Source organism: Arachis ipaensis, chromosome B10 (assembly GCF_059453495.1).
Source record: "Arachis ipaensis isolate K30076 ecotype BB chromosome B10, ASM5945349v1, whole genome shotgun sequence".
Lineage (NCBI taxonomy): Eukaryota > Viridiplantae > Streptophyta > Magnoliopsida > Fabales > Fabaceae > Arachis > Arachis ipaensis.
Window position 1 is genome coordinate 13,057,197 of NC_142435.1, and position 72,089 is coordinate 13,129,285.

At 37.6% G+C, this 72,089-nt stretch overlaps 3 protein-coding genes and 2 pseudogenes across 4 annotated transcripts; 2 read left to right on the plus strand and 3 right to left on the minus strand.

Annotated features, from left to right (window-relative positions):
• The first annotated feature begins 20,124 nt into the window (after positions 1-20,124).
• LOC107624165 (uncharacterized) lies at positions 20,125-22,612 on the plus strand. Its single transcript, XM_088506174.1, has 4 exons — positions 20,125-20,442; positions 20,982-21,070; positions 21,168-22,290; positions 22,382-22,612. The coding sequence occupies exons 1-4, from the start codon at positions 20,374-20,376 to the stop codon at positions 22,583-22,585; spliced, it is 1,485 nt and encodes a 494-aa protein (XP_088362300.1). The 5' UTR covers positions 20,125-20,373; the 3' UTR covers positions 22,586-22,612.
• Positions 22,613-23,576: 964 nt separating this feature from the next.
• LOC148579189 (cellulose synthase A catalytic subunit 7 [UDP-forming] pseudogene) lies at positions 23,577-24,632 on the minus strand (annotated as a pseudogene). Its single transcript, XR_015905406.1, has 2 exons — positions 24,422-24,632; positions 23,577-24,158 (listed from the first exon to the last, which is right to left on the minus strand). The product of XR_015905406.1 is annotated as a cellulose synthase A catalytic subunit 7 [UDP-forming] pseudogene (transcript).
• Positions 24,389-25,313, minus strand: LOC107620147 (cellulose synthase A catalytic subunit 4 [UDP-forming] pseudogene; annotated as a pseudogene).
• Positions 25,231-28,558, minus strand: LOC148579190 (cellulose synthase A catalytic subunit 4 [UDP-forming]-like). The gene is made up of 8 exons (XM_088489150.1): positions 28,484-28,558; positions 27,786-27,852; positions 27,563-27,677; positions 26,672-27,284; positions 26,443-26,580; positions 25,988-26,113; positions 25,585-25,797; positions 25,231-25,319 (listed from the first exon to the last, which is right to left on the minus strand). The coding sequence occupies exons 1-7, from the start codon at positions 28,556-28,558 to the stop codon at positions 25,615-25,617; spliced, it is 1,317 nt and encodes a 438-aa protein (XP_088345276.1). The 3' UTR covers positions 25,231-25,319; positions 25,585-25,614.
• Positions 28,559-32,588: 4,030 nt separating this feature from the next.
• LOC107620148 (uncharacterized) lies at positions 32,589-35,012 on the plus strand. The gene is made up of 2 exons (XM_016322359.1): positions 32,589-33,952; positions 34,175-35,012. The coding sequence occupies exons 1-2, from the start codon at positions 32,589-32,591 to the stop codon at positions 35,010-35,012; spliced, it is 2,202 nt and encodes a 733-aa protein (XP_016177845.1).
• The last annotated feature ends 37,077 nt before the right edge of the window (positions 35,013-72,089 follow it).

A 72,089-nucleotide genomic window follows, 5' to 3' on the forward strand; every position in this document is an offset into this window, starting at 1 on the left:
TCTTTTTTATTTCTCTTTATAAAGCTTGGCATTTTCGAAAGCAGTGAATCTGAATTCCTCTAGCTCATTCAGCTGGAGCAATCTCTTTTCTCCAGCTAGTTTGGCATCAAAGTTTAGGAATCTGGTTGCCCAGTAGGCCTTATGTTCCAATTCCACGGGCAGGTGACAAGTCTTACCATACACAAGTTGGTACGGAGAGGTCCCTATAGGAGTCTTGAATGCTGTTCTGTAAGCCCACAGAGCATCATCCAATCTTCGTGCCCAATCCTTTCTACGGGTACTTACAGTCAGTTCCAGGATTCTTTTCAGTTCTCTGTTAGAAACTTCAGCTTGCCCATTTGTCTGTGGATGATATGGAGTCGCCACCTTGTGGCGAATCCCATACCGGACTATGGCGGAGTAAAGCTGTTTGTTGCAGAAGTGAGTGCCCCCATCACTGATTAGTACCCTAGGGACACCAAATCTGCTGAATATATGTTTCTGGAGGAACTTCAGTATTGTTTTAGTATCATTGGTGGGTGTGGCAATGGCCTCTACCCATTTTGATACATAGTCAACTGCCACCAGAATATAAGTGTTTGAGTATGATGGTGGGAAAGGCCCCATGAAATCAATTCCCCATACATCAAACAACTCAATCTCCAAGATTCCTTGTTGAGGCATGGCGTAACTGTGAGGCAAATTACAAGCTTTCTGGCAACTGTCATAGTTACGTACAAACTCTCAGGAATCTCTGTAGAGTGTAGGCCAGTAGAAACCACATTGGAGGACCTTGGTGGCTGTTCGCTCACCTCCGAAATGGCCTCCATATTGTGATCCATGGCAATTACATAGGATCCTCTGTGCTTCTTCTCTAGGCACACACCTACGGATTATTCCGTCTGTACATCTCTTAAAGAGATAGGGTTCATCCCACAAGTAGTACTTTGTATCAGAAATTAATTTTTTCTTTTGTTGCCTGCTGTATGCCTTGGGTATGAACCTTGTAGCTTTATAGTTTGCAATGTCTGCAAACCATGGTGTTTCTTGAATGGCGAACAAATGCTCATCCGGAAAGGTTTTAGAGATTTCAATAGAGGGAGAGGGCGCCCCTTCTACTGGCTCTATTCGGGACAGATGATCAGCCACTTGGTTTTCTGTCCCTTTTCTGTCTTTTATTTCTATATCAAACTCTTGCAGAAGCAATGCCCATCTTATAAGCCTGGGTTTTGAATCCTGCTTTGTAAGTAGATATTTAAGAGCAGCATGGTCAGTGTACACAATCACTTTTGATCCTACTAAGTATGATCTAAACTTGTCAATGGCATAGACCACTGCAAGCAATTCCTTTTCTGTGGTTGTGTAATTTTTCTGGGCATCATTTAAAACATGGCTAGCATAATAAATGACATGAAGAAGTTTGTCATGCCTCTGCCCCAGTACTGCACCAATGGCGTGATCACTGGCATCACACATTAATTCAAATGGCAATGTCCAGTCTGGTGCAGAGATAACTGGTGCTGTGACCAGCTTAGCTTTCAGAGTTTCAAACGCCTGCAGGCACTCTGTGTCAAACACAAATGGCGTGTCAGCAGCTAGCAGATTGCTTAGAGGTTTTGCAATTTTTGAAAAATCCTTTATAAACCTCCTGTAGAATCATGCATGCCCCAGAAAGCTTCTGATTGCCTTAACATTGGCAGGTGGTGGTAATTTTTCAATTACCTCTATTTTAGCTTGATCCACCTTTATTCCCTTGTTTGAAATTTTATGCCCAAGGACAATCCCTTCAGTCACCATAAAGTGATATTTTTCCCAGTTTAAAACCAGGTTGGTCTCTTGGCATCTTTTCAAAACCAGTGTCAGGTGATCAAGACAGGAGCTGAATGAGTCTCCATATACTAAGAAGTCATCCATGAAGACTTCCAGAAATTTCTCTACCATATCAGAGAAAATAGAGAGCATGCATCTCTGAAAGGTTGCAGGTGCATTACACAGCCCAAATGGCATCCTTCTATAAGCAGATACTCCAGATGGACATGTGAATGCTGTTTTTTCTTGATCCTGGGGATTTACTGTAATTTGGTTGTAGCCTGAATAGCTGTCCAAAAAGCAGTAATAATCATGACCTGCTAGTCTCTCTAGCATCTGGTCTATGAATGGTAAAGGAAAATGATCCTTCCTGGTGGCTGTATTGAGCCTTCTGTAGTCAATACACATGCGCCACCCTGTAACTGTTCTTGTAGGAACCAGTTCATTTTTTCATTATGAACCACTGTCATGCCTCCCTTTTTGGGGACAACTTGGACAGGGCTCACCCAGGGGCTATCAGAAATAGGATAAATAATCCCAGCCTCCAGTAATTTGGTGACCTCTTTCTGCACCACTTCCTTCATGGCTGGATTTAGCCGCCTCTGTGGTTGAACCACTGGCTTAGCATTATCCTCCAATAAGATCTTGTGCATGCATCTAGCTGGGCTTATGCCCTTAAGGTCACTTATGGACCACCCAAGAGCTGTCTTGTGTGTCCTTAGCACTTGAATTAGTGCTTCCTCTTCCTGTGGATTTAAAGCAGAGCTTATGATCACTGGAAAAGTATCACCTTCTCCCAGAAATGCATATTTCAGGGATGGTGGTAATGGTTTGAGCTCGGGTTTAGGAGGTTTTTCCTCTTCCTGAAGAAATTTCAGAGACTCTTTCAATTCCTCTGAATCCTCTAGATCAGGCGGAACATCTTTAAAGATATCTTCCAACTCTGATTCGAGACTCTCAGCCATGTTGATCTCCTCTACCAAAGAGTCAATAATATAAACTTTCATGCAGTCTTTTGGCATGTCTGGATGCTGCATGGCATTGACAGCATTCAACTTAAACTCATCCTCATTGACTCTCAGGGTGACTTCCCCTTTTTGGACATCAATGAGAGTTCGTCCAGTTGGTAGGAAAGGTCTTCCTAGAATGAGAGTAGCACTCATGTGCTCCTCCATTTCCAGCACTACAAAGTCAGTGGGAAAGGCGAATGGCCCAACCCTGACAATCATGTCCTCAATCATGCCTGATGGGTATTTAATGGAGCCATCAGCAAGTTGGAGACATATCCGGGTTGGTTTAACTTCTTCAGTTAAACCAAGCTTTCTGATAGTGGATGCGGGTATTAGGTTGATGCTTGCTCCAAGATCACATAAGGCTGTCCTGGTGCAATTACCCTCTAATGTGCATGGTATCAGAAAGCTTTCGGGATCTTTAAGCTTTTCTGGAAAGCTTTTCAGAATGACTGCACTGCATTCTTCAGTGAGGAGAACTCTTTCAGTTTCTCTCCAATCCTTCTTATGACTCAAGATCTCTTTCATGAACTTGGCATAAGAAGGTATTTGCTCAAGTGCCTCTGCAAACGGAATCTTTATTTCAAGAGTCCTGAGATAATCTGCAAAGCGAGCAAATTGCTTATCCTGCTCCTCTTGGCGAAGTTTTTGAGGATAAGGTATCTTGGCTTTATACTCCTCAACCTTGGTTGCTGCAGGTTTATTTCCTACAGAAGTGGTTGAAGAATCCTTTTTAGAGGAGTTGTCATCATCACTTGTGTGTGTCTGATCCCTCACTGGCATTTGAGTGCCAGGGTTGGAAGCTGGAGTGACGTTAGACGCCAACTCCTCATCTGCTCCTGGCGTCTGAACGCCAGAACTGTGCTTCCTTTGAGCGTTCAACGCCAGTTCCTTGCTTGTTTCTGGCGTTGAACGCCAGTCCTGAGCATGGTTTGGGCGTTCAGCGCCAGTCTTCCAGCCAATCTCTGGCGTTTTAGCGCCAGAATTATTTCTCTCCGGGCTCTTACTGTCCTCAGATGGATTTTGGGTATTTTGCTCATTTCTTGGCTTCCTGCTACCTTGAGGTGGGGTATTTAATGTCTTCCCACTTCTTAATTGAACTGCTTGGCATTCTTCTGTTATTTGCTTTGACAGCTGCTGCTTTGTTTGCTTTAATTGTACTTCCATATTTATATTAGCCATCCTTGTCTCTTGTAGTTTATCCTTGAATTCGGCTAACTGCTTTGTTAGAAAATCCAATTGCTGATTGAATTCAGCAACTTGTTCTACAGGACTGAGTTCAGCAGTTACTGTTTTAGCCTCTTCTTTAATGGAAGGGTCACTGCTTAGGTACAGATGCTGATTTCTAGCAACTGTATCAATGAGCTCTTGAGCTTCTTCAATTGTCTTTCTCATGTGGATAGATCCACCAGCTGAGTAATCTAGAGAGATCTGAGCTTTTTCTGTAAGCCCATAATAGAAGATGTCTAACTGAACCCACTCTGAAAATATTTCAGAGGGGCATTTTCTTAGCATCTCTCTGTATCTCTACCAGGCATCATAAAGAGATTCATTATCTCCTTGTTTAAAGCCTTGGATGTCCAGCCTTAGCTGTGTCATCCGTTTTGGAGGAAAGTATTGATTCAGGAATTTTTCTGTCAGCTGTTTCCATGTCTTTATGCTAGCCTTAGGTTGGTTATTTAACCACCTCTTAGCTTGGTCTTTTACAGCAAATGGGAACAGTAATAATCTGTAGACATCCTGATCTACTTCCTTATCATGTACTGTGTCAGCAATTTGTAAAAACTGTGCCAGAAACTCTGTAGGTTCTTCTTGTGAAAGACCATAATACTGGCAACTTTGCTGCACCATGATAATGAGCTGAGGATTCAACTCAAAGCTACTGACTCCAATGGAGGGTATACTGATACTACTCCCATATGAAGCAGTAGTGGGGTTAGCATATGACCCCAGAGTCCTTCTGGACTGTTCAATTCCACTTAGATCCATGATGGAGAAAGGGAGATGATGTAAAAAGAAAATTATTTTTATTTATTTATTTATTTATTTCGAAAATAAAATAAATTAAATTAAAATAAATAAAAATGGGTGAAGATTTTCGAAAAATGAAAATAGTGGTTTAGGAAGTTTTGAAAAAGATATGATTTTTGAAAAAGGTTTTAAATTTTGAAATAAAAATCTGAATTTTAAGAGCAATTTTCGAAATTTTGTTTTAAAATGGAGAGAAAAGATATTTTTTTGAATTTGATAAGGAGAGAGAAAAACAATAAAATAGCACAAGATTAAAATTTTTAGATCTAATGCTCCTTGTTTTCGAAAATTTTGGAGGGAAAACACCAAGGAACACCAAACTTTAAAAATTTTAAGATCAAGACACAAGGAAAAGTCAAGAACACCTTGAAGACTCACAAGAGCAACAAGAACATGAAGATAGAACACCAAACTTAAAATTTTTAGAAAACCAAACTAAAATTTTCGAAAACCAAAAAAAAATCAACAAGAAAACACCAAACTTAAAGTTTGGCACAAGATTTAATAGAAGAATTATTTTTGAAAAAAGAAGATTTTGAAAAGAATATACCCAATTACCAAGAACATAGACTAACGCTCTAGCCAATTGGGCAGTAAATGTAACACTTGTTTTGAAGAAGTATTTTTAATAACTAAGAGAAAAAAAATTTTTTTTGAAAACTAATGTTTTGAAAAGGCACACGAAAAACAAGAAAAGAAACAGAACAAGAAAAACTAAAAACTAATAAAGAAAAATAATATTTTTGAAAAATTTTTGAAAAGAATATAAAAGACTCTGACCCAAAAGACAAAATTTTCCTAATCTAAGCAACATGATTCACCGTCAGTTGTTCAAACTCAAACAATCCCTGGCAACGGCGCCAAAAACTTGGTGCACGAAATTGGAAATCACAATTCTTCACAAATTCGCACAACTAACCAGCAAGTGCACTGGGTCGTCCAAGTAATACCTTACGTGAGTAAGGGTCGATCCCACGGAGATTGTTGGCTTCAAGCAAGCTATGGTTATCTTGTAACTCTTAGTCAGGATATAATATCAATAATAATTTTTACTTTGAATTGTAAAAAGTAAAAGGGCAGAATACAAATAATACTTGTTATGCAGTAATGGAGAATATGTTGGAGTTTTGGAGATGCTTTGTCCTTTGAATCTCTGCTTTCTCCCTATCCTCTTCTTCACGCACGCACGTCCCTCCTATGGCAAGCTGTGTGTTGGTGGATCACCGTTGTCAATGGCTACCATCCTTCCTCTCAGTGAAAATGGTCCAGATACGCTGTCACCGCATGGCTAATCATCTGTAGGTTCTCGATCATACTGGAATAGGATTTGCTATCCTTTTGCGTCTGTCACTACGCCCAGCACTCGCGAGTTTGAAGCTCGTCACAGTCATCCAATCCCAGAATCCTACTCGGAATACCACAGACAAGGTTTAGACTTTCCAGATTCTCAAGGATGCTGCCAATGAATTCTAGGTTATACCACGGAGATTCTGATTAGGGAATCTAAGAGATACTCATTCAATCTAATGTAGAACGGAAGTGGTTGTCAAGCACACATTCATAAGTTGAGAATGGTGATGAGTGTCACGGATCATCACATTCATCATAATAAGGCGCGAATGAACATCTTAGATAGGAACAAGCGTGATTGAATAGAAAACAGAAATACTTGCATTAATTCATCAAGACACAGCAGAGCTCCTCACCCCCAACAATGGAGTTTAGAGACTCATGCCGTCAAAGAGTACAAAGTTCAGATCTAGAATGTCATGAGATAAAAAATAAATCTCTAAAAGTTGTTTAAATACTAAACTAGTAACCTAGGTTTACAGAAAATGATTAAACTATGATAGATAGTGCAGAAATCCACTTCTGGAGCCCACTTGGTGTGTGCTGGGGCTGAGACTAAAGCTTCTCACGTGCCTGGGCTGTTTTGGGCGTTCAACGCCAGGCTGTAACCTGTTTCTGGCGTTGAACTCCAACTTGTAACGTGTTTCTGACGCTGGACGCCAGACTGAAACATGGAACTGGCGTTGAACGTCAGTTTATGTCATCTATCCTTGAGCAAAGTATGGACTATTATATATTGCTAGAAAGCCCTGAATGTCTACTTTCCAACGCAATTGGACGCGCGTCAATTGGACTCCTGTAGCTCCAGAAATTCCATTACGAGTACAGAGAGGTCAGGATCCAACAGCATCAGCAGTCCTTTTTCAGCCTAAATCAAATTTTTGCTCAGCTCCCTCAATTTCAGCCAGAAAATACCTGAAATTACAGAAAAACACACAAACTCATAGTAAAGTCCAGAAATATGAATTTTGCCTAGAAACTAATGAAAATAAACTAAAAACTAACTAAAACATACAAAAACTATATGAAATTAACCCCAAAAAGCGTATAAAATATCCGCTCATCATGGACCGTGTGATTGAAGACCCAATCTGACGGCTCTAGATGAATTTGGAGAGGAGCTGAACTTGGTAGCGGCAGCGTCTTCAGGCGGCGCGTGGAGGCGCGTCTGGCGGCGGATGGCGGCAATTTTGGTTGCGTTGGAATCACGGTGGTAACGGAGGTGATAAACTGATGAGCAGATAATTTATACGCTTTTTGACATTGTTTTTAGTATTTTTAGTATGTTTTAGTTAGTTTTTATTATATCTTTATTAGTTTTTATTCAAAAATCATATTTCTGGACTTTACTATGAGTTTGTGTATTTTTTCTATGATTTCAGGTATTTTCTGGCTGAAATTGAGGGACCTGAGCAAAAATCTGATTCAGAGGCTGAAAAAGGACTGCAGATGCTGTTGGATTCTGACCTTCCTTCACTTGAAGTGGATTTTCTAGAGCTACAGAAGCCCAATTGGTGCGCTCTCAATTACGTTGGAAAGTAGACATCCTGGGCTTTCCAGCAATATATAATAGTCCATACTTTGCTCGAGATTTGATGGCTCAAACCGGCATTCCAAGTCAGCATAAAAATTCTGGTGTCAAAACGCCAGAATTGGCATAAAAGCTGGAGTTAAACGCTCAAACTGGCACAAAAGCTGGCGTTTAATTCCAAGAAAAGTCTCTACACATGAAAGCTTCAATGCTCAGCCCAAACACACACCAAGTGGGCCTGGAAGCGGATTTCTGCATCATTTACTCATTTCTGTAAAACCTAGGCTACTAATTCTCTATAAATAGGACCTTTTGCTATTGTATTTGTATCTCATGACACTTTACACGTTTCATATTGTATCTTCTATGGCATGAGTCTCTAAACCCCATGGTTGGGAGTGAGGAGCTCTGCTGTGTTTTGATGAATTAATGCAATTACTACTATTTTCAATTCAATCACGCTTGTTTCTCTTCTAAGATATTCACTTGCACTTCAACTTGATGAATGTGATGATCCGTGACACTCATCACCATTCTCAACCTATGAACGCATGCCTGATAACCACCTCCGTTCTACCTTAGACTGAGTGCATATTGGTGCACAAAATCGTGATCATTCTTTCCTTGGTAACGGCGCTAAAAACTCAATACGCACGTTCATAATATTAGCTCTTTGTCACAACTTCGCACAACTAACCAGCAAGTGCACTGGGTCGTCCAAGTAATAAACCTGACGTGAGTAAGGGTCGATCCCACAGAAATTGTCGGCTTGAAGTAAGCTATGGTCACCTTGTAAATCTCAGTCAGGCGGATTCAAATGGTTATGGAGATTTAATAATTAAAAGATAAACAAAACGTAGAATAAAGATAGAGGTACTTATGTAATTCATTGGTGAGAATTTCAGATAAGCGTATAGAGATGCTTTCGTTCCTCCTGAACCTCTGCTTTCCTGCTGTCTTCATCCAATCAGTCCTACTCCTTTCTATGGCAAGCTATATGTTAGGCATCACCGTTGTCAATGGCTACATCCTGTCCTCTCAGTGAAAATGGTCCAATACGCTGTCACTGCATGGCTAATCATCTGTCAGTTCTCGATCATACTGGAATAGGATTTACTATCCTTTTGCGTCTGTCACTACGCCCAGCACTCGCGAGTTTGAAGCTCGTCACAGCCATCCCTTCCCAGATCCTACTCGGAATACCACAGACAAGGTTTAAACTTTCTGGATCTCAGAAATGGCCGTCCATGGGTTCTAACTTATACCACAAAGACTCTGATTAAGGAATCCCAGAGATACTCATTCAATCTAAGGTAGAACGGAAGTGGTTGTCAGGCACGCGTTCATAGGTTGGGAATGATGATGAGTGTCACGATCATCACATTCATATTGAGGTGCGAATGAATATCTTAGAATCGGAATAAGCTTGAATTGAATAGAAAAATAATAGTACTTTGTATTAATTCATGAGGAACAGCAGAGCTCCACACCTTAATCTATGGTGTGTAAAAACTCTACCGTTGAAAATACATAAGAACAAGGTCTAGGCATGGCCGAGAGGCCAGCCTCCATAAAGGTCTAAGATAGCATAAGACTAATCAAAGATGGTCCAAAAGACGTAAATACAATAGTAAAAAGTCCTATTTATACTTAAACTAGTTACTAGGGTTTACAAAGATAAGTAAATGATGTAGAAATCTACTTTCGGAGCCCACTTGGTGTGTGCTTGGGCTGAGCATGAAGCTTTCACGTGGAGAGGTCATTCTTGGAGTTAAACGCCAGTTTGTAACCTGTTTCTGGCGTTTAACTCCACTTTGCAACCTGTTTCTAGCGTTTGACTCCAGAATAGAGCAAGGAGCTGGCGTTGAACGCTAGTTTGCGTCATTTAAACTCGGGCAAAGTTTGGACTATTATATATTTTTGGAAAGCCCTAGATGTCTACTTTCCAACGCAATTGAGAGTGCGCCATTTGGAGTTCTGTAGCTCCAAAAAATTCACTTTGAGTGCAGGGAGGTCAGAATCCAACAGCATCTGCAGTCCTTCTTCAACCTCTGAATCTGATTTTTGCTCAAGTCCCTCAATTTCAGCCAGAAAATACCTGAAATCACAGAAAAATATACAAACTCATAGTAAATTCTAGAAATGTGATTTTTATTTAAAAACTGATAAAAATATACTAAAAACCAACTAAATCATACTAAAAACTATGTAAAAACAATGCCAAAAAGCGTATAAATTATCCGCTCATCACAACACCAAACTTAAATTGTTGCTTGTCCCCAAGTAACTAAAAATCAAATAGGATAAAAAGAAGAGAATATACTATAAATTCCAAAATATCAATGAAACTTAGCTCCAATCAGATGAGCGGGACTAGTAACTTTTTGCCTCTTGAATAGTTTTGGCATCTCACTTTATCCATTGAAGTTCAGAATGATTGGCATCTATAGGTACTCAGAGTTCAGATAGTGTTATTGATTCTCCTAGTTCAGTATGTTGATTCTTGAACACAGTTACTTTATGAGTCTTGGCCGTGGCCCTAAGCACTTTGTTTTCCAGTATTACCACCGGATACATAAATGCCACAGACACATAACTGGGTGAACCTTTTCAGATTATGACTCAGCTTTGCTAAAGTCTCCAATTAGAGGTGTCCAGGGTTCTTAAGCACACTCTTATTTTTACTTTGGACCTTGACTTTAACCGCTCAGTCTCAAGTTTTCACTTGACACCTTCACGCCACAAGCACATGGTTAGGGACAGCTTGGTTTAGCCGCTTAGGCCAGGATTTTATTCCTTAGGCCCTCCTATCCACTGATGCTCAAAGCCTTGGATCCTTTTTATTACCCTTGCCTTTTGGTTTTAAGGGCTATTGGCTTTTTCTTCTTGCTTTTTCTTTTTCTTTCTCTTTTTTTCGCGTTTTTTTTTTCTGCAAGCTTTTGTATTCACTGCTTTTTCTTGATTCAAGAATCATTTTTATGATTTTTCATATCATCAAATAACATGTCTCCTTTTCATCATTCTTTCAAGAGCCAACATATTTAACATTCATAAACAACAAATTCAAAAGGCATATGCACTGTTCAAGCATTCATTCAGAAAATAAAAAGTATTGTCACCACATCAAAATAATTAAACTAGTTTCAAGGATGAATTCGAAACCATGTACTTCTTGTTCTTTTGTTTTTAGAACATTTTTCATTTAAGAGAGGTGATGGATTCATAGGACATTCATAGCTTTAAGACATAGACACTTAGACACTAATGATCATATAGTAAAGACACAAGCATAAATAAAACATAAAGCATAGTAAACGAAAAACAGGAAAATAAGAACAAGGAGATTAAGGAACGGGTCCACCTTAGTGAGGGTGGCGTCTTCCTCTTCTTGAAGAACCAATGGTGCTTTTGAGCTCCTCTATGTCTCTTCCTTGTCTTTGTTGCTCCTCCCTCATTGCTCTTTGATCTTCTCTAATTTCATGGAGGATGATGGAATGCTCTTGGTGCTCCATCCTTAGTTGTCCCATGTTGGAACTTAATTCTCCTAAGGAGGTGTTGATTTGCTCCCAAAAATTATGTGGAGGAAAGTGCATCCCCTGAGGCATCTCAAGGATTTCATGATGAGGAATTTCCTCATGCTTTTGTTGAGGTCCATGATCTCTTGTTTGCTCCATCCTTTTCTTAGTGATGGGCTTATCCTCATCAATGAGAATGTCTCCCTCTATGTCAATCCCAGCCGAATTGCATAGATGGCAAATGAGGTGAGGAAAGGCTAACCTTGCCAAAGTGGAGGACTTGTCAGCCACCTTGTAGAGTTCTTGAGGTATAATCTCATGAACTTCCACTTTCTCCCCAATCATGATACTATGGATCATGATGGCCCAGTCTACAGTAACTTCAGACTGGTTGCTAGTGGGAATAATTGAGTGCTGAATGAACTCCAACCATCCTCTAGCTACAGGCTTAAGGTCCAGTCTTCTCAGTTGAACCGGTTTGCCTTTTGAGTCAATCTTCCATTGAGCTCCTTCCACACATATGTCCATGAGGACTTGGTCCAACCTTTGATCAAAGTTGACCCTTCTTGTGTAGGAGCGTGCGTTTTCTTCCATCATTGGCAAGTTGAACGCCAGCCTTACATTTTCTGGACTGAAATCTAAGTATTTTCCCCGGACCATGGTAAGCCAATGCTTTGGATTCGGGTTCACACTTTGATCATGGTTCCTAGTGATCCATGCGTTTGCATAGAACTCTTGAACCATTAGGATCCCGACTTGTTGAATGGGGTTGGTGAGGACTTCCCAACCTCTTCTTTGGATTTCAAGTCAGATCTCCGGATACTCATTCTTCTTGAGTTTGAAAGGAACCTCGGGGATCACTTTCTTCTTGGCCACAACTTCATAGAAGTGGTCTTGATGGACTTTTGAGATGAATCTCTCCATCTCCCATGACTCAGAGGTGGAAGCAATTGACTTCCTTTTCCTCTTTCTTGAGGATTCTCTGGCCTTAGGTGCCATTGATGGTTATGAAAAAAAAAACAAAAAGCTATGCTTTTTACCACACCAAACTTAGAATGTTGCTCGTCCTCGAGCAAAAGAAGAGAGAAATAAGGAGAAGAAGAAGAAGAAGAAGAAGAGATGGAGGAGAGGGAGAGATGTGTGTGTTTCGGCCAAGGGGAGAAGAGAGGGTAGTGTTGTGTGAAAATGAAGAAGGAATGAGGGGTTTATATAGTGGAGGGAGAGGGGTTAGGGTTCGGTTATTTAGGGTGGGTTTGGGTGGGAAAGAGATTTTGAATTTGAAGGTAGGTGAGGTGTATGGGGAAGAGTGAATGGATGTGAGTGTGAAGAGGTGATGGGGAAGAGAGATTGAGGTGATTGGTGAAGGGTGTTTGGGGAAGAGGGTTATTGGATTGTGTGAGGAAGAAGAGAGAAGGTGAGTTGAGGTAAGTGGGGATCTTGTGGGGTCCACAAATCCTGAGGTGATCCTGTGGGGCCACAGATTTTGAGGTGATCCTGTGGGGTCCACAGATCTTGAGGTGTCAAGGATTTCACATCCCTGCACCTTTTGGGCGTGTAAAACGCCCTATGTATGCAATCCTGGCGTTTAACGTCACTTCCATGCTTGGTTCTGGCGTTAAACGCCCAAATGTAGCTTGCTTCTGGCGTTAAACGCCAGCTCTATGCTTGTTTCTGGCGTTTAACGCCAGCTTTCCTCAGAGTGCAATCATGGCGTTTAAACGCCAGAGTGCTACTTGTTTCTGGCGTTAAACGCCCAGAATGGTGCCAGACTAGGCGTTTAATGCCCATTCTGCTACCCTTACTGGCGTTTAAACGCCAGTAAGCTCTTCCTCCAGGGTGTGCAGTTTTTCATTCTGTTTTTCATTTTGTTTTTGATTTTTCAGTAGTTTTTGTGACTCCACATGATCATAAACCTAATAAAACATGAAATAAACATGAAAATAAAAGTAATATAGATATAATTAAATATATTGGGTTATCTCCCAACAAGCGCTTCTTTAATGTCAATAGCTTGACAGTGAGCTCTCATGGAGCCTCACAGATGTTCAGAGCATTGTTGAGACCTCCCAACACCAAACTTAGAGTTTGGATATGGGAGTTCAACACCAAACTTAGAGTTTGACTGTGGGGGCTTTGGTTGACTCTGCAGTGAGAGAAGCTTTTCATGCTTCCTCTCCATGGTTACAGAAGGAGAACTTTGAGTCTTGAACACAAGGTAGTCTTCATTTAGTTGAAGGACCAACTCTCCTCTGTCCACATCAATCACAGCTTTTGCTGTGGCTAGGAAGGGTCTTCCAAGGATGATGGATTCATCCTCATCCTTCCCAGTGTCTAGGATTATGAAGTCAGTAGGGATGTAAAGGCCTTCAACCTTTACTAACACGTCCTCTACTTGTCCATAAGCCTCTTTTCTTGTGTTGTCTGCCATTTCTAATGAGATTCTGGCAGCTTGCACCTCAAAGATCCCAAGTTTCTCTATTACAGAGAGTGGCATTAAGTTTATGCCTGACCCCAGGTCACACAGAGCCTTCTCAAAGGTCATGGTGCCTATGTTACAGGGAATTAGGAATTTACCAGGATCCTATTTCTTTTGAGGTAAGTTCTGCCTATCCAATGCATTCAGTTCATTGGTGAGCAAGGGAGGTTCATCTTCCCAAGTCTCATTACCAAATAATTTGGCATTCAGCTTCATGATTGCTCCTAAATATTGAGCAACTTGCTCTTCAGCAACGTCTTCATTCTCTTCAGAAGAAGAATACTCATCAGAGCTCATGAAGGGCAGAAGGAGGTTCATTGGAATCTCTATGGTCTCTAGATGAGCCTCAGATTCCTTTGGTTCCTCTAAGGGAAACTCCTTATTGTTCACTAAACGTCCTAGGAGGTCTTCCTCACTAGGATTCACGTCCTCCTCCTCCCTTGTAGGTTCGGCCATGATGGTCAATTTAATGGCCTTGCACTCTCTCTTTGGATTTTCTTCTGTATTGCTTGGGAGAGTACTAGGAGGAGTTTCAGTGACCCTTTTACTCAGCTGGCCCACTTGTGCCTCCAAATTTCTAATGGAGGACCTTGTTTCATTCATGAAACTCAAAGTGGCCTTAGATAGATCAGAGACTATATTTGCTAAGCTAGATGGATTCTGCTCAGAATTCTCTGTCTGTTGTTGAGTAGATGATGGAAAAGATTTGCTATTGTTAAACCTGTTTCTTCCACCATTATTAAAGCCTTGTTGAGGCTTTTGTTGATCCTTCCATGATAAATTTGGATGATTTCTCCATGAGGGATTATAGGTGTTCCCATAGGGTTCACCCATGTAATCACCTCTGCTATTGCAGGGTTCTCAGGATCATACGCTTCTTCTTCAGAAGATGCATCTTGAGTACTGTTGGGTGCAGCTTGCATTCCATTCAGACTCTGAGAAATCATATTGACTTGCTGAGTCAATATTTTGTTTTGAGCCAATATGGCATTCAGAGCATCAATTTCAAGAACTCCCTTCCTCTGAGGCGTCCCATTACTTACAGGATTCCTCTCAGAAGTGTACATGAACTGGTTATTAGCAACCATGTCAATGAGTTCCTGAGCTTCTGCAGGCATTTTCTTTAGGTGAATGGATCCACCTGCAGAATGGTCCAATGACATCTTTGATAACTCAGACAGACCATCATAGAATATATCCAGGATGGTCCATTCAGAAGACAAAGCATCTCCAAAACCTCAACCTGTTCTCCATTACTGAATCACAAGTACTCTCTATTTTATGTTGTTTATTTTTCATAAATACAATCACTCTCATCATTAATCTCCTGACTAAGATTTACAAAATAGCCATAGCTTACTTCAAGCCGACAATCTCCGTGGGATCGACCCTTACTCACGTAAGGTATTACTTGGACGACCCAGTGCACTTGCTAGTTAGTTGTGCGGAATTACAAAAGTGTGATTGTAATTTCGTGCACCACGAACCAAAGCTTCAAGAAGCGAACGAAAAATGAGGCCAAAGAACGCTTGCCGAAAAAGAAAAACAACGGAGCTATGAATGAATTCTCATGGAAAAAGAAAGAAATCTAAGCTCTTGATACCAAGTTAGAAACAAGAGACCAAACTAAAGAAAGTGTTTTGTGTGTTATTCAGTCTGATCAAAAGTACAATATACAAGGGGTATTTATAGGTGCTAAATGAATCAAAGTAATAAAGGCATAGAATCCTACAATTAATATACAGATATGCTATATAAATATAAATGATACTAATTGATCTAAATTGATTCTAATGATTCTCTAACATGAAAAATGATTGTGCTAACTCCTGATTAGGTATATGTCTTTGTCATCATGTATTTGATACCTATGGCAAATAAAATTTAATTGCTACCATTTTCTTGGAAATTAGTTATTTTTTTACGTAAATTGTCTCGCCCCCACTCATTTGAAACTAGTGATTTAGAACTACTCACTACTTATGATGTAGGGACACTAGACACGATACGACATGGGTCACGCGGACACACGAATTTTAAAATCTTATAAGACACGGGGACACAGCATGTATTTAAAATATAAAGTATTTTTTAAATAAATTACAATAAATTTTTGATATTTTATTGGTATTAAAATATAAAATAATTTTTTAATTATTTTTAATATATTCTTTTAACTATATAAAAGTATTTAAAATATTTTTTGTTTTAATAAATAATAATATATATTATTTCTAAACTCATTTTAAGAATACATGTTAAGAATAAAATTGGACATGCTGACACGTGATGGTATTTAGGTGTGTCGAAGTGTTTTCGGAGAAGAATTTTTTATTTTTTATTAAGACACGGTTGGACACGACAGACATGCGTGTCAGACGAGTGTTGATGAGTGTCGTGTCCAAAATGTGTCCGACACGCGGACATGACAACTCAACGAAGTGTCCGTGCTTCATAGCTAACTACTAACGAGAAAATTAATAGTAGTGAAGAAGTTATTAGTCTAATGTAATAAATTCAGTACAAACTGTAACACTCTACTACACAGAGCTTTACGCCTAGAGCGTAACTCAAAGGTGGTGAGGCGCTACGACTTTTAAAATAAAAATACTAATGTAATATAATTGAAGGAAGTTGTAACTAGGAGCCTTGAAAGAAAATGGGTACGACAAAAACAAAATCGAAGGTACAATGCTCACGAGAAATGGAAAGATAAAAAGCTTATACAGAAAATCAAAAGACAGATATATAAAAGTAGAGTTTCAAATGATAGTTATATAATCAAAATCTAGACTTGACCTGCGAAGCAAAGGTCGGCTAGAATATATATATATATATACAACCCTAGAAATAAACCAACAGATAAATATAAATCCTGTTTCTCTAAGTCAACCTCTAAGAGGGACAAAAAATAATATATACAAGATGAAGAATCTATACACATATATAAACATAAACCAAATACAAATACCAAGTTCCAAGATAGTTCTTCGCTTCCAAGAGTTACCAGAATGCTCAATGCAGTGCCTCGCGTCCTACATCTGAAACAACAACATATGTATGGAATAGAACCGAAGGTTCTCAATATGGTAAAGGTGCCCACATAGATAATATATAAGGTCTCGGGAAAGCCAAAGGCAATCCTAAAACTTCGATACCTATATTCAAAACTTAGAGTTATACTTTAAATCAGAAATTAGGTAAAATATCTAAGGTACTCAGGTTCTAATCCAAATATAACTTAACACTTCAATCTCACTCTCCTCCAGTCCTCCGAATCATCAGTAAAACAACCTTCAGCATCACCTCAGCCAGCATGAGGGATCTCTCAGTTGCATAGATATACAATACAGACAAGAAAAACACAGATGGAATGCAGTTATAGCAAGTAAATCTGATAGCGGTTAGTTACAGGCAAGCACTTAGGCAATCCAAAACAAATACATACATAAACAAGTCATACAAATGCATATGATGCATGTCTGTCCTATGGCTAATGAGCTCATTTGTTGGTTATGTAGCCAAACCTGACATGTCCGGTAGTTAATCCAGACACTGTCTCTCTGTTGCGCAATAATACCATTAGAGGAAATACGTGCTCTGTCATCATTAGAGGGATTATGTGCCATGTCACCATTAGAGGGAATATGTGCCCTATCACCATTAGAGAGAATAAGAGCCCTGTCACCCTTACAACTAGAGAGAAAACACAGACATACTTGTTATCAATAATCCTCAATCATGTCTCATTTATCATAATCATTCAATTTCATAATCAAAATCTGTTTTCATCATTCTTCTTCCTCATATTTTTCCCGGAGCAAGTGGACAATGCCCCTGCCCCTTACTCGGAGTCTCAACTCTAAATCAAATTCATTTTCATTTTCAAGTCCATTTCTCAATATCATTCAATTTCATTTAAAAATCATACTTTAAAATCATAATCTCATCATTCTTCATTCTCATTCAATCATCATTATTCCTCCCATTCGGTTCATCAATAATTCAAACTCAAAACACAACTCATTCTTTCCCAAATAAAGCAAACTCAAAACGTAATCCTTTTCTTAATAACTCAAAATCAAAGTATAAAACCTTTAAAAATTCAAATCTTTCTAAATAATCACTTCAAACTAAAATTTCAATTTTCATAAATATTTCGGCAGCATCTCCTCTAAAACTCGGACTTTTGCCACCCTTCAAGGGTCCTAACCACGAAACCAAATACCTCTCGATCATTCAAATCATTTCCAGTATCAAATTATTTCAAAATCAAACTAATTCTAATATTAAATCTTTTTCCAAAAATCAACCAACTCCAATAGCAAACCGTTTATAAGATCGAATCATACATCTCTCAACCAATCCATTCAATTCAATTTCACAAACTCATCATCAATTCTCAACACATCAACAATCATGTTTATTTTATACTCATCAGAATCACAATCCAACACATACAAATTCATTTATCCTTTATACACACATCGTATACCATATACTTAATCCATCAATAATTCATTCAGTTCATTCTTATCTTATGGTTTTCTAGCCTAAGTTTTCACGTTACATTATATTTTATCTACGAGAAACCAAAACTATACCATGGCCGATTCCTCCCTAAGCTCGAAACTCCTCAAAAACCTCTCCTTTCACAAGCTCCAAGCTTCCAAACGTCAATTTCTCAAGCTTAATCACCCGAATTTCGTTCTAAATCGCCCAATTGAACTCCAAATCAATAAGAACACAATCGAATTCATACAATATCACTATAATCAACATAGAGTTCACTAAATTAGAAATTCACCAAAAAATAGGAGTTCCTTACCTTACCCACGGCTCAAATGAACAAGACCCAATAATTTCTGCTAGCTAATTTAATCCTAAAACATCAAAATCACAAAATCCTCAATTCCAAACCCTATATACATTCGAAACTGAAGAAGGGAGATACCGAGTGTGTACAGAGATTTTCTTACCACAATGTTTAGTGAATTTTGTAGAGAATTTCGAAACGAACGCGTGGTCGCTGATGGCTCGTCAATTAGAGCTCCAAATTGAAAGCTATGGACGACAGAAGTTTAACGAGAAATGGCATTTCCGTTTCCCAAATCAACGTTCTCCCTCTTCCTCTCTATGAAATTCTGAATTGTGAACAATGGGGAAGGGTTTTATATAATTGGGTTTGATTCAACCGGTTCGATCCATTGATCCAATTTTGAACTAAAATCTTTAAAATTTGTGTTGAAATTAATATTTTAATTATTTATACTTTATGAAACTATAAAATTTAATTTTTAATTTCTTTAAATAATAATTAATTTATTAGTTAATTATTTATTAATTACTCGAGATTTACAAAAACAAACGTTAATAGTAATGAAAAAGTTATTCATTTAAAATTTAAATTTTAGATGAGATATAAATTAGTCAAATTCAATCTAAATAGTAATAAAATATATCAAATTTTACTTTTTAAATCGATCAAATTAAATTATCAACACATTTTTATTATTTTGAAAAATCATATTTTTATATTTATAAAAATTATATTTTTATACTTACAAATACTCATATATTATTTATAGTGCAATATATACGTATGTCATTTATACTAATATATGTTGAATACGTTAATTTTTACGTATTACAGGTATATTTGTATTGTTTACTTAAAATTTGTATTTTATTTCATTAACAATGTCAACGAAATATACTCATAATTAGTTTATTTATATAGTAAATAAAATAAATAATAAAATATAAAAATATAAATTGTGTCCATATTATCTATACCAATAAATAAAATATTTAAAAGATCCAAAGAGAAGTCATACGGTTCTATTATGACATAAGGACAATCATACAACATGCAATAAGTTCAGCTGCTCCATGTATTCAAACATTGGCTTTTTATATCTATCTTTAGTAATGAGAATGGATCAAGATTTAATGATCCTGAGCTTGATGTGCTATGATTGGTGTTCTACTCCAATATCAAAATCTTTGAGCAAACGATAAGAAGAAGCCATTGAATAACTGATAGAAAATGGATGTTCAATTATAAGGAAGATTTTGAACAGTGTAAATAGTATTAAGAGTAGTTAAATTATTTGAGTGAAGTGTGAAGCCATCTAAACCAATTTATAAAAAAAGATAGAATGTAAAGTAGCCATAATGAGGGTGTGAAAATACATAATATTGCCACCATAACTTTCATATATGAATTGCTAAAAAGGGCACTTATATCATCAAGTCCATTGAGCATGCTCTCTTTTATAACTTATACAAGTATAATTGAAGATGAGGTCCCGGACGAGACTACTCAAATATATGCCTAATAGTTTTCTTTGAGTAAAAGGTAAGTAAAGAATGGTGAAAATTATATCACAAAACGGGGTGGTGGCGCAGTTGGCTAGCGCGTAGGTCTCATAAACAATTTCAAAGAAACAAACAATAAAAAAGAAAAAAAGAAACTTTGATGCTTGTTGACCGTTTTTGTCCCTACACACCAAACCTTAAACGCTCTTCTTCTTCTTCTTCTTCTTCTTCGTTCTCTTTCTCTCTGGCTTCGTATATTTCACCATGAAGAACCCCTTTTTCAAAACAACCTTCTTATTCCTCTCAAGTTAAGCCATTCTTGGTGCTGCCAAACACGCCCTTAATTAATTAATGGGTTGCTTCCTTGCTTGTTTTGGTTCCTCCAAATCCAAACGCAGAAAACACACGCACAGTGTTCAAGTAAGCCTAGCCCTAAACTCATTCAGCTTTTCGTTTTCTACGTGTTTGACGAAATGACACTTTGAATTCCATTATTGTTTTGCTTGCTAAGACAGTTTCTTTTCTTTCTTTTTTGAATATAAAATATTTTATTTTAATATAGCAGCCGAAAATAGCTAAAGTGTAATCATATTTTGTTCTCCATTGTTGAGGATACCCTTTTGAATAATTGAATCACGTTACAAAAAACGATGCAGTTTCTTTTGTTTCCTTTTCTTTCTATTTTCAGATAGAAAATTTGATTTTTCAGCAAAACAGAGCTTAAGCCCTGCATCCTTCTTCCCCATAATTGATTATACCCATTTGGTTCATAAATTCAAAATTGGATCCGGAAAAAAAACCCCCAAAATCGGCAACAGTGTTTCTTCTTTTCTTTCCCTTTTCTAAATTTTCTTTCTCTGTAAAAACTTGATCTTTATTTTTTCCTGGCAGAAACATTGTTAAGTAATTTTCTTTTCTTTTCTTCGTGTGACTTAATTGAGTTTCCGATCTCGTTGCAGCGAAATGCTACAAGCAAGCCTGAGCAACCTAGAGTCTCTCTGGTTCAGGATCATTCCGAAACCTCTCTTAACACTGAATCAGAACTTCAGTAAGCAATAGTCTCCATTCAAAGCTTTTTCAAGTTCATTGTTTTCTATCATTTGCTTTTTTATTACTTATCTGAATGAATCTTTCTGTTCATGTAGAGGTAAAAATGAGGAGCAACTAAGTGTTAGTTCAAGAAAGAAAGTAACTTTTGATTCCAATATTAGAACCTATGATCCTGTTTCTCCTGATGAAGTTAGTGATTTCAAGAGTGGTGAAGAAGAGCATGCTGGAAAGGAGGAAGCATTGGAGAAACCAAGCCAATCGAAGCTCTCTTCCTCTGGAGACTGTTCAGTTACCTCAAAAGGGTCTTTCCCTCCAAATCACAGGTACCAGAATTGTAGGGAAAGTGATGATGAAGAGGAAGAAGAATTGGATTATGGAGTTAGTGATCTCAGTGATGAAGATGAAGAATGTGATGAAATGGTTGAAGAGTTTGAAGAAGATAGGGTGAAAATCGATGTTGATCATGTGGTTACTGAAGGGGTTATGGAGAGTACAATCCAAAATTGTGAAAGTGATTTGAAGCCATTTGGGGTTAATCCCAATGCTAGAGATAGAAGTGCTTATGTTCATCCTGTGTTAAACCCTGTCGAGAATCTCACTCAGTGGAAATCAGTCAAGGCCAAGAGAACAGTATCATCACCATTGAAGCCTCAGAAAGAGAATTATGTTTCTCCCAATCATGAATCTCCAAGGATTGCTATTGCAGCTGCGGAACAAAGTGTTAAGGAAGTTTCTTTCCACTTGAATTCGAAAACTGACTCACCAAAGAAGCTGAGCCAGGAAATTTCAGTTGATGAAAGTGTTAAGGAAGTTTCTTTCCAGTTGAATCCGAAAACTGACTCACCAAAGAAGCTGAGCCAGGAAATTTCAGTTGATGCTAGCCTCTCAAATTGGTTGGCTACTTCGTCAGAAACGAGCACACCTATGAACAAGGGTAGCTCAGTGTCCTTGAATTCAGTTACAACTCCTGAAAGAAGCACAGTCTCACAAGGTTCAAATTCTGTAATTAGCCATGATGATAGGCCTATTTTAGGTGCATTGACGTTGGAAGAAATCAAGCAATTTTCAGCTACTTCGTCACCAAGGAAGTCACCTAGTAGGAGTCCTGATGAGATGCCTATCATAGGCACTGTTGGGACCTACTGGAATTTTGCCGAAGAAGCCAGCACAGCATCATCCTTCAAAGGGATTCCCAACACAACAAGCAAGTATAGAGAGGTAACGATGAATTGAAATGTGAATTTTTCGCAACAAAGTAGGAACTTTGTGAGCTTGAATTCTGATGTTGGATTTCACTGGCTGTGTGCAGGATAAGAAAGTGAATTGGCACTCAACTCCATTTGAGACAAGGTTAGAGAAAGCTTTGAACAGAGGTGCTGCTACTAAGAGAAATGCATGCACTGGTTTGTGTGGTTTTTGGGGTGTGAATTGTCTAGGAATTCAATTTTTTTATTCTTATGAAATGATTCAGTGTGTGATGTTTACTTCTTCAATTTGCAGTTTGGGTAAATAATTAATACAATCATATATCTTATATCTACATTGTGTCTTCAGTTATTTTTCATCCTTTCATGGGAATTATTTAATGCTAAATACTTTATTATAAAAAGAATCTAATTATTACTGAATTAGAAATCAGATATAAGTTTCTCTCTCCTCCAATCTCCATGGTAACACTTAGTTATTTTGTCATTACACCTCACATATCCTAACATTATTCAAGACAAAGTGGTGGTGTAGAAAACCAGATGAGAGAAAAAAATTTACGTGGAAATGACACATTTTAATTAATTACAAACTTATAATTGACTCATGGGGCACAACATTTCTTGAGCCAATGGTTCCTTAGAACTATTATGCATCCATTAATACAAGTGTAGCTGATAAGTGATAGCAAATCTTCTTTCTATTTTCAATCTATGATATCTTCTCGTCAGCATGATCTTGCTTATTGGATCAAGTTGCATAGAAAGATAGCTTGATATTGTTGAAATAGATGTCATATTGAAGATATTTTCTGTGGTTATTTTCAGTGATAACAAGAAATCTTATCAATAATTGTGAAGTTTTTTAACTCAAGATATCATTAAGGTATTAAGGTTCAAGTATGTAATCAATGTGTAAAATTAAATAGATGGTAACAAAATAAAATTAAAAAGATAAAATAATAATAGAAGATAAGTGATAATCATATACAGCATAATATATTGCACAGATACCACAAGTACAGAACTAATATTCTTTTTATCTTTTGAGACCACATAACTATAGGTGTTCTCTTAAGAAGGGTGTGTAAATGTGTTTATGAGTTGAGATTTTGAAGAGAAAGGATGGGAAGTGAATGAATTGTTCAGTAAAGTGAAACTCTCAAGCCTTTCCATTCCCTTCCGTTTCCTTCAAAACCAGACTCACAAAGACGCCCGAAAGCAGTATTCTCCAGCAAAAAAAGAACAAGGAAATGGGAAGAAATAGAACATATCCCTGATTTTATCTCCACCATTACCTTAGCATTCTAACCCACATTGTACTAGAACTGGACCTGTTTTCTTGGGCAAGAACACATCAATTCTCACCCAAATCATTGAGAAAACCAATGCTAAAAGTATTGACCAGAGGACAACAATGGTAGGTGTTCTGTTCTGCCTTCCCATTAGACCTTTAAGGAAAGGATATAGATGAATAATGACCCAAAAAGAAAAGAAAAGCTTCCCAAACAAAGGTCCCCATGAGTTATATCCATTGTTAATGGCATCAGATATTCCGGCCACAATCCCAACCATGTTCAAGATAACAAGACTTCTTGGTGGTATCATAAGAGTTGTCCATTTGAAGAGATAGAGTTGATTGGATACACTGTTGTTATCTGTGGATTTTGCTCTGATTGTGAAGTTAGAGTGTACTCCACCAACTTTGAGGAGACCTTGGAACACGGCAAAGAGGTGCGAGGAGACGCTGCCGATCACCCAGAATTGCTCGTTGCGCCACCAGTCCTGAATGTTTACCCCACTCCACCGGAGCTCTAGCACGCACGTTAAGATCATGGAGGTGAACAGAGCCATTAGCCAAATGCTAGCAACATTTGTTAACTGCATTAAACAAAGCTTAGGTTAGAAGACAGGATTCTTATAGCAATATAGCTGAATTTAATTGGTTTGTATGTAATTAATAAAACTCTTTTGCACTATTAGTTATCATTTATCAACATTCACCTAGCATTGGTTTCTCTATTTTACATCATTTGAAAGTAATAGAGAATTAGAGCCTAAAAGAGTTGCCACATTCTAATATATATAACAAAGAACACTATGCAAGTTATTTAAATGTAGTAAGCTAATAACAATGAACTAACCGCGGGGACGATGAATTTTCCAGTCAGAAGACAGACGGCCGGAATCGTGCAGTACACCAAGAGAGGGATGGAAGTGAAAGGATAAACAATAGTATTAGTGTAAGCCAACCTCTGTAGCAATTTTAGTTTACCAGTATAACCATACCACAATGGGCAATAGCCACTAAAGAAAATCTCAGTTGAACCAAGAGCCCATTTCAGAACTTGGTGTAATCTATCAGATAGATTTATAGGAGCAGATCCTTTAAAAGCGTCTCTCTTTGGCATGCAGTACACTGATTTCCACCCTCTACAATGCATGTTAAATCCTGTTAAGATATCTTCTGTCACTGAGCCATAAAGCCACCCAATCTGCAATGCAATAAATGAAAAAGTGAAAAGATTACTTCATTTCTTATCAATCATAGGGAGAATTTCTATTTTAAGTATTTTCATCTGCTCAACGCAAGAAATAAATACTAAGTAGTTCTTTCTAATTAACTTATATTATTACCTCTTTGCCCCATTCAGTTTTCTCTTCATAACCACAGCTAATAACATGAATTGCTTCCTTAATCAGCAACTGTGTATTGGTCACTTTTGGAAGTCCACCATCTTCCATCAAAACAGAAGCAATCAAAACTGGTGACATTCCATATTGCTTCTCAAAGTTTTTCATTGAAATGAAGGATGTTTCCTCTTTCTCTTCAAACCCTTCAAGTCCTTCATCAATCTCTTCAAGATCAAATGTGGACCCAGAATCATCACCAGAACAGCAGCAGCAGCAGCATGAAGACTGGCTTGTCTTAGGCTTTTTATCAGATGGCGGTATATTGCCATATATTGCCTGCCTATTGAAAACACAACCAGTGCCAACATACACTGGGCCTTGAATCCCATCAAGTCCTTTCATCACGATCTATGATCAATACAATATTCAAGGAAAAATGTTATTGTAGTTGCAATTTGTTATAATCTGTTATAGTACTCTATTATATCTGTCAAGCATAAAAAAGAGTGAAATTTTTTAATAACTATTTCTAATATCAAGATAAAATCCATTAGTTTTTTTCCCCTAATAACACCCTTAGTTTACCCTGCAAAGATATATTAATGTGTTCTTTTTGTTTTTTGGTTGTTACTTTGAAACTGAAAGAGGGAGGACTTTAGAAGAATTTCCTTACATCATAGAACACGGTATTGCGATTAGCATATCAATCATTGTTATCGATGCCATCGAACCTTCTTGGAAATTGGACAAAACAAATCCTCTTTCCAAGCTGAGGATCCATTAAGAAGCACATAGCCTCCCTTATAGTCTTGCTATTATTGATATACTGGTCACAATCCAAGTTCAACACAAAAGGAGCATTGCTAAGAACAGCAGAAACTCGAACCTTTAGAGGAAACACAACAATGCAAGAGTTACAAACAAGTTTCAATATGATAGTATAAACAGGAATTCTGAATTGCAAAGTATAGAGTAAACTATAAATTTAGTCCTTAAAAGATTAAAATGCTGCCAATTAAGCCAAAAATTGGTGGTTTACTCGCACTCTATTCATAAAGTTGTAGCTACTTAATTACCAAAGCATTCATAGCACCAGCTTTCTCGTGGTGTCGATAGCCGGGGCGCTTCTCCCTCGAAACATACACAAGCCGTGGCAGTTGTTTGCCATCCATGTCCAGTGTACCAGCACTTCCCAAACACACCTGCAAAGGCAAGTCCATGTAACTTCTAGTTCTTGATTCGTTGAAATTATTGAGTTTTGAATAAAGTTTATAATTTAAGACTACTTATTGCAGGAGAATTGAAACATTTTTACTTTCTATGAGGAACACTTTTAGAGGAATCATCAAACACAAACCACTTTACTTCAAAACCAATTCTAAAGTTTAGTTCTATGTAGAATTAATTTTACAAAAAACAGAACCAAACACACTTAAATATTGATAGATTTTTACAATCACCAATGAAGAAAAGTGGAAATGAATAAATATCAAACAAGAAACAACAAAGAGAATGAGATTTTCTTCCAAACCTGAATCATCCCTGGATGATCTTCAGTGTTGTTCCCAGGCCAAGGTGTTCCATCTTTCATCACCCAACCCTCTTCTGGTTTCTTCTGAGCCTTTGAAATCAACACATTGATTCTCACCTTAAACTCTTCATACTCTCTCTGCAATCAAAGAATCCATTAGTCCAACATGAGTTCTAAACCAAATTAGAACAAAAAGAAACATTCATGGCTTTCTATATTGTTCTTTCACCTTCATCGCCCTGCGGTCCCTTACAAATGTAGGATGAACCTTGTCTTTCAAGTAATCAACCTTCTGAGAGAAATAGAATTCAGGTGCTCTTGGCTCAATGCTGTACTTATTCACAAAAGGGATCCAAATTCTTGCAAACTCTGAAGTTTCATACAAAGTATCATAGAGAAGCATTGAAGCACTGTAATCCGAGACATAGCAGTTAACCTTTTCTACTGGATAATCAACAGAAAGTACTGATAAGACAGTGTTTGCTGTTATGATTGGTGGTTCTTTAAAAGGGTCTGCAGTTGTCACAAAAACATCAACAGGGGATAGTTTGTTTTGCCTGCCTTCTTGCTCGAAGCGCAAGGACAAGCGCTCGAGGCTGGTTTTGCGTGTGATGGGGAACCATTTTGGTAGCTGATCAACTAGCCAGGACAATGCTAGCCATATTTCACAAATTACTGAGACCAACCAGAGTGGAAATGCATCATGGACTGGATTTAGGATCCGGAAGCGAAAAAAGAATGCCAGCACGACGAGGCGCATGACAATGACTATCCGGTATGGATTGATTAGGCTTGAAGGTACCGGCACTTTTCGCCACAATGGTTGCCTTGCTTCAGCCAAACTGCAGGGTACCAAAATGGCAAGTTTCAATTGTGATGAGATGTTTAAGTCTTAATTGATTTCTATTTTCATTTCTTGTTCTTATTCTAGTTATTCCTGTTATCTATTGTCATATGATTTTATGAAGTAAAAAGCGCGAAATCCTAAAAGCTGAAACCAATTAGATGGCTCTTTAGTTTCTTTTGCTATTATGTTTGGAATCTAAAGAAGGAAAAAGCATTCTCATATATGTTTATGAGTGATTCAATTCATTGATGGAGAATTTGAGAGAATACTTACATGTAATCTTCATCTTCTTGATCATTGCTTATTAGTCCTTTCTTTTCTTTTCTTTCTATGTGTTTCTCTGTATTTCTTAAGAAACCAATTTCTACTTCAGAATCCTTACTAGCAACTGCAGAACAATAAAATAACTCAGAAAAGTTTGCAAAAAATTGAAGATCAGAAAGCATCCCAGAAGGGAAAAGAGTAAAATCAATAGAAAAACATGCTTATTGCTTACCACTTCCAGCTAAAGAGAAAGCTTCAACATTGTGCTGCCACTGTTGCTGATTGTAGTCTGTATTTTCCTACAAAGACACAAAAGCCTTGGCCTCATTTTGAATGCTAAATATAAATACTATTCATAATCAAGCTGCTTAACCTTTTGATTTTTTTTTTAATCAAACTTTGGTTCAAGAGATGGTTATAGACTTATAGTGAATTCTAAATCATTCATATTCATTCAATATTAGACTAAAATCTTGAAAATTAATTCTATTTGATAACTAGTACGTCACGAAATCATACCAAAAATTCATTTTTTTAAAACATTTAAACTGATAGAAGTACGCACATAAATGGTTTGTCTGAATTTTAACCTTCTTTCTCTTTTTATTTGTCTTATGTTTGAAATTTTTCTTTTTTCGGATCAGCACAGATCAACATGGATCAAACTTTAGACTTTTTTATCATAAAAATTCTGATAGCATGTCATGATACTATTTGTCCCGAAAGTTTAAAAATAATTTCATAACAAAGAGTTGAATTTCTATGCAATCTCACTCTAAATTCAAATTCTCGGATACACACCAAGAATCTATGATATTTTTTTTTATTTATATGACAGCCCTTGCTTAAATATATTAATCAGTATAAAAGTATTTTACAGTGTATAGTGTATAGAAGTTGAACTCTATAAGAATTATAAGATGACTCTACCTCATCTGAGTCATCATAGCGCATGAATCCGAGCCCTTTCCGGGAGTGAGAACCAGCAGTGGAACCTGCAGCCATGGAGGTTGATGAGTTCAGATATAAGAAATGAGAGTTGTGAAGAGAGAAAGAGGAAAGAAGGTGTTAATATATAAGAAATGAGAATTAATGGGGTTTGAGAGTGTGATGATGAGAAAAGGAAGGGTAATCTATCAATAAGTACTTGAATGTGATGATAAAGTAGCCATCAAATCCAACACTAAGAGTTAGCAAGTCATGGATTTGAGTTGGGAGAAGTACTTCATTTGTTTCCTCTGCATGTTCATGTTCATGTTCATGTGCATGTTGTGTACACCAATTGCTAGCTACTAAAATTTTTAATGCAGACTAAACAAGCTGTTAGATAAATTAATTAATGGATTTAATTACTCTATTTATAAATTCACCAAATCTTCAATTAGATTTTTAACGTTTAAAATTTTTTTAATTGAATCTTTGTATTAGTTAAAAAATTTTAGTTAAATATATTTACTAATAGTTTCTCTGTTTAATGTAGATTGTAGCATATATATAAATATAATAAAATATTCTAAAAGAAAATACTATAAGATTAGTATATTTTTTTTAAAAGATTAACTATTATATATGTGGAATTAGTTAAATTTTTTTTATCTAATAAAAAAGGTGTAATAATAAATTTTTGAACTATATAAGAATTTAATTATTAAGAATAAATTGGTCAAATTATAAGGATCAAAAAGAGTAATTAAATCTTAATAAATCAATGATTGATATATCATAACATCATAATTTCATATTAAATGATTGTATTGATTTCTTGTGCCCACCTTTTTTTAACTATAGAACTCTTTTTCCGAGAAAAGGAAAATTGGCTATAGAATATATGTAATAATGTAATCATGCTGGATTGTTGATAGATTTAATTTATACAGCTTAAAAGAAATAAGCATTATTACTGCCCAAAAAAGTTGAAACCTGTAAGTTGAGTAGACACATTTTTTTAATTATCAGTAATATTAAAAAGACAAAAAAAAAACAGTTTAAATTTATTTTATTTAATTTTATTAATTTTATCAACAATTAATAAATATTAAATAAAATAAATTATTATTAATAGAGTAGGTCTTTTTAGTAGGTCTCTTTATTAACAGAATAAGCTATTATTTAATTTTTCTTTTTACTTATTATTAACTATAGTAGGTCTCTTAAGAAAAATTATTAACAGACGATAAACGCTTATAAAAATAGGATATTTTCCATTTTGTAAAAATTTTCATCTAGTTATAAATACATAAACAGAATGAAAACACACAAGAAGTTTGGAGTTACATGGTTCGACAAAATTATTAGTTTATAATATGAAAAAGAACCACAAACCGAATATCTTAATTATTGTTAATAAAATTTTGGTTTTGGGGATATACAATTATAGATTGAGTTTAGGGCTTTAGGCTAGTTGCTACTCATAAATTGGTTTTCTATATTGCAGCCACCAGCCAGTGACGTACGCTTTATGTTGATGTGATAGTACTTTAACTTGATTTTATGTAAAATTAAATATAGAATGTTTAGTATATCTTTGGTTGTAATTTTCTGGTTTAATTTTAAATAATTTTTAGTTTTAGAATTTTATGGAAAAAAAATAAAATATTGTTTAATTTCCTATTTTTACCTTTTATTTTTATTTTCCTTTTACAAAATTTTGAAAATTAAAAATATTAAAAATAAAAAGTATAAATGTAAATCTTACACACCGATATATGGCCATATATTGATATATTTATTGCTAAATTTTAGTATTGGCTTATTTGAGTTATTTCTGTTGATGGAAACATTATTGCATGTCCACTATTTTATGCAAAAGATTTGAAATGTAAAAGAAAAGAATGTTTTTCTAACAATTCTATGTATTGGACCTTTTTGTGTGAAATGGCTGCCTTATAAATGTCAATTTTTTGTTGGTACATTATATTTTTGGCATCTTTTTATTGTTAACATCTTTCTCTATGGTTTGTTAAGACAACTAAGTACTTATCATTTCCATCAAATTTCAGATTTAGAAATCTCCTTGTTAACTGGTTTAATAGCAGTTAATTCCGTTTGGGCTCTGTTCGGAGAGTTCTCTTTCTCTCAACAGGAGAGACTTCTGAGAACTTCGGATTCTTCTCCAAAAAAGGGAGTTTTATTTTAGCTTTGAATCAACCACCAGATCTTCTTTTCCACATAACACGTACCCCTCTTGAACCATCATAATCACCTAAGCCTGAAACACACAACATTTAAACCTTCAATTTTCTCTCATTATGAACAACATTGAAGGAAAAGTCATAAAGCTTAATAAGCCTGGAGAGTTGGGATATAAAAAAGACTGCTTAAATGTAGTGGGCAAGGTTATAAGTGACAAGAAGATAAAGTTCAAAACATACAAAAATGCCTTGCTGGGAATGTGGGAAAACCCTCAAGGAGTGGCAGTTACAGACATTGGATGGAAGAAGATGTTATTCAGCTTCAAAGACAGGAAGAAAGGGCTGCAAATTATGCAGAATGGACCATGGAGTGTCAAAGAAAATATGGTAAATCTTCGACTATGGAGGGAGGGCGAGTTTGTTTTCGAAGTTGACCACAATTATATGGAATTCTGGATTCAAGTGCATGGCATTCCACATGACTTCATGGAGAAAGAAACATGTATTCTCATCGGAGACATGTTAGGAGTTTTGGTGGAAGCGGAAGAACCAAAAACAGATGGAGTCCTGAGGAGAACTTATCTGAGAATCAGGGTGAGTATTAACATTACTAAGGCTTTACCTACAGGATTCTGGTTAGATAGAGAGAATTTGCCACCTTTGTGGGTTTTCTTCAAGTATGAGAGACTGCCGGACAGCTATTGCTTCAACTGCGGCATACTAGGGCATGAGAAGAAAACATGCAAGAATCCGACAGCCATGGCATGCTGGGATCCAACCAAGAAGAAATATGCACCGGGACTGGGAGTAAGCCAGGGTCGAACAAGTCCAATCATGGGAGGAGGCACCTCAGAACAAGGAGGATGGAGGCAGAATGGGGAAGAGCAGGCGCGTGAACAAAGGACCCCCGAGAGAGAGAGTAGCGAAGAACGAAGCTCTGAGGAGAGTAGGTTTATGGCACAGAGAGTCTCACAGCAGAAAATCCGGGAGGAAAGTGTATGGGAAAACCAAATGAGGAGAGAAGAAGAAATGGTAGACGCAGAAGAGCAGGTAGAAGAAGATCCTAGAATCCCTGATTTTCAGGAAAAGGGGGATACGCAACAAGACCTAGGTACAGCCTATAAAATAAGCAACCTAATTAAAGAAATAAGGGAGAGGAAGAATGAATGGGCCAACATCCAAAAGGCCCAGAAGGAAGAAAGGAGGAATGAGGCTAAGGAAACATATGCAAATGAACATACAAGGGAGATTGGTCCCAAAACAGGGGCTTTATACCAACAAGCAAGGAAAGGTGAAGGAACTGGACTGAATAAATTTACAACTGAAGGGGAAGAAGTGAACAGCTATAAAATAGGAGAATGGCATATGGGCCAGGAAAATAAAGAAAAAGAAACCATTGGCCAAGAGTTAAAAAGGCTTATGTTAGCAAGGAAGTGGACCAAACAAACGTGTGAAACCAGAATAGAGGAAAAAGAAAACCAAGAACTAATGAAGGGAGAAAAAGAGAAGAATGCTTTACGGAGTCCATCTGAGGAAGCACAGAATGCAAAACAAAAAGGGGTGGATCAACAAGTCAAGCCAGGGGAGAACATCTATTATATTGAGCTAGCAAGTGATGAAGATGAAGAGAAAGGAACGGAAGCACAGACAGTTTGGAAAACGGGACTAGCAAAAAAGTTGGAACTCAAGCTGAACCTGAAGAGGAAACGAGAAACCGAAAAGATTCCAATGCTAACTTACAGGGAAGAGCAGGAGGATCAAGAAGACAGAGAACCCAAGAAGACAAAGAACAGCTTCAACACCAAGACTACAGGGGAGTATCAACTAGTTAAATATGGTTCTGGTCAGATTATCGGAATACAAATGGCTGAGGAGGCGGGCCTAAACATGCCCCAACCCCAGCCATGAGTATCATTAGCTGGAACTGTCGGGGAATAGCGGCTGCCTCGACAGTCTCTGAGTTACATAATCTTTGTAAAAAAGTAAAGCCGCTTATAGTGTTTTTAATGGAAACCAGGGCCAATCAAGATAGAATGAATAGGATAAGAAGAAGGCTGAATTTTGACAAGTCATTTTGCGTAGAACCCCGGGGCTTGTCCGGTGGGCTATGTTTGTTACGGAAATCTAATACTAATATCAATGTTTATGAGTGGTGTGATAACTATATTAAAGCTAGTATTAATATCAATAATGGTATGAATTGGCAGGGAGTTTTTGTGTATGGTAACCCAGTTTTTCAGAAGCGAAGAAGACTTTGGCAGGAGCTAACGGTTAATAATAGGAGCAGGGAAGAACCTCAAGCGTTCTTGGGGGACTTCAATGATATTCTAAGTCAAGACGAAAAGGTAGGCCTTCATCCACAGCCAAGAATTTATTTGAATACTTTTAAAAGGTTTGTAGATGAGAATCTTTTAATGGATATTGATCTTAAAGGAAGTAGGTACACTTGGTATAGCAACCCAAGAAACAACCTTATCACTAGGGAAAGGCTAGATAGGGTGTTAGTGAATTGGAAATGGCTGAATATACATCAGAATGTTATTCTAAGAGCTGCTCCGGCCATAAGTTCGGACCATTGCGCCCTTATTTTGGAAACACAACCGAGAGATCGGATAAAAAAAGAATTCAAGTTTGAGGCCTTTTGGGCTGAGTATGAGGAGTGTGAAGAGGTAGTTAGAAGAAGTTGGGAGCAGGATGCAGGAAACAAAAACTGTTGGAGTCAGTTTAATAGAAACAGGAGCAAATGCATAAGGGAATTGACGGAGTGGAGCAGGAGAAAGTTCAAAAGAGCATATAAAGAAATAGAAAAAAAGAAAGAAGAGCTACATCAAATTCAGGAGGGCAATATGACAGACAGAGATCAGATAAGAGAAAAGGAATTGAAGAATCAGATAACTGAGCTTTGGAAACAAGAAGAAAAATTCTGGGGGAAAAGATCAAGGTTGAAATGGCTAAAATGGGGAGACAAAAATACTGCCTTCTTTCATGCAACAACCATACAAAGAAGAATGAGGAATAGGATAGACAAATTAAAAAATGAGGATGGACATTGGATACAGGGAGAAGGAGACATAATGAGGCTAGTAGAAACACATTTCACCAAATTGTTCACTTCGGAAGGGGATAGGAACATGGAAGACTGCATAAGAGAGATTCCTACGAGGGTCACGAAAGAGATGAATGATGATCTTATGGAAAAGATAAAAGATGAGGAGATCAAGGAAGCAGCTTTTAGCATGGGAAGCTTAAAGGCCCCGGGACCAGACGGGTTAAACGGACTTTTTTTCTAAAAACATTGGGATATTCTGGGTAAAGAAGTGTGTGGTGTGGTGAGGCAAATCTTTGAAGAAGGTAGATTACCAGAGGACTTAGGAGAGACAATTGTGGTTTTGATTCCCAAAGTGAGGCAACCGGAAAGCCTGAACCATCTCAGATCCATAAGCTGTTGTAATTTCATATATAAGATTGTGACGAAGGTATTGGTTGGAAGGTTAAGGAGAGTTCTTGATGTCATCATATCTTCGGTTCAGAGCGCCTTTATAAAGGGCAGACTAATACAAGATAATATAGTAGTGGTGCAGGAAGTTTTTCACAAATTAAACGGAAAAGGAAATAATGGAAGCAATGACATAGCCATCAAATTGGACATGAACAAGGCTTATGACAGATTGAAATGGAATTTCTTGCAAAGGGTTATGGAAAAGTTCGGCTTCAGCAGAGAATGGGTGAAATTGATGATGAGTTGCGTTAAGAGTGCCACTTACAGATTTAAGATCAATGGAAAATTGTCAGCCAAGATCCACCCTCAAAGGGGACTCAGACAGGGAGATCCTCTATCGCCCTATCTCTTTATCTTAGCAGCGGAAAGCTTTACCATACTAATGGAAAGGGTGTTGACGGATAACCTCATTTCAAGAATTAGATTAGCCCCAACTGCACCGGTCATAACTCACCTATTATTCGCGGATGATTGTATCATTTTTGCAGGAGCGCAAGAAGAGGAGATTTACCAACTAATTCAGATCTTAAACAAGTACACAGAGGCATCAGGACAGAGAATAAATACTGAGAAATCCGGTCTGATCTTCAGAAGCCATGTATCGATTCAGAGGAGAGTAAATATTGAAGAGATCACCGGAATGGCATCGTGGGAAGAACCAGGAAGATACCTAGGATTACCAACTACATGGGGCAGATCCAAGAACAAGGCGCTAGAATGGATACAAGAGAAGATTCTAGATAAAATGCAAGGATGGAAGGAGAAACTTTTAAATCAAGCCGGGAAGGAGGTTTTGATAAAAGCTGTTATACAAGTGATTCCAGTCTAAGCCATGAACATCATCAAATTTCCCAAGTCTTTTCACAGAAAAATTGAATCAGCAATTGCGAGATTCTGGTGGACTAACTATGGCAAGGAAAGAAGTATTCACTGGAAGAGCTGGACAAAGATGACCAGAAACAAATTGAACGGAGGATTGGGGTTTAAGGATTTTGAGTGCCAAAACATAGCTCTCTTGGCTAAGCAAGCTTGGAGACTTCTAAAGGAGGAAGATGCAATATGGGCCCGGATTCTAAAGGCCATTTATTATCCTAATTGCAGCCTATGGGAAGCAGGGAGAGGACGGAACACATCATGGATATGGAAGAGCATCTTGGAAGGCAGAGATTTTCTCAGAAGGAAGGGAAGGTGGAGTGTAGGAAGCGGAGCAGGAATAGATATTTGGGAAGATAATTGGGTGGTAGGAACAGAAAAGTTGAGGAGAGTCAGAGAAACCCAGCATAGAAAAGTCAGCGAGCTAATAAGAGAAGGCGAGGGCTGGGACTTAGAAAAAATTAGGGATATTTTTCATGGTGATGAGCTTGAACTGATAACTAGAACGCCCATCAGTTTGATCAACAAGAAGGACCATCTTGTTTGGCCATATAGGAACGACGGACAGTACTCAGTCAGATCCGGATACCAGGTAGCAAAGGAGGAGAAAGATACAAGGGTAGAGACAACGCTCGGCAAAGCTTCAACAAGCCATAACTTGAAGGAGATATGGGAGAGGATTTGGAGATTACCAGTTCCGGAAAAGGTCAAAATGTTTTTATGGAAAGCGGTGCATGAAATTCTGCCAGTGAATGCAAAATTACATCAGCGCAGAAGTGCACCTACACCGATGTGCAGCATATGCTAGGAACAAGAGGAGACTATTGAACATATGCTACTATTATGCTCGTGGACTAGAGCGGTGTGGTTTGGTTCTAGTCTTCAAATCGTGCCTACGGCTTTTAATGTGGGATCATTTGAAAAATGGTTAATGACTACAATTGACAAAATCAAGACTGAGGCAGGAAATGAACAGGACAAAGTATTGTGCAACCTAGGATGTGTGTGTTGGTGCATTTGGAAAGCAAGGAACAAGCACATATTCCAGCAGACAAGACTCAATCCACAACAGACAATAATTCATTCAGAACAGATTGCAGCAGAACACATAATAGCGACAAAGGACTTAAACAGAGACAACAAAGATATAACAGGAAGGAATGGAGAGAGTAGAAGAATTACCTGGAGGCCTCCTCCTCGCAGCAAGGTGAAAGTTAACATAGACGCGGCCTTTCACAGGGAAACAGGAATCGCAGCATCAGCAGCAATAATCAGGGACTGGCAAGGAAAAATTATTACAGGAATAACATCAAAATTCAAGACAGTATCAGTTTTAGCAGCTGAAGCACAAGCATATAGACAAGCTATTATTCTCACAAAAAATCTCCAGATAAGGAATTGTATAATCGAATCAGATTGTTTACCTCTAGTTCAAGCGATCAAGGCAAGAACGCCCTTAGCTGAAGCAGACGCAATCATCAGGGACATTCTGCTAATGCTGGAAGAGGCGCCGGATGTCGGAGCTACTTGGACTCCACGCGAAGGTAACATCTTAGCTCACCAACTGGTAGCAAGAAATCAGCTTCAGAGGCAGTGGGCAGTATCTCCGCCTGTACAGGTCAGGAACATAATCAGAAAGGAAGCAGGATTCGCCAATCTTCACAACAAACATTACAATCAAAATCATGATAACCAGGTTTCAGTTTCAACCAACCTTCAAGAAGGTCAAAGTGATGAAGTATTACAGGGGCGGGTGGAAGCCGAAACCTGGATTAAGCATGCATCACAGAGGGATCAGCAGCTTCAACCCACGTCTTCACAAAGGCCGACGAATGGCTCCAGCAGGGACACTGACGGCATAAGGAGGAAGCGTGGTGGTGGGAACGAAGCCAGATTTCTGTCTGGGCAGAACCTCGCTCGGCACAGGGGCGGCAGCGGAGAAACCACGAATGCGAGATCACCATCTGAAGGAAGAAACCAACGACGCCTCCGGGAGTTCCAGCGAGGAACGGACTCCGCGCCGGCTAACCACAGACCGTCAACAACAACTGCGATGCAAAATGAGGGTGGTCAGTCTGCCAAGGAGGAAACATTACAGGATCAGCACCATGCACGAAGGTTCCGGGCTCAGTACGGAGGTCAGTTGTCAACGGCGGAGCGCGAAGAAGAAGCTTGTCTCGCATGGTAGAATCGGGTTGTGAGGGTGGAGAGAAGAGCGAATTCAGTTTCTGGGGGTAGGGTTCCAGGCTTGGGCGGGTTCGGGTTACGGGTTGTGGGCCGGGTCAGTCTTCTGGCCATGGCCAAGTCCAAAAAAAAAAAAAAAACTAAGTAAAAATGAACAAATCTATGTGTCACTTTTGTGCTTCTTTTCATAACTTTCCTTACTTTTCAGATGAGAATCGATTCACTTTAGATAAATGATATAGTACTTGAAAAGTGGCGCCCGACTTATTAAAAAAAATTAAAAATTAATATTTAAATTAAAAAATATAAAAATAAATAATTTAAAAAAAATTAAAATTTATTATAAAAAATAAATTAGGTAAAATTTAGACACGAATTTATAAATACTATAAAATTGACGTTTACTTTATTTGTAATTTTCTTTTTTTTTTTTACGTGAAATCTTTCATTTTTAAAAAATATTAGTTCAAGAGACATATTTTAAGTATTTATTTTTTTATCCTTTTCAAATTAAATTAATATTAGTGGATTATATTTGTATCTTTATCTCATTTATTTTTTAAAAGGGTAAATTATCATTTTGACATTTGAAAAAATTATTTTAGATAAAATAACCCTTAAAATAGAAAAAGACGATGCACATGAAAGATTAGTAAAATTTGTCCTGTTAAAAAAAAGTTATGCCTATTTTTCTATTTTTTATAGATTATTTGTTAAAAATAAATTTTCTCAATGTCAAAAGACTAATTTATCCTTTTAAAAATAGAAATATTAGGAGATTAATATTTTTTTATTAATATTAACTAATACTTTGAACTAGTATTTTATTTTTATACTATTAAGATTTATAGTTTAAAATTTAGTATTTTATAATTTATAATTTAAAATTTAAAATTTAACTAACACTGTATTCTTTGAATATTAAGTACTAAGCATAAAAATACGTTTGTTGATTAAATATTGACCCAAAACGATTATTTGTTGATTATGCAGTATTGTTATTTAAAAAATAAATGATAAATATATTCATTTAATTTGAGAAAGAACCAAATTAAATATTTAAAATATATCTCTTCAACTAATATTTTTCAAAAATAATTATTTTTATTAATCTTAAAATTTAATAAATTAAAGATCCTTTATGTAGATCTAAAAATGTATTTGTAGGTGTAGATTCTATATGTCTAACTTAGCTTAATAACACCAAGTAATCTAGCAGACATCTGGACAATTTAGATGAAGCAATGTCAATATAAAAAGTGGCATAATTTAGCTCCTCTCAATAGCATTAATTGTTATAATTTATTGTTAATAACTGAATTTTATTTTGTTATTTTAATAATGATATCTTCGTGTAAAGATATTATAAATTATTAGATGATTTAGTTAAACATATTAAATCATCTAACCGTTTATAATGACATTTTCGTTATTAAAAAAGTCAATTATTTTTACTTTACTATATCATTGGGTCACCTAATAAGTTAGTTTTTTATGACTCATATTCTTTGTTGTTGTTGAATATGTTGTGAGAATCAATCATAAAAAATAATTTAATTTTTTTATAAAACTAATAACAATATTTTAAATTTTAGTTTTTTATATTAATTAAATTAAATGATAATTTGGGTAAAAAGATTTTATTAATAAAGTATAGATAAAAAAAAGTGAAGTGGTGCGTGTGCTTAAAATTTAAATGATTGGTGAATATATTAAAAATTTTAAATTTTTTAATTCTAAAATTATCTATATTAAATTATTTTCTCTCTTTAACTATTGAGCTATAATATTTTGTATTATATACATGATAATTAATAAAAATATGATTTGACAGTTATAAAATGTTTGACAAGATTCCAGTATTAATAATAAATATATTGTAGATCACAGGAGGGACGGAATTAGCCTTAATGTGAGGTAGGGAAAAAATAATTTTACAATTAAAAAAGAATAAAATAAAATATTTAAGGAGGTTAAATTAAATTTTATATATAATTTATAAGAAAAACTTAATAGATGGAGAGACCATTGTCTCCCTTACTTTATATGAGGCTCGACCTTTGTTCAGGAATATTGCCAAAACATTGAAATGATTTTTTTTTTTTAAGTTGATATGCTTTTTATGTGTTAATTACATTATTAAAAAATTGATTGATATAATTTAAATTTTAGATATCTAAATATATTCATTTTAGTCTTTTTTTTTTATTATTTTTATCTAATTACTAAAATATTTAGATCTGTTTCTCAATTATTTAAATCTTGAGTACACTATTTCACTTTTTTCATCTATACTTTTATGGATATATTTATTTTACCCAAACATTTATTTAGTTGAATTAATATTGTTGAGTTTGAAAAACTTAGATCATATTTAATGATCAAACATTATTAAACATTGATTAGAAAATTATTAAATTATTATTTGCCTCCAATTGTTTGTTTAATGTGTTTATTAATGTGCAGATTTCATATTGGGCCAGAAGCAACACAAGCCTAACTTGTTATTTAAAATAAGTCTTGTGCAAAAATTAAGTGGCTGAGTGCTAAGAAGTCCAAATTCATCCAGGCCCATCATAAATCAAAGAAAGAAGCATGTGATCCAAGTCTTTATGCACTCTTCGATTACCCACTCCATTGGTTAATGGAATACAAATTTTAATTCAATTGATTGCATGCATAGATAACCAAAGAAAAGCATGCCCAAATTTCTCTCTCCTCTCTCTTGTCTTTCGGTCATATCAATCAAACAGAGAAGAAGATAGAAGTCATCAGAAGAAAAAAAAGTTACAAGAAAAGCCTCTGGAAGAAAGGCTATGAGGAAGGAAGATCTGAAGTAAGGCATGGCAAGATTTTTGCCATTGAAGGCAAGATTTGAAGAAGAGCTTCAAGATTTTCCATACCAAGAAAAGAAAGGATCCGCCTCTGTCAGAGAGGAAGATCTCAGTTGCAAAAGTTCACTTCTATTTTTGTTAATCAAAGAAAGAAGGTAGCCGCCGAGCTACACGTAGGAAGAAGCAAAAATGGAAAGCAAGGAGCTGCCCTGGGTCAGAAGATCATCAATGGTCCGAATCCTTTCTTGGAGCCAAAAACAAGATCAAGGGTTTAGATTGAAGGAGTTTGATGAAAAGGGTTGAGAGAGGTACATGCATGTTGGTTTTTGGTTTTTTCTCTCTCTTCTCTTTGTCCGAACCGAAACTGTTTTTAGTTGGAGAAGAAGTTGCTTGGTTGAACCGGTTTCAACCTTGGAAGCTTCCCCTTCTATAATAAGGGTGAACGGCCAAGGGTTGAGATTAAGGAGAGAAAGTGTAAAGCACAGAGTTCTCATTGCTATCCAAGCTTCTTGAGTTCTTCTCCTTCAAAGATATTCATTTTGTTTTCTTTTTCTTAGTATTGTCTATCTGAGTCTCATGGTAAAAGGCAAACATGATGAGGTTTGTAAGAAAAAGCCAGTGAGAGGAAAAAGGCAGTGATCAATATTAGGAAAAAAGTTATAGATGTCTCAGAGTTTCTTTGTACATCTGTATGTTGTGTTTCATGATCCTGTTGGGATTCTTTGCAAGTTGGGTTAGCACTTTGTGGTTGAAAGCTAGGTCTTGAGTCCTAGTCAAATTCAGATTGGGTGTAGAATCTGGGTTTGTCCCTGATAGGATTAGGTAGATCCTAGGGAAAGAATTGGTGTTTGTAATCTCGTAAAAGATAGTGAAATTCCATCATTGTTGTGATGGAGACTGGATGTAGGCTGCATTGCACTTAGTAGCTGAACTAGGATACTTCTTGGTGTGATTCTCTCTTCTCTGCTTCTTCCCTGTTTCTGGTTCGCATAAGACAAATTGAAAATTTTCTCTCAACTTGTTACGAGACAAAACAAAAATGTCTCTTAACTTGTTATGAGACAAAAAAGTGAAAATATCTCCTGAAGTTCCTTTAAAAGTCAAAAAGTAATATTCAGCAAAAAGGGAGGCTAAGATTCAACCCCCTCTTCTCTTAGCCACTGATTACCATCAATTGGTATCAGAGCTTGGTCTCAAAGAGATCAAGCTTTGTAGCTTGGAGAAAAGATCCTAATGACAGTCAATGGTGACTCAAATCTGGTGGCCTATACTCTGACAGAAGGGCCGTCAAGCAATAGACCCCATTCTTCAATGGGAAGAACTACAGCTACTGGAAAGAAAGAATGAATATTTTTCTTCAGTCTGTGGATTACATGCTTTGGAAGATAATCCTAGAAGGTCCATAATTTCCAACCACCACATGAGCTGATGGAGTGGTTGTTCCCAAGGCTGAGGCCGATTGGAATGAAGATGATAGAAGGAAAATAGAGCTCAATGCTAAAGCTGTCAACTTACTCAACTGTGCTGTCAAAAGATCCAGAATAGACCTGCTGAACAGAGACTACGAAATGTTCTCAATGAAGGAATAAGAAACAATCGATGAAATGTTTGAAAGATTCAACATTATCATCAATGGCTTGGATGCTATGGGAATCAGACATCCAGAATCTGTGCTTGTGAGGAGAATATTGAGATGTCTCACTAAAGAGTGGAAAACCAAAGCTATAATAATAGCTGAGAGTAGTGGTATTGATGAAATGACCTATGATAATCTGAGAAGAAACTTACTTTCTTTTGAAAACACTTATTTAAAGAGAGATACAAAAAAGAAAGGAGTTGCTCTCAAATCAATCACTGAATTTCTGGATGATGAATCCAGTGATAATTTATCTGACGATGACTTTGTTTTGTTTGCTAAGAAATTCAGGAAGATAGTGAAGCTGAAGGAATGAAACAAAGGAGGCAGTTCAAGGAAACCAAAGAGGGATCTAAGCAAGATGATTTGCTACAACTGTAAAGAAACTGGACACTTCAAGTTTGATTATCCTAAACTGAAGAAGGAGGACAAACCGAAAAGAGAAAAGAGGAAAGGACTCATGGCATCATGGGAAGACTTGGAGAATGATTCGGATGAAGAAGAGGAAACTGAAACCAAGTCCCAAACTTGTCTCATGGCCGACATAGTAAATGAGGTAATATTTCCTGAACCCTCAACTGAAGACCTTCATCTTATGATAGATCATCTCAATGAAAAAATTAGATGCTTCTTAGATGAAAACTATGATCTTGAATCTCAAGTTACCATTCTAAAAGCAGAAAATAGTTTTCTCAAAGATAAAATAAAGGAAGTCAAAACTGCTGTTGATCTTGTTGAAGAAAATAAGCAGTTAAAAGCTGAACTTAAGAGCTGTGAATATCATCATTCTGTGATTACAAATCTAAATTATTTTGAGAAAAATGAGTGACTACATAAAGAGGTAAAAAGACTTAAAGAATACTTAGCCAACTTTGCTCAAAGTTCTGAAAATTTAAATCAACTCTTGGCTAGTCAAAAACCTCTTTATGATAAAGCTGGTTTGGATTTTCACAAATCTGAAAAATTTATTGAAAAATCTTCTTTTACCAACATGGCATCTTCTTTGGATGACATAAGGTTTCAAAACCCAACAAGCTTTAAAAAACAACAACACAAAAAATTTTGTAGATTATGCAATCGGAATGGACATTTTCCTATTTAGTGCTTCATAAGTGAAAGGATGATTGGAGATAAAGTTTACAAGATTGTTTGTGATTATAATGGCTTGGGACAAAGAGATAGTTTGACATTAAAGGATCCAAAAAAATTTGGATACCTAAGGTCACTTAAGTATTTTTGTAGGTTTGCCTAGCATCCAAAAGAAAAGATAACATGTGGTATATGGATAGTGGATGCTCTAGGCATATGACCGAAAAGTCAACATTCTTCATCAAGCTTGATGAGTATGATGGAGGTTTTGTTACTTTTGGTGACAATGGAAAGGGAAAGATAGTGGCCATAGGTAAAGTGAGTAAGAACTTCTTTTCTTTCATTAATGATGTTTTGCTTGTTGACGGATTAAAGCACAATCTACTAAGCGCCAATTGTGTGATCTTGGATATTTGGTTATTTTTAGAAAATTAGATTGCTTGGTTATTTATGAAAAATTCGGTAATATTTTGTTTGAAGCAAAAAGATGCAATAATGTGTATGGATTAACTCTAGAGGATTTAAAGGATCAAAAAGTAACTTATTTGACTTCTCTTGAATCTAAAAAATGGCTTTGGCATAAGAAATTGGGACATGCAAGCATGTACCAAATTTCTAAACTTGTTAAAAAGAATTTAGTTAGAGAAATTTCAAATATTAAATTTGATAAATACATTACTTGTGATGCTTGTCAACTAGACAAACAAGTAAGATCATCTTTTAAACCCAAAGATGAAATTTCCACTAAAAGGCCATTGAAAATGTTACATATTGATCTTTTTGGTCCTACTAGAACACAAAGTTTGGGAAGAAAATATTATGGTTTGCTAGTGGTGGATGATTACTCTAAATTTGGTTGGGTTCTTTTCTTAGCTCACAAAAATGATGCGTTCTATGATTTTTCCTCTCTTTGCAAAAAGATCCAAAATGAAAAAGATTTAAAAATTGCCCACTTGAGAAGTAATCATGGAAAGAAATTTGAAAACCAAGATTTTAAAAATTTTTGTGATGAATTTGGAATAGCACATAACTTTTCATGCCTAAGAACACCTCAACAAAATGGGGTTGTTGAAAGAAGGAATAGAAGTCTTCAAGAAATTACTAGAGCAATGCTTTGTGAAAATGATGTTCCAAAGTTTTTGTGGGCTGAAACTGTAAACACAGCTTGTTATATTCTAAATAGAACCATCATTAGAAAAGGTTTAAAGAAAACTCCATATGAGCTTTGGAAAGGAACCCCACATAATCTTAAGTATTTTCATATTTTTGGATGCAAATATTTTGTACTTAATAATAAAGAAAATCTTGAAAAATTTGATCCAAAATCTTATAAAGGAATGTTTGTTGGATACTCCACCACTAGCAAAGCATTTAGGATTTACCTCAAAGAACATAGAACTATTGAGGAATCCATACATGTGTCTTTTTGTGATTCTAACTCCATTCCCAGTGCTCTTTTAGAAGATGATGCAGGTAGTGAAACTGATGTGAACCATCAAGCCAATCAAGAAAATCCCAAATCTGTCCCAACTGCTGAATCTGTCTGTCCAAAAATATCTCTTCAGAATGGAGGAGACATTTCTGTTTTGTCTCCTGAACAAGCCAGAGAATCCAGAGCAGAGTTGTCAACTGAAACTAGTCAAAGCAAAACCATTCCTCAAAGGCCACGTGAATAGAAATTTTTGAAGGGTTACCCTCATGAATTCATCATTAGTCCTTCACAAGGCATAACCACTAGATCCTCAAGCAAGAAGCAAATGAAACCAAGTAATGTTGCCTTCTTGTCCCAATTGGAACCTCTCAATGTGAAGCAAGCTCTTGAAGACCCCTCATGGGTTGTAGCCATGAAAGAAGAGCTATCTCAATTTGAAAAGAATGAGGTTTGGACCCTTGTACTGAACTCAAATGGTAAAAAGGTAACCGGTACAAAATGGATATTCAAAAATAAATTGAATGAGGATGGTAGTGTGGTACGTAACAAGGCTAGACTAGTGGCCTAAGGTTACGACCAAGAGGAAGGCATTGACTTTGACGAGTCATTCGCCCCGGTAGCTAGAATGGAAGCAATTCAGTTGCTTCTTGCCTATGCTGCCTATAAGGGTTTTAAAATGTCTCAAATAGATGTCAAATGTGCTTTTCTTAATGGTTTTATAGATAGAGAAGTATTTGTGGCTCAACCCCTCCGGTTTTAAAAGCAAAGAGTTTCCAAATTATGTTTTTAAACTATCAAAGGCCCTCTATAGCCTTAGGGATGGCAGTGGGGCGGGTAGGGGCGGGTTTTTGCCCTACCCGACCCCGCCCCGCCCTCCTTGTACCCCACTACTACCCGCCCCCACGGGTACCCGCCCCACCCCTACCCGCCCCTATAAAAAGTAAATGACATTTTAAATTTTACACATTCATATATAAATCAAGATACAAACTTAAAATTCATAACTGAATTAAAATACAAACATAAGATTCATACAATGTCAAATAACTTAAAATTAAAAAAGAGTTCATATAATGTCAAATAACCAAATTAAAATACAAACATAAAGAAATTACATCATTAAAATATAAAAAAGTCTTCAATCCTTATTCTTGATCACTTTCCACATCTTCATCATCATTAAAGTTTTGAAGATCAAGATTCAAACCTAAAAATTAAAAGAGATAGCAATTAATATATTAATTACTATAATGTAAAAAATTAACATAAATGAATATTAAGTAATATATCACCTTTATTCCCTAAAGCTGCCCACAACCAACTTTGGCCACACATCAAAGCTTCAATTATGCTTTCTTTGAGCTTTCCGCGATGAGGAGAAATTACACGACCACTTGTACTAAAAGCAGATTCAGAAGCAACAGTGGATACTGGAATGGCATATATATATATATCCTTGGCTATTTTTGCCAAAACTTTAAATTTCATTTGATTGTTCTTCCACGATTTCAAAATATTAAAGTTAGGATCATTTGGGGGATGAATTTCCTCCTCAAGATAATGATCAAACTCAACATTTACACATGAACCCCTTGTCATTTTTCTTCTTTTAAGATACACCATATAATCATCACCCCCAAATATAATCATCACCCCCAAATATGCTTGTATTTCCACTTTCATCAACTTCCTTTATACCAACATGTGACACTTCAAAATTCATTTTTTGATTGTATTCATTAACCAACTCATTACACAACTGATGAATTCTATCAACTTGCTTGGAACATTCTATTGGATCTGGATACATTTTTTCAAATTGAAACTCAACTCCAACCATCTTGTATCTAGGATCTAAAACAGCAGCAACACCCATAATGCCATGAATCTCATCCCAATACTTCTCAAATTTCTTCTTCATGCTAGATGCCATATTAGCAATTAAAGAATTACTAGAAAGTTGCCATTCATCCAATGAGACTTTTATTTTACAAACCAATGTAAAGTAAAGATTGGCCGTCAGAAATTTAGAACCAGAAAATAGCTGAGTAACATCATAAAACAACTTCAATCTATCACATATTTCCTTGGCAAGTTCCCACTCCTCATTACTTGGCACAGTTTTATATTGGGGTTCTTTCTGCCTTAACCTAGGAAAGACAGATCTATATAACAATGCAGTTTCTAACATCAAATAAGTTGAGTTCCACCTAGTCGGACAATCAAGAACCAATTTCTTAGTAAATGGAATCGCTGTTTTAGCACACCAACTCACAAAAGTTTCGTTCCTTTTCTGCGTTGCAGTCCAATACAATACACTACTACGAATCTTTTCAATACTTTCCTTCACTATACTCAAACCATCCTTGACAATCAAATTTAATATATGAGCACAACAACGCATATGCAATAATTTACCCCCTAACATCAAGAATGAAGAATCTAGACGCCCCAACAGTTCATCTATCATAACATCATTAGTGAAACAATTATCCAATGTAACAGTAGACAGTTTTCTATCAACGTTCCATTCTAACAATATTTTCATCAATGTTTGAGTAAGAACTTCACTTGTACGGGGACAAGGTGTAAGGCCCACATCGGTTGGGGAGGGGAACGAAGCATGCCTTATAAGGGTGTGGATACCTCTCCCTAGCATGACGCGTTTTGACGAGTGAGTGTGGGGGGCTTTGGCCATCATCCCTATCGTCAAAGGCAAAACCGTGATGCCTTGTGTGCCAAAGCGGACAATATCGTGCTAGCGGGTGGTCTGGGCTGTTACAGATGGTATCAGAGCCAGAACCCAGATCGATGTGCCAGCGAGGGCGCTGGGCTCCCTAAGGGGGTGGATTGTAAGGCTCACATCGGTTGGGGAGGGGAACGAAGCATGCCTTATAAGGGTGTGGATACCTCTCCCTAGCATGACGCGTTTTGACGAGTGAGTGTGGGGGGCTTTGGCCATCATCCCTATCGTCAAAGGCAAAACCGTGATGCCTTGTGTGCCAAAGCGGACAATATCGTGCTAGCGGGTGGTCTGGGCTGTTACACAAGGAACATAACAAAAGCTGAAAAATAAAACAAACATGCATGCATTTTAGATTGACGAAGCTCAACGTACAAAGACAACACAATGTATAAAAGTTTACGAAATTTTTGAAGTACCTCAATAGGCGCATTTGCAACTTCTACGAACTATCGATATAGTGAGCTGTGACAACCATGTAACCCTTTTCTTGATTGAAAGTCCACATGTCGCTAGTTATGGCAACTCTACTATCATTTTCATCTAGTTGAAGAGTTAGTTTCAACTTCTCATCCCCAAACATCTTCAAGATATCTTTCCTAATCGTGTTGCGACTAGGCATTTTAAATGTTGGTTGCATTGATGCAAACGCTCGCCTCAGTCCATGGTGGTCCACACAACTCAAAGGATACTCATGCAGGACAATCATTTCGGCGACACACTTTCTTGTCTTTGAAGGGTCAAACACAAAGCCATCCTCGTTTAATTTTTGCACTTGTGCTTGTTTTGCTAGAGATTCAACAATTGATGATTGCCTTGAGGTCGCCACTTTTATTCTCTTACAATATCGGTCCACATGATTTCTCAGTGACTTGGTACCATTCTTCGGATTTGCATTAAGCACACTCTTGCAAAATTTGCATTTTACCTTCCATTCACCTTCAACTTTTAAACGATCAAAATACTCCCAATAAGCACTCTTAACATTAGCCTTATTGTCACCTTCAACAGGAGTTGATCCTTCTGGATTCGAGGCATTATTATCCGTTGCTTGTGAAGTTTTCAAAGTTGGATTAATATTACTCTCAACTTTAATTTTATTATCGGTCCGAGCAATATTATTGCTTTGTGTATCTTCTCTAGCATTGCTAGCCATAAAATTACCTTAACAAACCTACATTGAAAACACAAATCATATAAACTAGAGATATATAAGTATGGAGAATGAATCACAACAATAAAGTAACAAATTCTTGTCCATGAATATATAAACTGGGAAAGCATGCTTTATATTATGACAAATCTAATATAGGTAAAATTAGTAATAACACAAGGGTGACAAGCAGAATTTCAATATCTAATTTCAATTCTCATCACTTGCTCAAACACAAGAAAGAAAGCAACACTCAACATAGCTTGATATCTAATTCACTCAACATATACTGTATTAATAAATATAATTAAACAGAATCTAGAGAAGCTGAAGAATCTGATGAATACAGGTTCAAGTACACAAGTCCAAGAATCAACAGGGGAATAGAATTAGAGTACAATAATAGGATAAGAGAGAGCAGCTTTTGAGAGCAAAAGAATGAAATATGGATCCTCCTGAAAAAAACAATTAAAAAAACACAAAACAAAATTTAAGAATTGGCAAATTGCATCATGTTCACATCACCTAGTCCAACACAAGTCTCTCTTTTCCAACAATTCTAACAAGATCTTTTAGTCTTTTGAGATCCATTTGACCATTGTTGAACACATACTATAAAGAGAGAAATCAATTAAACACAACATGGCTAAATTATTTCCATTGAAAAATAACACATAAGTGGAATTCTTGAATAACATAATTGGTTGAGAGAGTTAATACAAATGCTTTCTCAATGGATGAAAGTTAATGGCAATTAAAAGGTAGAAAAACTCAAAGAAGAACTTACGGATGTGACAATGACGTGGCTTGCTCCTTCCTCGATGTAACTCAAACAATTGTCCGAATTTATTCCCCTTCCAACTTGCAAACCGCCTAAATTTTACAAGTCCTCCACATTTAAGTTCAGCAGAGGAAAAATCTGTGTAAGTTTTAAACATTTCATCAACCATAAAGGACAATGAAAATGCTAACATAACTTGTATATTGCTAAGACTCATGTTTCAACTTTCAACAACATCATTCTCAATAACAATTAAGAACACAACATTTTAGTAAATATGTTCCTTTAGAAAACACAAATGCCACTAATCAGTGGCAGCATTTAGAAAATCATACCGGGATAAGCATGCAATGCTTCAAGTGCAGCAGCTTTGCTCAAAGGATCCGCACCGAGCATGATCGCATGGCCACCGGTAAGCCCATCTTGTTTGTAAAGAATAGCATACTCAGCTAAAACATTAAAAATCAAGGATGAATATGTTTGTTATCAAATTGAAAGTTCAATTAATATCAATAATACAAGAAGAATATATGACTTCAAAGTATTCTGCACAGGTTGAATATATGACTTCAAATGAATGAAAAAGAAGAATAATACTCTAACTCACTCAATAAAACCACACACTAACCCAGCATGAATTAATGGTTATAATGCAGTGTGAATCAAGGATGAATTCATCAAGGCTGTGTTTGGTAACTAAAATATGACACAAATATAAAGATTCAGAGATAGAAAAAATGTCTTCCCTTCGTATTCAATTTTTAGTACAGAAAATAAAGGAAGTTTAAGATCTCAATTTTCTCCGAACAGTATTTATTCTTTTGAACAGTTAATCCTGTGACAAAATCGGCCCCATAAACTAAAATTGTTCCTGCAAATAAACATACATGTGATACTAGACCTGAACAGAAACATAGTTACATAACCTCACTAAGATATGACAATATTAATACACTCAAGCTTTAAGATATGGCAGCAGAGAGAGCATGAGATAGAGAAAGGGGCAACTTACCAGTTACTAGAGGAGGAAGACGGTGACAAAGAGGGCAGTGCAGAGGTTCGGTAGCGCAGGACGGCAGCACAGTGACACAGCAAGGGGTTCACTGTTCAGCAGATGAAGACTCGGCGAGGGGCTCGGAGGATGGTAGCGTCGCAGCGGTGAGAGGCTCGGCAGGAGAGGAAGAGGGTTGCGGCTGAAGAGGAAGAGGAAGTGGGCGAGGGGCTCACCCAAAAGTGTACGTGTGTGTTCTAGATTTCAATCTCACCCAAAAGAATCCCATCTATCAGCCATCAAAAGAATCATTAGATACATTAAGGGCACATGTGATCTTAGCTTATGGTATCCTAAATCTAATGAGTTCTGTGCAGTAGGATTTTGTGATACAGATTACGTGAGAGACCGAGTGGATAGAAGAAACACGTCCGGAATGTGTTGTTTTCTTGGAAGTCCTCTTAACATGTGGTCAAGCAAGAAGCAAGCCACTGTTGCTTTATCCACGGCTGAAGCTGAATACATATCCGCGATAGCTTGTTGCTCTCAACTTTTATGGCTTAAAACTCAATTGGAAGATTACTGATGAGCGGATATTTTATACGCTTTTTGGGGTTAATTTCATATATATTTTAGTATGGTTTAGTTGGTTTTTAGTTTATTTTCATTAGTTTCTAGGAAAAATTCATATTTCTGAACTTCACTATGAGTTTGTGTGTTTTTCTGTAATTTCAGGTATTTTCTGGCTGAAATTGAGGGAGCTGAGCAAAAATTTGATTCAGGTTGAAAAAGGACTGCTGAGCTGTTGGATTTTGACCTCCCTGCACTCAAAATGGATTTTCTGGAGCTACAAGACTCCAACTGGCGTGCTTTCAATTGTGTTGGAAAGTAGACATCAAGGGCTTTCCAGCAATATATAATAGTTCATACTTTGCTCAAGGATAGACGATGTAAACTGGCGTTCAACACCAGTTCTCTGCCCAATTCTGGCGTCCAGCGCCAGAAACAAGTTGCAAGTTGGAGTTCAACGCCAGAAAAGGATCCAAAGCTGGCGTTGAACGCCCAAAACATCCCCAGGCACGTGAAAGCTTTAGTCTCAGCCCCAGCACACACCAAGTGGGCCCCAGAAGTGGATTTCTGCACTATCTATTATAGTTTACTCATTTTCTGTAAACCTAGGTTACTAGTTTAGTATTTAAACAACTTTTAGAGATTTATTTTGTATCTCATGACATTTTAGATCTGAACTTTGTACTCTTTGACGGCATGAGTCTCTAAACTCCATTGTTGGGGGTGAGGAGCTCTGCTGTGTCTCGATGAATTAATGCAAGTATTTCTGTTTTCCATTCAAACATGCGTGTTCCTATCTAAGATATCCATTCGCGCCTAAATATGGAGAAGGTGATGATCAGTGACACTCATCACCTTCCTCAATCCATGAATGTGTGTCTGACAATCACTTCCGTTCTACATCAGATTGAATGAATATCTCTTAGATTCCCTAATCAGAATCTCCGTAGTATAAGCTAGATTGATGGCGGCATTCATGAGAATCCGAAAGTCTAAACCTTGTCTGTGGTATTCCGAGTAAGATTCTGGGATTAGATGGCTGTGACAAACTTCAAACTCGCGAGTGCTGGGCGTAGTGACAGACGCAAAAGGATAGTAAATCCTATTCCGGTACAATTAAGAACCTGCAGATGATTAGCCATGTGGTGACAGCGCATTTGGACCCTTTTCACTGGAAGGATAATGGATGGTAGCCATTGACAACGGTGATCCACCTACACACAGCTTGCCATAGGAGGACGTGCGTGCGTGAATCAGAAAACAGAGGAAAGCAGAATTTCAGAAGACAAAGCATCTCCAAAACTCCAACATATTCTCCATCATTGCATACAAGTATAATTTGTGTTCTGCCCTTTTATTCATTGCAATCAAATTTGATAAGTGAATTATTTTATTGTTTTCCTGACTAAGAGTTACAAGATAACCATAGATTGCTTCAAGCCAACAATCTCCGTGGGATCGACCCTTACTCACGTAAGGTATTACTTGGACGACCCAGTGCACTTGCTGGTTAGTTGTGTGGAATTACATTGTGAAGTAATTTTCGTGCACCAAGTTTTTGGCGCCGTTGCCGGGGATTGTTCGTGTTTGAACAACTGACGGTTTATTTTGTTGCTTAGATTAGGAAAATTTTTCTTTTTAGTTTAGAGTCTCTTATTATTGTTCTTGGTTAAAAATATCCTTCTTCAAAACAAGTGTTACATTTATGCCCAATTGGCTAGAGTGTTGGTTTATGTTCTTGATGATTGGGCACCAGTTTTATTAAAAATCTTTTTCAAAAATAATTTTCCCTTGATTAAATCTTGTGCCAAACTTTAAGTTTGGTGTTTTCTTGTTGATTTTTTCTTTGGTTTTCGAAAATTTTATTTTGGTTTTCTAAAAAATTTTAAGTTTGGTGTTCCTTATTCATGTTCTTGTGTTCTTGTGAATCTTCAAAGTGTTCTTGAGTTTTTCCTTGTGTCTTGATCTTAAAATTTTTAAGTTTAGTGTTCCTTGGTGTTTTCCCTCCAAAAATTTTCGAAAACAAGGAGCATTAGATCTAAAAATTTTAAATCTTGTGCTATTTTATTATTTTTCTCTCTCCTCCTTAAATTCAAAAATATCTTCCCTCTCTATTTTAAAACAAATTTTCGAAAATTATTTTTAAAAAAATTCATATCTTTTTCAAAACTTCCTAACCACTTTCTCTCTCCTCAGTTTTTCGAAATTCTTCACCCATTTTTATTTATTTTATTTTAATTTTTTTTATTTCAAAAATAAAATAAATTAATTAAAAAAAATATATTTTTATTCTATTTTACATCATCTCCCTTTCTCCATCATGGATTTAAGCGGAAATGAACAGTCCAGGAGGACTCTGGGGTCATACGCTAACCCCTCTACTGCTTCATATGGGAGCAGTATCTGCATACCCTCCATTGGAGTCAGTAGCTTTGAGCTGAATCCTCAGCTCATCATCATGGTGCAGCAAAATTGCCAGTATTCCGGTCTTCCACAGGAAGAACCTACAGAGTTTCTGGCACAATTTTTACAAATTGCTGACACAGTACATGATAAGGAAATAGATCAGGATGTCTACAGACTATTACTGTTTCCATTTGCTGTAAAAGATCAAGCTAAGAGGTGGTTAAATAACCAACCTAAGGCCAGCATAAGGACATGAAAACAGCTGACAAAAAAAATTCCTGAATCAATACTTTCCCCCAAAACGGACGACACAGCTAAGGCTGGACATCCAAGGCTTTAAACAAGGAGATAAGGAATCTCTTTATGATGCCTGGGAGAGATCCAGAGAGATGCTACGAAAATGCCCCTCTGAAATATTTTCAGAGTGGGTTCAGTTAGACATCTTCTATTATGGGCTTGCAGAAGGAGCTCAGATGTCTCTAGATTACTCAGCTGGTGGATCTATCCACATGAGAAAGACAATTGAAGAGGCTCAAGAGCTCATTGATACAGTTGCCAGGAATCAGCATCTGTACCTAAGCAGTGACCCTTCCATGAAAGAAGAGGTTAAAGCAGTAACTGCTGAACTCAGCCCTGTAAAACAAGCTGCTGAATTCAATCAGCAATTGGACTTTCTAACAAAGCAGTTAGCCGAATTCAAGGATAAACTACAAGAGACAAGGATGGCTAATATAAATATGGAAGAACAATTGAAGCAAACAAAGCAGTAGCTGTCAAGACAAATAACAGAAGAATGCCAAACAGTTCAATTAAGAAGTGGGAAAATATTAAATACCCCACCTCAAGGCAGCAAAGAGTTAAGCAATGAGCAAACCACCCAAAATTCACCTGAGGACAGTAAGAGCCCAGGGAAAAGTAATTCTGGCGTTAAAACGCCAGCAATCTGGTGGAAGGATGGCGCTGAACGCCCAAATCATGCCCAAGACTAGCGTTCAACGCCAGTAACAAGCAAGGACTGGCGTTCAACGCCAGAAACAAGTAAGGATCTGGCGTTGAACGCCCAAAATGGGCAAGATCTGGCGCTAAACGCCCAAAATGGACATAGTTCTGGCGTTCAGACGCCAGGAACAGACAAGGAGTTGGCGTCTCACATCACTCCAGCTTCTAACTCTGGCACTCAATTGCCAGTGAGGGATCAGACACACACAAGTGCTGATGACAACCCCTCTAAAAAGGCTTCTTCAACCACTTCTGTAGGCAATAAACCTACAGCAACTAAGGTTGAGGAATATAAAGCCAAGATACCTTATCCTCAAAAACTCCGGAAAAAGGAACAGGATAAGCAATTTGCTCGCTTTGCAGATTATCTCAGGACTCTTGAAATAAAGATTCCATTTGCAGAGGCACTTGAGCAAATACCTTCTTATGCCAAGTTCATGAAAGAGATCTTGAGTCATAAAAAGGATTGGAGAGAAACAGAAAGAGTTCTCCTCACTGAAGAATGCAGTGCAGTCATTCTAAAAAGCTTTCCTGAAAAGCTTAAAGACCCTGGGAGTTTTCTGATACCATGCATACTAGAAGGTAATTGCACCAAGACAGCTTTGTGCGATCTTGGGGCAAGCATCAACCTAATACCTGCATCCACTATCAGAAAGCTTGGCTTAACTGAAGAAGTTAAACCAACCCGGATATGTCTCCAACTTGCTGATGGCTCCATTAAATACCCATCAGACGTGATTGAAGACATGATTGTCAAAGTTGGGCCATTCGCCTTTCCCACTAACTTTGTAGTGCTGGAAATGGAGGAGCACAAGAGTGCTACTCTCATTTTAGGAAGACCCTTCCTAGCAACTGGACGAACCCTCATTGATGTCCAACAAGGGGAAATAACCCTGAGAGTCAATGATGATGAGTTTAAGTTGAATGCTATCAAAGCCATGCAGCATCCAGACACATCAAAAGACTTCATGAAAGTTGATCTTATTGACTCTTTGGTAGAAGAGATCAACATGGCTGAGAGTCTCGAATCAGAATTGGAAGACATCTTTAAAGATGTTCAGCCTGATTTGGAGAATTCAGAGGAGATGAAAGAGCCTCTGAAATTTCCTCTGGAAGAGGAAAAGCCTCCTAAACCCGAGCTCAAACCATTACCACCATCCCTGAAATATGTATTTCTGGGAGAAGGTGACACTTTTCTAGTGATCATAAGCTCTGCTTTAAATCCACAGGAAGAGGAAGCACTTATTCAAGTGCTAAGGACACACAAGACAGCTCTTGGGTGGTCCATAGGTGACCTTAAGGGCATAAGCCCAGCTAGATGCATGCACAAAATCTTATTGGAGGATAATGCTAAACCAGTGGTTCAACCACAGAGGCGGCTAAATCCAGCCATGAAGGAAGTGGTGCAGAAAGAGGTCACCAAATTACTAGAGGCTGGGATTATTTATCCTATTTCTGATAGCCCCTGGGTGAGTCCTGTCCAAGTCGTCCCAAAAAAGGGAGGCATGTCAGTGATCCATAATGAAAAAAATGAACTGGTTCCTACAAGAACAGTTACAGGGTGGCGCATGTGTATTGACTACAGAAGGCTCAATACAGCCACCAGAAAGGATCATTTTCCTTTACCATTCATAGACCAGATACTAGAAAGACTGGCAGGTCATGATTATTACTGCTTTTTGGATGGCTACTCAGGCTATAACCAGATTGCAGTAGATCCCCAGGATCAAGAGAAAACAGCATTCACATGTCCATCTGGAGTGTTTGCTTATAGAAGGATGCCATTTGGGCTGTAATGCGCCTGCAACCTTCCAGAGATGCATGCTCTCTATTTTCTCTAATATGGTGGAAAAATTTCTGGAGGTCTTCATGGATGACTTCTCAGTATATGGAGACTCATTCAGCTCCTGTCTTGATCACCTGAAACTTGTCCTGAAGAGATGCCAAGAGACCAACCTAGTCTTAAACTGGGAAAAATGTCACTTCATGGTGACTGAAAGGATTGTCCTTGGGCATAAAATCTCAAACAAGGGAATAGAGGTGGATCAAGCAAAAATAGAGGTAATTGAAAAATTACCACCACCTGCCAATGTTAAGGCAATCAGAAGCTTTCTGGGGCATGCAGGATTCTATAGGAGGTTTATAAAGGATTGTTCAAAAATCGCAAAACCTCTAAGTAATCTGCTAGCTGCTGACACGCCATTTGTGTTTGACACAGAGTGTCTGCAGGCGTTTGAAATGCTGAAAGCTAAGCTGGTCACAGCACCAGTTATTTTCGCACCAGACTGGACATTACCATTTGAGCTAATGTGTGATGCCAGTGATCACGCCATTGGTGCAGTATTGGGACAGAGGCATGACAAGCTTCTGCACGTCATTTATTATGCTAGTCGCGTTTTAAATGATGCCCAGAAAAATTACACAACCACAGAAAAAGAATTACTTGCAGTGGTTTATGCCATTGACAAGTTCAGATCATACTTACTAGGATCAAAAGTGATTGTGTATACTGACCATGCTGCTCTTAAATATCTACTCACAAAGCAGGATTCAAAACCCAGGCTCATCAGATGGGTGTTGCTTCTGCAAGAGTTTGATATAGAAATAAGAGACAGAAAAGGGACAGAGAACCAAGTGGCTGATCATCTGTCCCGGATAGAGCCAGTAGAAGGGACGTCCCTCCCCTCTCTTGAGATCTCTGAGACTTTTTCGGATGAGCATTTATTTGCCATTCAGGAAATACCATGGTTTGCCGATATTGCAAACTATAAAGCTGCAAGGTTCATACCCAAAGAGTACAACAGGCAACAAAAGAAAAAATTAATCACTGATGCAAAGTACTACTTGTGGGATGAACCCTATCTCTTTAAGAGATGTGCAGACGGAATAATCCGTAGGTGTGTTCCTAGAGAAGAAGCACAGAGGATCCTATGGCATTGCCATGGATCTCAATATGGAGGCCATTTCGGAGGTGAGCGAACAGCCACCAAGGTCCTCCAATGTGGCTTCTATTGGCCCACACTCTATAAAGATTTCCGAGAGTTTGTACGTAACTGTGACAGTTGCCAAAGAGCTGGTAATCTGCCGCATGGTTACGCCATGCCTCAACAAGGAATCTTGGAGATTGAGTTGTTTGACGTATGGGGAATTGACTTCATGGGACCTTTCCCACCATCATTCTCAAATACTTATATTCTGGTGGCAGTTGACTATGTATCAAAATGGGTTGAGGCCATTGCCACACCCACCAATGATACTAAAACAGTGCTGAAGTTCCTCCAGAAATATATCTTCAGCAGGTTTGGGGTCCCTAGAGTACTAATCAGTGATGGGGGCACTCACTTCTGTAACAAACAGCTTTACTCTGCCATGGTCCGGTATGGGATTCGCCACAAGGTGGCGACTCCATATTATCCATAGACTAATGGACAAGCTGAAGTCTCTAACAGAGAGCTAAAAAGAATCCTAGAACGGACTGTAAATACCCGTAGAAAGGATTGGGCAAGAAGCTTGGATGATGCTCTGTGGGCATACAGAACAGCATTCAAGACTCCTATAAGGACCTCTCCATACCAACTGGTCTATGGTAAGGCATGTCACCTGCCCGTGGAACTGGAACATAAAGCCTACTGGGCAACCAGATTCCTAAACTTTGATGCCAAATTAGCTGGAGAAAAAAGATTGCTCCAGCTAAATGAGCTAGAGGAATTCAGATTCATTGCTTTCGAAAATGCCAAGCTTTATAAAGAAAAATAAAAAAAGTGGCATGACAGAAAGCTGTCATCTAGAATCTTTGAACCAGGACAAAAGGTTCTGTTGTTCAACTCTAGGCTCAAGCTATTCCCCGAGAAACTGAAGTCCCGGTGGAGGGGACCATATGTGATTACAAGTGTATCACCATATGGTTATGTAGAGCTTCAAGATATTGATTCTGATAAGAAGTTCATTGTCAATGGACAGAGAATCAAGCACTATCTTGAAGGCAATGTTGAGCAAGAGTGCTCAAGGCTGAAGTTAGACTAAAAGCTCAGCAAGGTCCAGCTAAAGACAATAAAGAAGCGCTTGCTGGGAGGCAACCCAGCCATGGGGCATCAATCCTCTAAGCATTTTGCCCTATTTTTATTTTTATTTGTTTATATAAAGTTCATTGATAACAAGGTAAAGAATCAATTGCATAAGTTCACAGGGTTACAGAAGGAATCTGCACACAAAACAGAGAAAAAGAGCTCACTGGCAAGAAAACGCCAGTAAGAGTCTGTTTTGGGCGTTCAACGCCCAAAAGAAGCATCCACTGGGCGTTGAACGCCAGTGAGGATAGCCATCTGGGCATTAAACGCCAGAAAGAAGCTCTTTCTGGGCGTTTAACGCCAGATTTACAGCATTCTGGGCGTTCAGAAAAACGCCCAGTAACAAAGGACTTCCTGGCGTTCAACGCCAAAAAGAAGCAGCAGCTGGGCGTTGAACGCCCAGGAGAGGCAGCATTTGGGCGTTGAACGCCCAAAACATGCAGCGTTTGGGCGTTCAAACGCCAGGATGGTGGGGAGGAGGTAAATTCATTTCTTCTTCATATTTTTAATTTTAATCTTAATTTTCATATTTGAATTCATGATTTCTTGCATAAACATGTTAAGAACCCTGATTTCTAAAATCCCTAATTTCTAAAAATCCTACCTTAAAAATATCAAATGTATCTTAATCCATAAGCACAAACCCTCTTTTTCAATTCAATTCAACTCTTTTTCAAATTTTCAAAACAAATCTATCTTTTCAACTAATATCTTTTTCAAATCTCCACATTATCTTTTTCAAAATCTAGATTTATCTTTTTCAAAAATCTTTCATATCTTTTCAATTTTAAACTACATCCTCTCTTATCATATCTTCTATCTTATCTTTTCCAAATCAATCTTTTTTTATCATATCTTTTCTAAATTTTCGAACCCACCCCCTCTTTAAATATGGGTTCGGCCTCCCTCTCCTTCCATCAACAATTGCACCTAGCTCTCCTTCTATCCCTCTCCTTTCTTTTCTTTTGCTTGAGGACAAGCAAACCTCTAAGTTTGGTGTGTTTCTCCGTGATCACTAAGACCATGGCTCCTAAGGAAAAACAACCCACTTCAAGAGGCAAGAAAGAGAGCGTTCCAAAACCACTTTGGAATCAAGGGAAGTTCTTATCTAAAGAACATTCAGACCATTATTACAAAATAATGGGTCTAAGATCAGTGATCCCGGAAGTTAGATTCGATCTGAAAGAAGACGAATATCCGGAGATCCAGGAGCAAATTCGAATCAGGAACTGGGAGGTCCTAGCTAATCCTGAAACGAAAGTAGGAAGGAATATGGTCCAGGAGTTCTATGCTAATATGTGGCAGACAGACAAGCAAAAACTATCTGGAACTGCTTTCTATGAATATCGGACCGTGGTCAGAGGAAAGATTATTCATACCAACCCTGACAAGATCAGGGAGATCTTAAAGCTACCTCAGCTGAAAGATGATCCAGACTCTTTCAACAGGAGAATGATGAGAACAGACAAGGGCCTGGATAAGATTCTAGAGGATATATGTATCCCTGGAGCCAGGTGGACCACCAGCACAAAGGGTGTCCCAAATCAACTCAAAAGAGAAGATCTCAAACCAGTCGCCAGAGGATGGCTGGACTTCATTGGGCATTCTCTGCTGCCCACCAGCAACCGTTCTGAAGTCACTGTTAAAAGAGCAGTGATGATCCATTGCATCATGATGGGAAAAGAAGTGGAAGTTCATCAATTGATTTCAACTGAATTCTACAAAATTGCTAATAAAAATTATAAAGAGGCCAGGTTGGCTTACCCAAGCTTGATTTCTCTGCTCTGCAAGGACGCTGGAGTAAGGATGGGAATAACTGAGTATATCTCAATTGAGAAACCAATCACCAAAGCATCAATGGAAAAACAACAAGCACAGGATGACCCCATCAAGAAGAAAACACAGGAATTTCTCCCAGAAATCCCTCAATCTGAATATTGGGAGTATCTTGAAACATCAGTCACCAAGATGCAAGAAGCTATGGAACAAATAATAAAGGAACAGAAGGAACAAAGTCAAATTCTTTGCTATTTGATTAAAGAACAGGAAGAGCAAGGGCGTGACTTGAGGGAATTGAAGCGCCAGAAGTTATCTCTTGAAGGACCAAGCACCCCACAGATCCAAGGAACATCCACTTCCCAGAAACAAAGGTTGTTAAATTCCAATTTCTGCTTTAACTCTGTGATAGTTGTCGTTATAAGAGTTTACCTTAGGAGTCATATAGTAGTAATTAGTATCTATTTTGATTTTTTTTCTCCAATCAAGTTATAGTCTATTTTTCTCATCATCAGTAAACCTGAATAAAATAGTAGATCTTTTGAATAAGAGGCAATAAAATTTCAAGTTTTTAATAATAAAAATTCTAATTAGTTACATGTGGTGGTAATGCTTTTTCTCTTCTGAATGAATGCTTGAACAGTGCATATGTCTTTTGAATTTGTTGTTTAAGACTGTTAAATATGTTGGCTCTTGAAAGAATGATGAACATGAGACATGTTATTGATAATCTGAAAAATCATAAAAAAAATGATTCTTGAAGCAAGAAAAAGCAGCAAAGAACAAAGCTTGCAGAAAAAAAAATATAATAATATAGAGAAAGAAAAAGAGAAAGCAAGCAGAAAAAGCCAATAACCCTTAAAACCAAAAGGCAAGGGTAATAAAAAGGATCCCAAGGCTTTGAGCATCAGTGGATAGGAGGGCCTAAGGGAATAAAATCCTGGCCTAAGCGGCTAAACCAAGCTGTCCCTAACCATGTGCTTGTGGCGTGAAGGTGTCAAGTGAAAACTTGAGACTGAGCGGTTAAAGTCAAGGTCCAAAGCAAAAAAAGAAGAGTGTGCTTAAGAACTCTGGACACCTCTAATTGGGGACTTTAGCAAAGCTGAGTCACAATCTACAAGGTTCACCCAATTATATGTCTGTGGCATTTATGTATCCGGTAGTAACACTGGAAAACAAAGTGCTTAGGGCCACGGCCAAGACTCATAAAATAGTTGTGTTCAAGAATCATCATACTGAAATAGGAGAATCAATAACACTATCTGAATTCTAAGTTCCTATAGATGCCAATCACTCTGAGCTTCAATGGATAAAGTGAGATGCCAAAACTGTTCGGAAGCAAAAAGCTACTAGTCCCGCTCATCTAATTAGAATCTGAGCTTCACTCAAAAACTCTGAGATATTATTGCTTCTCAACCTATTAGTCTTCTATTTTATTTGTCTAGTTACTTGAGGACAAGCAACAGTTTAAGTTTGGTGTTGTGATGAGCGGATATTTTATACGCTTTTTGGGGTTAATTTCATATAGATTTTAGTATGTTTTAGTTGGTTTTTAGTTTATTTTCATTAGTTTCTAGGCAAAATTCATATTTCTGGACTTTACTATGAGTTTGTGTGTTTTTCTATAATTTCAGGTATTTTCTGGCTGAAATTGAGGGAGCTGAGCAAAAATTTGATTCAGGCTGAAAAAGGACTGCTGATGCTGTTGGATTCTGACCTCCCTGTACTCAAAATGGATTTTCTGGAGCTAAAAGACTCCAAATGGCGTGATTAGACATCCAGGGCTTTCCAGAAATATATAATAGTCCATACTTTGCTCAAGGATAGACGACGTAAACTGGCGTTCAACGCCAGTTCTCTGCCCAATTCTGGCGTCCAGCGCTAGAAACAAGTTGCAAGTTGGAGTTCAACGCCAGAAAAGGATCCAAAGCTGGCGTTGAATGCCCAAAACAGCCCCAGGCACGTGAAAGCTTTAGTCTCAGCCCCAGCACACACCAAGTGGGCCCCAGAAGTGGATTTCTGCACTATCTGTTATAGTTTACTCATTTTCTGTAAACCTAGGTTACTAGTTTAGTATTTAAACAACTTTTAGAGATTTATTTTGTATCTCATGACATTTTAGATCTGAACTTTGTACTCTTTGACGGCATGAGTCTCTAAACTCCATTGTTGGGGGTGAGGAGCTCTGCTGTGTCTCGATGAATTAATGCAAGTATTTCTGTTTTCCATTCAAACATGTGTGTTCCTATCTAAGATATCCATTCGCGCCTAAATATGGAGAAGGTGATGATCAGTGACACTCATCACCTTCCTCAATCCATGAACGTGTGTCTGACAATCACTTCCGTTCTACATCAGATTGAATAAATATCTCTTAGATTCCCTAATCAAAATCTTCGTGGTATAAGCTAGATTGATGGCAGCATTCATGAGAATCCGGAAAGTCTAAACCTTGTCTGTGGTATTCCAAGTAAGATTCTGGGATTGGATGGCTGTGACAAACTTCAAACTCACGAGTGCTGGGCGTAGTGACAGACGCAAAAGGATAGTAAATCCTATTCTGGTACGATTGAGAACCTGCAGATGATTAGCCGTGCGGTGACAGCGCATTTGGACCCTTTTCACTGGAAGGATGGATGGTAGCCATTGACAACGGTGATCCACCTACACACAGCTTTCCATAGGAGGACGTGCGTGCGTGAATCAGAAAACAGAGGAAAGCAGAATTTCAGAAGACAAAGCATCTCCAAAACTCCAACATATTCTCCATCATTGCATACAAGTATAATTTGTGTTCTGCTCTTTTATTCCTTGCAATCAAATTTGATAAGTGAATTATTTTATTGTTTTCCTGACTAAGAGTTACAAGATAACCATAGATTGCTTCAAGCCAACAATCTCCGTGGAATCGACCCTTACTCACGTAAGGTATTACTTGGACGACCCAGTGCACTTGCTGGTTAGTTGTGCGGAATTACATTGTGAAGTAATTTTCGTGCACCAATTACAAATTGAAAATTAATAGTATACCTTTGTTTTGTGATAATATGAGTGCAATAAATATTTCAAAAAATCCTGTACTGCACTCTAGAACCAAGCACATGGAAGTTCGATATCACTTTATTAGGGAACATATGCAAAAGGGTACTATTGATATCCAATTTGTAAAATCTGAAGAGCAACATGCTGACATTTTTACTAAACCTCTGTATGAAGACAGATTTTGTTCATTAAGAAACAGTTTAGGGATGATGGATTTAAGTTCTGTTGAAAAAATGTGATTTTCATGCCTCTGTGTGTTTTTGTCTCGTAGGCCTCAGGGAGACAAATCTGGGCACATGATGAACAAGTCATTAAACAGGGGGAGACTGAATTCTGGTACCTTGAACTCAAGCCTGTTCAACCACCTTGGGGCCCACTCTATGATATTGGTTCATTATTTTTGGTATCATAAATTTACCTTTTTCAAATAATTTATTTTTAAAAAGGTTTTTACATCATATCTTCTAAAATAGGAGTTTTTGTCAAATCAAATCTTTTCCTATATCTTCTCCCACTTTTTAAGGAAAGGTCTTTTCGGTTATTCTTTTTTATTTTTAAATTCCTTATTAAAAACCGTTTTCATTCAATGCTGTTTGCTTTAAGTGAGATATCTTCCACTCAGCATTTATGATGGTGTAACCTCTCTCCACCTTCCACTCTCTTCGCCACTCTCTTCAACTTCTTCTTCTCTATTTCACTTCCTTCAACATGAGAAAGAAACTTCCTACCCGTAGAAGCACTCGTACTCCCATTTCTAAAAATCCTCCATCATCTAAAGGGCCTCAATCCCACACTCACATACATATTTAACTCTCACTCATCCTCTTCACCCTCTTCTCATTCCACTAGTTCTATGAGGAGAAAAGTCATTTATCCAAAGGCTTCAACACATAAGGAAGCGGGATCATCACAAAAGAAGGATGTAAAAGAAAAAGGGCCTTTGCCTGAATAGGAAGAAGACTCCCCTCCTCGTCCCTCTCCACCACGGCGCTCCAACCTTCATCCCTCAAGTTTTTCTCCGCGTTCCAAACGGTCTATCCTTCATGACACTCGAGAACCATCAAACATTGACTCCTTAGATTTTAAGAAGAAATATGGTAAAAGGCACTCTCACTTTGATCCTTACCGCTTTATCTCCTGTGCGGCTTATGAGTTTCATTCCCAAGTGTTGGTAAACCGTCCCTTATGTGCCTCATTTGTTGTTAATCTGGAAAATCTTGCTCAGAAAGGAATTGATTTTACAATATTTTTTTATGATTTAAAATGGACTCCCATTTTTAAAATCTGAAAACCTGTTTATCCAAACTTGGTGCGTGAGTTTTATGCAAATTTGATTTTTCATGATGGGGAACTCCATTCTTATGTGAAAAAGGTTTATCTTTCTTTGAATAATAAAATCATAAGTTCTGCATTGGGATATCAAGATGAAGGATCCAAGGCTTATATTTCTAAAAAATGGGATGCCCATGTTGGTATTTCCCTTCAAGAAGCTCAGGTTCGGATTTGTGAAAACCTTTCTTCTCTAGATGGTACAAATTTAACTCATAAGGCTCTTGGTTCTGTTCAAGCTCTGTTGCATAGGATCATCACCCACATCATCATGTCACAAAGTGGCTCTTTTTAAAGGGTGACCGTTTGTGATACTCTTGTTTTATATGCCATTTTGAATTCTGTTCCTATCTCTTTTTCATATCTAATGATTAGGCATATATGGGACTGTATCCGTAGTGATAAAAAGTACAATCTGTCCTATGGCATATTTTTGACATGCATCTTTGAGTACTTTCAAGTTGATCTAAGTAATGAGCTAGTGGAGAATCAGGTATCTACTATCAAAGGTGGGGGAGTTCCCGAGTCGGCTAAAGGGAAAAAGGCAAACAGTTCAAAGGCATCAGTGTTCACTGATAGTGAAGATGAAAGTTTTCCCCATGCTGAAACCTCTGACAAGTCTCGGTTCTCTGAAACAGTAAAGAATGTCCTCACCGAGTTCTCAAATATGTCCAATCTGATGATTAAATCATAAAAAGAGGCTAGAAAGCAAGCCTTTAAGAATGAAAAAGCCTGGATAAAATGCCATGAAAGGGTGAATTTGCTTATCAAGCACTTCGAGACTGTTGACAATTTATGATCTATTGGTGCTTGGTGCACGAAATTGTGATCTCTGGTAATGGCTCCAAAAACTTGGTGCTCTAATCTCAATTCATAAATTGTCACAACTTCGATACAACTAACCAGCAAGTGCACTGGGTCGTCCAAGTAATAAACCTTACGTGAGTAAGGGTCGATCCCACGGAGATTGTTGGTATGAAGCAAGCTATGGTCACCTTGTAAATCTCAGTCAGGCGGATATAAAATGGTTATGGAGTTTTTGAAATTAATAATAAAATAAGGATAGAAACACTTATGTAATTCATTGGTGAGAATTTCAGACAAGCGTGTAGAGATGCTTTCGTTCCTCTGAATCTCTGCTTTCCTGCTGTCTTCATCCAATCAGTCTTACTCCTTTCCATGGCTGGCTTTATGCAAGGGCATCACCGTTGTCAGTGGCTACATCCCCTCCTCTTGTGAAAATGGTCCAAGATGCCCTGTCACGACACGGCTAATCATCTGAGGTTCCCGATCATGCTGGAATAGGATTCACCCTCCTTTTGCGTCTGTCACTACGCCCAGCACTCGCGAGTTTGAAGCTCGTCACAGTCATTCAATCATTGAATCCTACTCGGAATACCACAGACAAGGTTTAGACTTTCCGGATTCTCTTGAATGCCGCCATCATTCTAGCTTACACCACGAAGATTCCGATTAAGAGATCTAAGAGACACTCATTCAATCTAAGGTAGAACGGAGGTGGTTGTCAGGCACGCGTTCATAGGGAATGATGATGATTGTCACGTTCATCACATTCAGGTTGAAGTGCGAATGAATATCTTAGAAGTGGAATAAGTTGAATTGAATAGAAAACAGTAGTACTTTGCATTAATCTTTGAGGAACAGCAGAGCTCCACACCTTAATCTATGGAGTGTAGAAACTCTACCGTTGAAAATACATAAGTGATAATGGAGTTCATTGGTCTCGGCCCCAGAGGAGAACCGGAGTAACCAAGACTGTGAATACAATGATAAAAAGTTCTATTTATAATAAACTAGTCACTAGGGTTTACAGAAGTAAGTAATTGATGCATAAATCCACTTCCGGGGCCCACTTGGTGTGTGCTTGGGCTGAGCTTGAAGTCTACACGTGGAGAGGTCATTCTTGGAGTTGAACGCCAGCTTTTGTGCCAGTTTGGGCGTTGAACTCCACTTTGCAACTTGTTTCTGGCGCTGGACGCCAGAATTGGGCAGAGAGCTGGCGTTGAACGCCAGTTTATGTCGTCTAAACTTGGGCAAAGTATGGACTATTATATATTTCTGGAAATCCCTGAATGTCTACTTTCCAACGCAATTGGAATCGTGCCATTTTGAGTTCTGTAGCTCCAGAAAATCTATTTTGAGTGCAGAGAGGTCAGAATCCAAAAGCATCAGCAGTCCTTCTTCAACCTCTGAATCTGATTTTTGCTCCAGTCCCTCAATTTCAGCCAGAAAATACCTGAAATCACAGAAAAACACACAAACTCATAGTAAAGTCCAGAAATGTGAATTTAACATAAAAACTAATGAAAACATCCCTAAAAGTAACTAGATTCTACTAAAAACATACTAAAAATAATGCCAAAAAGCGTATAAATTATCCGCTCATCAGTGCTCTGTTGTGAATTTTTGAGCAGCTTGTTAGTGGATTTATATCAAACTGAGCCTTAATTTTTTTTATAAAGATGTCTTCTTGATAATATATGGCTCTATTTTTAAAGGTTCCATGTTTTGAAAATTTGTATCATTTTGGAACTTTTAGATCATGCACATAGGTGTTGCTGCCATGAATTCTGTTTGGTAACTAGGCACACATTAAGGGGGAGCATATTGAACAATGGAAAGGGGGAGGATTCGGCCAAACCATCAAAGGAAAGTTCTCTAACCCTAATCCTTTCAATTCAGTTTAATAATGTTTGTCATCAAGGAGCAGATTGTTAAGTTTGAAAAACTTGTATCATATTTGATGATCAAACATTGATTAGAAAATTATTAAATTATTATTTGCCTCCAATTGTTTGTTTAATGTGTTTGTTAGTGTGCAGATTTCATATTGGGCCAGAAGCAACACAAGCCCAACTTGTTATTTAAAATAAGTCTTGTGCAAAAATTAAGTGGCTGATGAGCAGATATTTTATACGCTTTTTGGGGTTAATTTCATATAGTTTTTAGTATGTTTTAGTTAGTTTTTAGTTTATTTTCATTAGTTTCTAGGCAAAATTCATATTTCTGCACTATCTATCATAGTTTACTCATTTTCTATAAACCTAGGTTACTAGTTTAGTATTTAAACAACTTTTAGAGATTTATTTTGCATCTCATAACATTTTTAGATCTGAACTTTGTAATCTCTGACGGCATGAGTCTCTAAACTCCATTGTTGGGGGTGAGGAGCTCTGTTGTGTCCTGATGAATTAATGCAAGTATTTCTGTTTTCTATTTAAACATGTGTGTTCCTTTCTAAGATATCCATTCGCACTTCAACATGAATGTGATGAACATGACAATCATCATCATTCCCCCACGAACGCGTGTTTGACAACCACTTCCGTTCACCGTAGAATGAATGAATATCTCTTAGATCTCTTAATCAGAATCTTCGTGGTATAAGCTAGATTGATGGCAGCATTCAAGAGAATCCGAAAAGTCTAAACCTTGTCTGTGGTATTCCGAGTAGGATTCAGGGATTGAATGACTGTGACAAGCTTCAAACTCGCGAGTGCTGGGCGTAGTGACAGACGCAAAAGGATAGTAAATCCTATTCCGGTACGATCGAGAACCTGCAGATGATTAGCCGTGCGGTGACAGCGCACCTGGACCCTTTTCACTGGAAGGATGGATGGTAGCCATTGACAACGGTGATCCACCAACACACAGCTTGCCATAGGAGGACGTGCGTGCGTGAATCAGAAACAGAGGAAAGCAGAATTTCAGAAGACAAAGCATCTCCAAAACTCCAACATATTCTCCATCATTGCATACAAGTATAATTTGTGTTCTGCCATTTTATTCCTTGCAATCGAATTTGATAAGTGAATTATTTTATTGTTTTCCTGACTAAGAGTTACAAGATAACCATAGATTGCTTCAAGCCAACAATCTCCGTGGGATCGACCCTTACTCACGTAAGGTATTACTTGGACGACCCAGTGCACTTGCTAGTTAGTTGTGCGAATTTGTGAAGAATTGTGATTTCCAATTTCGTGCACCAAGTTTTTGGCGCCATTGCTGGGGATTGTTTGAGTTTGAACAACTGACGGTGAATCTTGTTGCTTAGATTAGGAAATTTTTGTCTTTTGGGTCAGAGTCTTTTGTTTTCTTTTCAAAAATTTTTCAAAAATAATTTTTCTATTAAATCTCGTGCCAAACTTTAAGTTTGGTATTTTCTTGTTGATTTTCCTTTGTTTTTTGAAAGTTTTATTTTTGGTTTTCTAAAAATTTTAAGTTTGGTGTTCTTTCTTCATGTTCTTGTGTTCTTGTGAGTCTTCAAAGTGTTCTTGAGTTTTCCTTGTGTCTTGATCTTAAAATTTTTAAGTTTGGTGTTCCTTGGTGTTTTCCCTCCAAAATTTTCGAAAACAAGGAGCATTAGATCTAAAAATTTTAAATCTTGGGCTATCTTATTGTTTCTCTCTTTCCTCTTTAAATTCAAAAATATCTTTTCTCTCTATTTTTAAAATAAATTTTCGAAATTTATTTTTTAAAATTCAGATTTTTTTCAAAACTTAAAATCTTTTTCAAATCATATCTTTTTCAAAACTTCCTGACCACTTTCTCTCTCCTCATTTTTTCGAAAATCTTCACCTATTTTTATTTATTTTATTTTAATTTATTTTATTTTCGAAATAATTAAATAAATAAATAAATAAATAAAAATAAATTTTTTATTTTACATCATCTCCCTTTCTCCATCATGGATCTAAGTGGAAATGAACAGTCCAGGAGGACTCTGGGGTCATATGCTAACCCCTCTACTGCTTCATATGGGAGTAGTATCTGCATACCCTCCATTGGAGTCAGTAGCTTTGAGTTGAATCCTTAGCTCATTATCATGGTGCAGCAAAGCTGCCAGTATTCCGGTCTTCCACAGGAAGAACCTACAGAGTTTTTGGCACAGTTTTTATAAATTGCTGACACAGTACATGATAAGGAAGTAGATCAGGATGTCTACAGATTATTACTGTTTCCATTTGCTGTAAAAGACCAAGCCAAGAGGTGGTTAAATAACCAACCTAAGGCTAGCATAAGGACGTGGAAACAGCTGACAGAAAAATTCCTGAATCAATACTTTCCTCCAAAACGGATGACACAGCTAAGGCTGGACATCCAAGGCTTTAAACAAGGAGATAATGAATCTCTTTATGATGCCTGGGAGAGATACAGAGAGATGCTACGAAAATACCCCTCTGAAATATTTTCAGAGTGGGTTCAGTTAGACATCTTCTATTATGGGCTTACAAAAAGAGCTCAGATCTCTCTAGATTACTCAGCTGGTGGATCTATCCACATGAAAAAGACAATTGAAGAAGCTCAAGAGCTCATTGATACAGTTGCTAGAAATCAGCATCTGTACCTAAGCAGTGACCCTTCCATGAAAGAAGAGGCTAAAACAGTAACTGCTGAACTCAGTCCTGCAGAGCAAGCTGCTGAATTCAATCAGCAATTGGATTTTCTAACAAAGCAGTTAGCTGAATTCAAGGATAAACTACAAGAGACAAGGATGGCTAATATAAACATGGAAGTACAATTAAAGTAGACAAAGCAGCAGCTGTCAAAACAAATAACAGAAGAATGCCAAGTAGTTCAATTAAGAAGTGGGAAAGCACTAAATACCCCACTTCAAGGCAGCAGGAAACCAAGAAATGAGCAAACCACCCAAAATCCATCTGAGGACAGTAAGAGCCCAGGGAAAAATAATTCTGGCGCTAAAACACCAGAAGTTGGGTGGAAGGCTGGCGCTGAACACCCAGACCATGCTCAGGACTGGCGTTCAACGCCAGAAACAAGCAAGGATCTGGCGTTGAACGCCCAAAAGAAGCACAGTTCTGGCGTTCAAACGCCAGGAACAGATGAGGAGCTGGCGTCTAACGTCACTCCAGCTTCTAACTCTGGCACTCAATTGCCAGTAAGGGATCAGACACACACAAGTGCTGATAACAACCCATCTAAAAAGGCTTCTTCAACCACTTCTGTAGGAAATAAACTTACAGCAACTAAGGTTGAGGAATATAAAGCCAAGATACCTTATCCTCAAAAACTCCGCCAAGAGGAGCAGGATAAGCAATTTGCTCACTTTGCAGATTATCTAAGGACTCTTGAAATAAAGATTCCATTTGCAGAGGCACTTGAGCAAATACCTTCTTATGCCAAGTTCATGAAAGAGATCTTGAGTCATAAGAAGGATTGGAGAGAAACTGAAAGAGTTCTCCTCACTAAAGAATGCAGTGCAGTCATTCTGAAAAGCTTTCCTGAAAAACTTAAAAACCCTGGGAGTTTTCTGATACCATGCACATTAGAAGGTAATTACACCAAGACAGCTTTATGTGATCTTGGTGCAAGCATCAACCTAATACCTGCATCCACTATCAGAAAGTTTGGTTTAACTGAAGAAGTTAAACCAACCCGGATATGTCTCCAACTTGCTGATGGCTCCATTAAATACCCATCAGGCGTGATTGAAGACATGATTGTCAGAGTTGGGCCATTCGCCTTTCCCACTGACTTTGTAGTGCTGGAAATGGAGGAGCACAAGAGTGCCACTCTCATTCTAGGAAGACCCTTCCTAGCAACTGGACGAACTCTCATTGATGTCCAACAGGGGGAAATAACCCTGAGAGTCAATGATGATGAGTTTAAGTTGAATGCTGTCAAAGCCATGCAACATCCAGACACATCAAAAGACTGCATGAAAGTTGATCTTATTGACTCTTTGGTAGAAGAGATCAACATGGCTGTGAGTCTCGAATCAGAGTTGGAAGACATCTTTAAAGATGTTCAGCCTGATTTGGAGGATTCAGAGGAAATGAAAGAGCCTCTGAAATTTCCTCTGGAAGAGGAAAAACCTCCTAAACCCGAGCTCAAACCATTACCACCATCCCTGAAATATGCATTTCTGGGAGAAGGTGACACTTTTCCAGTGATCATAAGCTCTGCTTTAAATCCACAGGAAGAGGAAGCACTTATTCAAGTGCTAAGGACACACAAGACAGCTCTTGGGTGGTCCATAGGTGACCTTAAGGGCATAAGCCCAGCTAGATGCATGCACAAAATCTTATTGGAGGATAATGCTAAACCAGTGGTTCAACCACAGAGGCGGCTAAATCCAGCCATGAAGGAAGTAGTGCAGAAAGAGGTCACCAAATTACTGGAGGCTGGGATTATTTATCCCATTTCAGATAGCCCGTGGGTGAGCCCTGTTCAAGTTGTCCCCAAAAAGGGAGGCATGACAGTGGTTCATAATGAAAAGAATGAACTGGTTCCTACAAGAACAGTTACATGGTGGCGCATGTGTATTGACTACAGAAGGCTCAATACAGCCACCAGAAAGGATCATTTTCCTTTACCATTCATAGACCAGATGCTAGAAAGATTGGCAGGTCATGATTATTACTGCTTTTTAGATGGCTACTCAGGCTATAACCAGATTGCAGTAGATCCCCTGGATCAAGAGAAAATAGCATTCACATGTCCATCTGGAGTGTTTTCTTATAGAAGGATGCCATTTGGGCTGTGTAATGCGCCTGCAACCTTCCAGAGATGCATGCTCTCTATTTTCTCTGATATGGTGGAAAAATTTCTGGAAGTCTTCATGGATGACTTCTCAGTATACGGAGACTTATTCAGCTCCTGTCTTGATCACCTGAAACTAGTTCTGAAAAGATGCCAAGAGACCAACCTGGTTTTAAACTGGGAAAAATGTCACTTTATGGTGACTGAAGGGATTGTCCTTGGACATAAAATTTCAAACAAGGGAATAGAAATGGATCAAGCAAAAATAGAGGTAATTGAAAAATTACCACCACCTGCTAATGTTAAGGCAATCAGAAGCTTTCTGGGGCATGCAGGATTCTATAGGAGGTTTATAAAGGATTTTTCAAAAATCGTAAAACCTCTGAGCAATCTGCTAGCTGCTGACATGCCATTTGTGTTTGACACAGAGTGTCTGCAGGCGTTTGAAACGCTGAAAGCCAAGCTGGTCACAGCACC

Coding starts and splice junctions, on each gene's coding strand:
- LOC107624165 (XM_088506174.1), top strand. CDS start 20,374: ATGGGTTGCTTCCTTGCTTGTTTTGGTTCCTCCAAATCCAAACGCAGA. Junction 21,071..21,167: donor AACACTGAATCAGAACTTCA/GTAAGCAATAGT, acceptor CTGTTCATGTAG/AGGTAAAAATGAGGAGCAAC. Junction 22,291..22,381: donor CAACAAGCAAGTATAGAGAG/GTAACGATGAAT, acceptor GGCTGTGTGCAG/GATAAGAAAGTGAATTGGCA.
- LOC148579190 (XM_088489150.1), bottom strand. CDS start 28,558: ATGGCTGCAGGTTCCACTGCTGGTTCTCACTCCCGGAAAGGGCTCGGA. Junction 27,853..28,483: donor GCTATGATGACTCAGATGAG/GTAGAGTCATCT, acceptor GTGTCTTTGTAG/GAAAATACAGACTACAATCA. Junction 26,114..26,442: donor ATCATCCAGGGATGATTCAG/GTTTGGAAGAAA, acceptor TTGCCTTTGCAG/GTGTGTTTGGGAAGTGCTGG.
- LOC107620148 (XM_016322359.1), top strand. CDS start 32,589: ATGAGTATCATTAGCTGGAACTGTCGGGGAATAGCGGCTGCCTCGACA. Junction 33,953..34,174: donor AAGGCCCCGGGACCAGACGG/GTTAAACGGACT, acceptor ATTGGTTGGAAG/GTTAAGGAGAGTTCTTGATG.